Source organism: Sapajus apella, unplaced genomic scaffold, assembly GCF_009761245.1.
Source record: "Sapajus apella isolate SASKATOON/1434 unplaced genomic scaffold, GSC_monkey_1.0 scaffold179, whole genome shotgun sequence".
In the NCBI taxonomy this organism is placed as follows: domain Eukaryota; kingdom Metazoa; phylum Chordata; class Mammalia; order Primates; family Cebidae; genus Sapajus; species Sapajus apella.
In genome coordinates, this window is record NW_022437119.1 from 1,052,061 (window position 1) to 1,124,149 (window position 72,089).

The 72,089-nt window shown below is 39.5% G+C and overlaps 2 protein-coding genes across 2 annotated transcripts; one reads left to right on the forward strand and one right to left on the reverse strand.

The window, feature by feature from the left end:
• Positions 1-4,805: 4,805 nt before the first annotated feature.
• CUNHXorf66 (chromosome unknown CXorf66 homolog) lies at positions 4,806-14,704 on the reverse strand. The gene is made up of 3 exons (XM_032268334.1): positions 14,617-14,704; positions 6,974-7,127; positions 4,806-5,637 (listed from the first exon to the last, which is right to left on the reverse strand). Exons 1-3 carry the CDS (start codon positions 14,702-14,704, stop codon positions 4,806-4,808), a joined length of 1,074 nt encoding a protein of 357 aa, XP_032124225.1.
• A 45,880-nt stretch (positions 14,705-60,584) lies between these two features.
• On the forward strand, positions 60,585-61,340 carry LOC116543030. Its single transcript, XM_032268322.1, has 2 exons — positions 60,585-60,767; positions 60,931-61,340. Exons 1-2 carry the CDS (start codon positions 60,624-60,626, stop codon positions 61,240-61,242), a joined length of 456 nt encoding a protein of 151 aa, XP_032124213.1. The 5' UTR covers positions 60,585-60,623; the 3' UTR covers positions 61,243-61,340.
• The last annotated feature ends 10,749 nt before the right edge of the window (positions 61,341-72,089 follow it).

Consider the following 72,089-nt stretch of genomic DNA (forward strand, 5'->3'; position numbering starts at 1 on the left):
TGCAGTGGTGTGATCTCAACTCCCTGTAACTTCTGCCTCCTGGGTTCAAGAGATTCTCCTGCTTCAGCCTCTCAAGTAGCTGAGACTATAGGCATGCACCACCATGCCCAGCTAATTTTTGTATTAGTAGAGATGGGGTTTTGCCATGTTGGCTAGGCTGGTCTTGAACTCCTGACCTCTGGTGATCCACCCACCCCAGCCTCTCAAAGTGCTGGGATTACAGGTGTGAGCCACCACACATGGCCTTAACCCTTGTTTTCTAAGATCCCAGTGGCACAGGAATAATTGTAAGTTTTACCTGGGTTACAATAGAGCTGCTTGGCTGAATGTTGTTTCTTTTTTTCTGAGGCAGAGTCTCACTCTTGTAACCCAGGCTGGAGTGCAATGGCGCAGTCTCGGCTCACTGCAACTTCTGTCTCCCAGGTTCGAGAGATTCTCCTGCCTCAGCCTCCCAAGTAGCTGGGATTACAGGTGCCCACCACCTTGCTCAGCTAATTTTTGTATTTTTAGTAGGGACAGGTTTTTGCCATGTTGGCCAGGCTGGTCTTGAACTCCTGACCTCCGGTGATCCACCCACCTTGACCTCCCAAAGTGTTGGGATTACAGGTATGACCTGCTGCGCCCAGTCCTTTTTTCACTAATTCTATTTCCCTTCTTTGGCTGCTTCTAATTCTTAGGGATTGAACACAGCATGACAGGGACTGTAGAATTGTGGGAACTGACAAAGCTGAAGACTTTTAGTAAGTCCCTGCTTGACACCACTATAACCATCTCACATGTGGCGTATCACTTCATTGTGGCTGCGTAAAGATCTGTGATTCCTATTCCTAGCAGTATCCCACAGCTAGCTCACCCCCAGCCCTGGTAGAAAGTAGTCTTCTTGCTGAATGAACATTCTTTCGCCTCTTCAGAAGAACCTCTCTCCCCACGGGAGGGTGGAATTTAGGATCTCTAAGCATCCTTTTAACTCTATGCTTATATAATTTCATGTAAATAATATACAAGAGAAATGTTTAAAATTTGACCTTTCTATGCTTTTTAAAAAAGTAATGGATTTTTAGAAAGGGTTGTACTGAACAAAAGGAGCATAATATAATGTAATCCATTTCAGGCCCATAGCCAGGAGCAGGTTATAAGCTTAGTAAATGAGTGTAATAAAGGTAATTCAACAGAAAGGAGGCAGGACTGGTCTAAAAGGGAAGAGCCACACTTGAAATTAGCTTTACAGTGTCCTTTGGAGAAGGGAAAAGTAAGGAAGCAATGAATGGACTGAACATGTGACCCTGACTCTTACTGAATAGGGGAGACAAAATGGAGAGTGGGAGAGAAGGAAGTAAGGTACCATAAGAGATAAGATGATGCTGCAGAAAGGCCAAGAGGGAGAAATTTGTGACTCTTGTACTTAAATCAGGACATTTCTAAGAATAACTAAAGACTATAGAAGGAATAGGGCTTAATTATTTTAATTATTATCTTGGCCAAATTTTCACTGGTAAATCAATCATTCTTCCTTCCCTCCCTCCCTCTCTCCCTTTTTCCCTCCCTCCTTTCTCTCTCCCTCCGTCCCTCCTTCCTTCCTTCCCTCCCTCCTTCCTTCCTTTTTTGCTCAAATTCTTCTCTGACTTATGGTACATATATTTCTGTTACATATGCTATACTGGTCATATGTGTGAAACCTGCATTAATGCATTCAGAATTTTTCATATTGAGGCTGGGTGCAGTGGCTCACGCCTCTAATCCTAACACTTTGGGAGGCCAAGATGGGCAGATCACTTGAGGTCAGTAGTTGAAAACCAGCCTGGCCAACATGATGAAACCCTGTCTCTACTAAAAGTATAAAAATTAGCTGGGCATGGTGGTAGGTGCCTGTAATCCCAGCTACTTGAGAGGCTGAGGCAGGAGAATCTTTTGAACCCAGGAGGCAGAGGTTGCAGTGAGCTGAGATCATGCCACTGTGCTCTAGCCTGGGCAACAGAGCGAAACTCTGTCTAAAAAAAAAAAAAAAAAAGAAGTGAAATAGAGATTTTGCCCACAAAGATGGATTGGGTGATCTGTGAGTAATCAGCATCCTACTAGCTGGTTGTGAGAAGGCAGTACAACATAAAGAATGACTGAGCATAAGCCAGTCATAGATCCAAATCTCAGTTCAGCCAATTACTAGATGTAATCTTACTATATGTTGCAGAGCCTCAGTTTACTCGTATAATCTTTCCTATACTGGGGAACTGTTGAAGTTTAAATAAAAGATATGTAGTGTTAATACAACAGACGTGTATGTCTTCAAGGGAACCTGGAACCATTACTGACCTTTGGTCAACCCCTGGGAATGTGGCCCTCAGAATGTTCTCATGTGAATGGTTGGTAATTATGTTTTGTACACCTGGAGCAATGGACCTGGCCTCGTCAGCTTGTCAGGATTTTGCTTTGCATAAACATCAACCTATATGAAGTGCATTTGTATCATTTGTGATCCTGTGTTTCAGTTGCTTTGGCTGGTAATGTAGCATGATGTCGCTATGAGACTGACTCAATAAAAGCCTCAGACCAAGAGACTAACAGTTTTCCCTGGGCAGAGACATTCTGCACATGTCAATGCAGTTTGCTGCCAGAGAGAAAGCATATCCTATGTGGCCCCAGACGAGAAAGTACTCAAAAGCCTGTCCCTGACCTCTCTGGATTTCTCCTGATATATTTTTCCTCTTGCTTTTGGTCTGTGTAAGCTTGCTCTAATAAACCTTAGCCATGAGTATTGAGTTTTATGAGTTCTTGTGGTGAATCAGCAAACTTGAGAGTGAACTTAGGACCTGTGAAATATAAAAGGACTAGTACAGTGCCTGAAGAATAATACATATCCAATATATGCTTGCTACGAACATTTAAATTCTGCCTGCTGGATGTTATATGAGACAGACTATATACTCTACTAGAATATAGGCTGGGAATACAGGACTTTGCCTGATTTTCTCAACAATGCCCTTGGAAGAAGGCAAGGATAACATTTAATCAATGGGGAACTTAAAGGATATAACTCTAAGATTCTCCTCTGGCTTTCTATCACTTCCGGTTCAGAGTGGGGAGGTGCCATGTAGGACAAATATGTACAAATATGTAGACCACAAACTGAGACCTTTGAAAAATGCATGCCAGGGCAAACTCTTTTACCATTTTGATGAGTAATGAAACAATGAAAAGCCTTGTTGAGATTTAGAAGTTTAGAACTCTTGGACTAATGCCATGGTGCTCCAAGTGTGGGTGCCACAGGCTGGATCAGCACTTTAGATAATAGCCACCAGAGGCGATGGTGTTAAAAGTAGTTATCAGGAAGGCCAGATGTGGTGGTTCACGCTTATAATCCCAGCACTTTGGGAGGCTGAGGCGGGCGGATCACTTGAGGTCAGGAGTTCGAGGCCAGCCTGGGCAATGTGGTGAAACCTGGTCTCTACTAAAAATACAAAAATTAGCCGGGGGTGGGGGTGTATGCCTGTAGTCCCAGCTACTCAGGAGGCTGAGGCAGGAGAATCACTTGAACCTGGGAGGCAGAAGTTGCAGTGAGCCGAGATCGCACTACTGCACTCCAGCCTGGGGCACAGAGCGAGAAAAAAACCCAAAATACAGAAGTGGTTATCAGGAATTTTCCCAACTCAGCCAGAATCAAGTGCACAGAATGTTCTAGTCTGTCCAGGCTGCTGTAGTAAAATATCATCAACTGGGTGTCTTATAAACAACCAAAATTTATTGCTGGCAATTCTGGAGGCTAAGAAGTCTAGATCAAGACACCAGAATATTCAGTGAAGATTGGCTCTATGATGTGTAGATGGAGTCTTTTCACTGTGTCTTCACATGGTGGAAGGGGTGAACTCTTCAGCCCCTTATAAAGGATTAGTACCCCTATATGGGGCTGAAAGGTACTCTGCTCACATGACCTTATTACCTCCCCAAGCCTCCACCTCCTGATGCCATCACATAGGGGATTAGGTGTCAACACATCAATTTGGGGGAACACGAACATTTAGTCCATAGCACAGAACTACTTCCAACAGGCACTGGACACTACAGGAAAAGAGACAGTCTTCAACTGTGAGGACTGCACTTAAACATTAAAAGATAATTGGATTGGGACGTCAGTTGAGAGCTAATCCAAGGTAAGGAAGAGTCTAGGGTACCCATCTTGCAATTTCTTTTTCTTTTTTTTTTCTTTTTTTTTTTGAGTTGGAGCTTTGCTCTGTCACCCAGGCTGGAGGCCAGTGGCTCGATCTTGGTTCACTGCAACCTCCGCCTCCTGGGTTCAAGCGATTCTTTTGCAACCGCCTCCCTAGTACAGTAGCTGGGATTACAGACACCCGCCACCATGCCTGGCTAATTTTTGTATTTTTAGTAGAGACAAGGTTTCACCATGTTGGCAAGGCTCACTTCGAACTCCTGATCTCAGGTGATCTGCCTGCCTCCACCTCCCAAAGTGCTAGGATTACAGGTGTGAGCCACCGTACCCAGCCCCATCTTGCAATTTCTTTCTAGGTTTGTGTGAGTGTATGTTTATGGTTCTTATCCAAGTGACCAGGTCTAAGTAAGATACATCAAAAGATCCTTGTGCCCCTTAAAATGAAATAATAATTGCAATAGTAATTTATGTCATGCATTTTATTGATATTTTTTAAATAAATCACCTCCAAGATGGATAGGGCTGATTTTGATAGTGATTTTTCCCTCTATTGGTGTCTTAAGCAATGATGAGCATAAAATAATTGGTATAAGTTTCCTCTTTCACACTTGGATTTTATTTTTGTTGAGCTCCTAATCGTTGAGGGTCACTTGAAGTTGGCTTCATTGCTGTTGCACATAAGGGTTACCTCCCTATCGCTGTCATTCTCAGTGTAACATTTCATCTTATTCCTATCATTCGCGTGATCACAGTGTGCATTATTCCTGGAATCTAACTTACTAGAGGACCTGGAAAAGGACTTGACTTTACTTGAAACACAAGGGTTTTGAGTATTTTTCTTCTTTGCCTCAGTAATGTCATTGACCAAAGGCTTATAGGTTTTGGAAATAAGACGTCGTTCCTTGTGGGATTGACAAGTTTTGGCTAATTGAGGGTTGGATGATAAGACTGCCCCGCCTGGACTCACTGACCTTTTTGGATTAAAATGTTTGGGAGGCTTAGCCAATGGAGGCTTAGCCAATTTCTGTAAACTGAATGGCTCGGGTGATGAGATTTCATCTTGTGGATGGGATGAACAAAGTGGCTTGGATAGCAAAGGTTGCCTGACTGACTTATCTGAACTGGCTAGCTTACAGGCATAGGCTAGTTTACATAACTTTTCTAGACTACATGACCTATGTGACTTTTCCAAGTGAGATGACTTGCATAATTTTTTTGGGCATGATGACTTGGGTGACTTTTTTGGATATGATGGCCTAGTTAACTTTCGTGCACGGTTTTGTATGGATGGCTTTTGTAGGCTTGAGGGCCTGATTAATTTTTCTGCACTGGATGATGAATTTTCTGAACTTGAGTGCTCAGATATCTTGTCTATAGTGGATAGCAGAGATTGTTTTTCAGGATTTAATTGACTGGTTGTCTTGTCCTCACTGAATGATATTTTGCACGAGTTGGATGCCATACCTTTTTTCTTGCCCCTGAAAGCATAGAAAATTTGGAATATAATGATTTAAAACAAAAGAGACCTATTACTATTATCAGAGAACATACAGTACTGTCAGCTTAGACCTGTGATCGTTTTGGGGCTTTAGGATGAAGACTGAACACAGTAAGAATTGGAGTGTCGTAGCTGGGCGTGGTGTCTCACGCCTGTAATCCCAGCACTTTGGGAGGCCACGGAGGGCAGATCACTTGAGGCCAGCAGTTCGAGACCAGCCTGGCCAACATGGTGAAACACCGTCTCTACTAAAAATACAAAAGTTAGCCTGGCGTGGTCGCACGCACCTGTAATCCCCAGCTACCTGGGAGGCTGAGGCATAAGAATCACTTGAACCTGGGAGGCAGAGGTTGCAGTGAGCCGAGATCATGCCATTGCACTCCAGCCTAGGTGACAGAATGAGACTCTGTCTCAAAAACAAACAAAAAAACACATGCAAAAAACCAGAATTGGAGTGTAGTGAAAGCCACAACTAAGGTTATAAATACGAACTCTTGTTTAATGCTTTTTCTTAGGAGTATTTTACTATTTAACCACATTAGATAACCATATAGTCCGCATATAGAATGACACAAAGTTGTTTCAAATCTACTACAATAAGAGAGAAAGAAACACACAAACACACAGAGAGAGAAAGAGAGAGAATGAATCTCACTTATTTCAGAATTTATTTATAAAAAAGTCACAAATTGATAATGTATCACAAGATAAAAGCATCTGTAGAAAAAGTCATTGTTTTTATATCATATTTACAATATCAAGTTATCTGTGCATATTTAAATTCATAACATTCCTCTGAAACTAAAGGAGTACAATACTAGTACCACATTATAGTCACCAGTCTTTGGAATGGGATATTTTTAGGGAATTAGCATATAAAAGGCAGGCACTGAGATCATGAGAGTAACAACACTGAATAATTTTTGATGCATTAAATCTTAAAATGGTAGATTATCCAAAATGTTTTATTGTCTTTGAAAAACAGAGACCCAATTCCCTCTTTCTTTCTCTTCATTCTCCCACTCTTATTCAGCTATTCATGCCCTCTTTTCCTACACTGAATTTATAATGCAATTAATATCCTGGAGTTCAGCCGAACCCTGAACAAGAGACACTTTGGCTAAAGTTAATAATGTACTAGAGAATATTTAAGAGCTGATATGATTTAAGTGAAAATATTCACCTACAACATATTGGTAGCTCTTCACTAGTCTAAAATTAAGTAAACTGAGCAATAATGAAACCTCCACTATGTGTATACACACACACACACACACACACAGCTGGCACTCTTAATTTAAAGTAGTAAAACTTACATTTCTGCTTTGGCGGCATCATCGCTGATACAATTATAATGTAGAAAACAAAAACAGGTAAAGACGAAGAAGATGATGATAAAACCAACTAAAATGAGTAGATTTCGTCTAAGGTAGCCCAGTTTTGTCTGCATTGATTCAACGGGTTTAGCTTCTGCAAAGAGATTGTATAATCAGAGGTGTTAGGTAACCAAGTTTTTTTCCACGTTGATAGTGGTTTGATAGTGTAGATCAAAATAATATTTCTTCATCAATTATTTTTTAAACCTGATTAATTGTACCACTGTTATGTTTTTTCCTCATGGATCCAGCCAGTCCAGAAGCTAAATCTGGGAGGTATCACTGGCTAATCCATACCATTTCCTGGGTTATCCCTGAATCATGGCTTGGTTACCACATTACCCAGGTTTTTGAATCTGTGTGTTTATGTCTTGCATGTATAAGTGTATTTGAGCGTTAATATGTGTGTGAATGTGTGTGATTTGAAAGGGATGTGACAAAAACAAACCCTTGTTAAAAACTTACAATATGCTAGAGATCTGGCAAGGTGGTCAAAAATAGGAACAGCTCTGGTCCATAGCTCCCAGCGAGGCCAACGTAGAAGGCAGGTAATTTCTGCATTTCCAATTGGGGTACCCAGTTCATCTCATAGGGACTGGTTAGGCAGTGGATGCAGCCCACAGAGGGCCAGCAGAAGCAGGGTGGGGTGTCACCTCACCCAGGAAGTGCAAGGAGCTGGGGGCTTTCCTTCCCCAACCGAGGGAAGCCGTGAAGGACTGTGCTATCCAGCCCAGATACTATGCTTTTCCCATGATTTTTGCAATCCACAGACCAGGAGATTCCCTTGTGTGCCTATACTACCAGGGCCCTGGGTTTCAAGCACAAAACTGGGCAGCTGTTTGGACAGACACAGAACTAGCTGCAGGTTGGTCCCCCCACCCCCAGTGACACCTGGAAACCCAGTGAGACAGAACCGTTCACTCCCCTAGAAAGGGGGCTGAAGCCAGGGAGCCAAGTGGTCTCACTCAGTGGGTCGCACTCTCATGGAGCCCAGCAAGCTTAGATCTACTGGCTTGAAATTCTTGCTGCCAGCACAGCAGTCTGAAGTTGACCTGGGACAATCGAGCTTGGTGCAGTGAGGGATGTCTGCCACTACTGAGACTTGAGTAGGCAGTTTTCCCCTGACAGTGCTAAGGAGGCCAGGAAGTTCAGACTGGGCAGAACTCACCACAGTGCTGAAAAGTGTCTGTGGCCAGACTGTCTCTCTAGATTCCTCCTCCCTGGGCAGGGCATCTCTGAAAGAAAGGCATCAGCCCCAGTCATGGGCTTACAGATAAAACTCCCACCTCCCTGGGACAGAGCACCTGGGGGGAGTGGTGGCTTTGGGGGCAGCTTCAGCAGACTTAAACATCCTGCCTGCCAGCTCTGAAGAGAGCAGTGGATCCTGACAAGGAGGCTTCTCCTAGCACAGCACTGGAACTCTGCTAAGAGAGAGACTGACTGCCTCCTCAAATGGGTCCCTGACCCCCATGCTTCCTCACTGGGAGAAGCCTCCCAGCAAGGGTCAACAGACACATCATATAGGAGAGCTCTAGCTAGCATCAGACTGGCACCCCTCTGGGACAAAGCTTCCAGAAGAAGGAGCAGGCAGCAATCTTTGCTGTTCTGCAGCCTCCGCTGGTGATACCCAGGCAAATAGGGTTTGGAGTGGACCTCTAGCAAGCTGCAGCAGACCTGCAGAAGAGGGGCCTGACTGTTAGAAGAAAAACTAACAAACAGAAAGCAATAACATCAACATCAACAAAAGTACCCCCAGACAAAAACTCTATTCAAAGGTCATTAGCCTCACAGATCAAAGGTAGATAAATCCACAAAGATGAGGAAAACCCAGCACAAAAATGCTGAAAATTCCAAAACCCGAATGCCTCTTCTCCTCCAAATGATCTCCACTCTTCTCCAGCAAGGGCACAAAACTGGATGAGAATGAGCAATTGACAGAAGTAGTCTTCCGAAGGTGGGTAATAACAAACTCCTCTGAGCTAAAGGAGTATGTTCTAACCCAATGCAAAGAAGCTAAGAACCTTGATAAAATGTTACAGAAACTGCTAGCTAGAATAACCCATTTAGAGAAGAACACAAATGACCTGATGGAGCTGAAAAACACAGTACGAGAACTTCTTGACACACATACAAATATCAATAGCCAAATCAATCACACAGAAGAAAGGATATCAGAGATTGAAGATCAACTTACTGAAATAAGGTATGAAGACAGGATTAGAGAAAAAAGGAAAAGAAAAAATAAAACAAACAAAGCCTCCAGGAAATATGGGTCTATGTGGAAAGACCAAACCTACAATTGATTGGTGCACCTGAAAGTGACGAGAATGGAACCAAGTTGGAAAACACACCTCAGAATATTATCCAGAACTTCCCCAATCTAGCAAGACAGGCCAACTTTCAAATTCAGAAAATACTAAGAACACCACTAAGAGACTCCTGGAGAAGACCAACCCCAAGACACATAATCATCAGATTCTCTAAGGTTAAAACAAAGGAAAAAATGTTAAGTGCAGCCAGAGAGAAAGGTCAGGTTACCTACAAAGGGAAGCCCATCAGACTAACAGTGGATCTCTCTGCAGACACCCTACAAGCCAGAAGAGAGTGGGGGCCAATATTCAAACATTCTTACACAAAAGAATTTTAAACCCAGATTTTTATATCCAGCCAAACTAAGCTTCATAAATGAAGGAGAAATAAAATCCTTTCGAGATAAGCAAATGCTGAGGGATTTTGTGACCACCAGGCCTGCCTTACAAGAGCTCCTGAAGGAAGCACTAAATATGGAAAGGAAAAACTGGTATCAGCCACTGCAAAAACATACCAAATTATAAAGACCAATGACACTATAAAGCAACTACATCGGCCAGCTGCAGTGTCTCATGCCTATAATCCCAGCACTTTGGGAGGCTGAGGTGGGCGGATCACCTGAGATCAGGAGCTCTAGACCAAACTTACCAACATGGAGAAACCCCATTTCTACTAAAAATACAAAATTAGCTGGGCGTGGTGGTGCATGCCTGTAATTCCAGCTACTTGGGAGGCTGAGGCAGGAGAATCACTTGAACCCAGGAGGTGGATGTTGCATTGAGCTGAGATTGTGCCATTGCACTCCAGCCTGGGCAACAAGAACAAAACTCCATCTCAAAACAAAACAAAACAAACAAAAAGAAACTACATCAACCAATGTGCAAAATAACCAGCTAGCATCATGATGACAGGATCAAATTCACATATAACAATATTAGCCATAAATGTAAATGCACTAAATGCCCCAATCAAAAGACACAGACTGGGAGATTGGATAAAGAGTCAAGACCCATCAGTGTGCTATATTCAGGAGACCCATCTCACATGCAAAGACACACATAGGCTCAAAATAAAGGGATAGAAGAATATTTACCAAGTGAATGGAAAGCAAAAAAAAGTAGAGATTGCAATCCTAGTCTCTGATAAAATGAACTTTAAACTAACAAAGATTAAAAAAAAAAAAAGAAGGGGATTATGTAATGGGAAAGGGATCAATGCATCAAGAAGAGCTAACTATCCTAAATAGATATGCACCCAATACAGGAGCACCCAGATTCATAAAACAAGTTCTTAGAGAACTATGAAGAGACTTAGACTCCCACACAATAATAGTGGGAGACTTTAACAGCCCACTGTCAATGTTAGACAGATCAATGAGACAGAAAATTAACAAGGATATTCAGGACTTGAACTCAACCCTGGACCAAGTGGATCTAATAGACATCTACAGAACTCTCCACCCCAAATCAACAGAATATACATTCTTCTCAGCACCACATAGCACTTATTCTAAAATTGACCACATAATTGGAAGTACAACACTCCTCAGAGAATGCAAAAGAACGGAAATCATAACAAATAGCTTCTCAGACCACAGTGCAATCAAATTACAACTCCGTACTAAGAAACTCACTCAAAACAGCACAATTACATGGTAACTGAACAACCTGCTTCAGAATGACTACTGGGTAAATAATAAAATTAAGGGAGAAGAAAAAAGTTATTTGAAATCAATGAGATCAAAGAGGCAATGTACCAGAATCTCTGGGACACAGCTAATACAGTGTTAAGAGGGAAATTTATAGCACTAAAGTGCCCACATCAGAAAGCAGGAAAGATCTGAAGTTGACACCCTAAAAACACAATTAAAAGAACTAGAGAAGCAAGAGCAAATAGACTCAAAAACTAGAAGAAGACAAGAAATAACTAAGATCAGAGCAGAACTGAAGGAGCCAGAGACATGAAAAACCTTTCAAAAAATCAGTGAATCCAGGAGCTGGTTTTTTGAAAAGATTAACAAATAGATAGACCACTAGCCAGACTAATAAAGAAGAAAAGAGAGAAGAATCAAATAGACACAATAAAAAATGATAAAGGGGATATCACCACTGATCCCACAGAAATACAAACTACCACCAGAGAATACTATACACACCTTTATGCAAATAAACTAGAAAGTCTAGAAGAAATCTAGAAATTCCTGGACACTTACACCCTCCCAAGACTAAACCAGGAAAAATTCAAGTCCCTGAATAGACCAATAAAAAGTTCTGAAATTGAGGCAGTCATTAATAGCCTACCAACAAAAAAAAGCCCAGGACCAGAAAGATTCACTGTTGAATTCTATCAGAGGTACAAAGAGGAGCTGGTACCATTCCTTCTGAAACTATTCCAAACAACAGAAAAAGAGGGACTCCTCCCTAACTCATTTTATGAGGCCAGCATTATCCTGATACCAAAACCTGGCAGAGACACAACAAAAAAAGAAAATTTCAGGCCAATATCCCTGATGAACATCGACACAAAAATCCTCAATGAAATACTGGCAAACTGAATCCAGCAGCACATAAAAAGCTTATCCACCATGATCAGTCTGGGTTCATCCCTGGGATGGAAGGCTGGTTCAACATATGCAAATCAAGAAATGCAATCCATCACATAAACAGAACCAATGACAAAAATCACATGATTATCTCAATAGATGCAGAAAAGGTCATTGATAAAATTCAACATCCGTTCATTCTAAAAACTCTCAATAAACTCGGTGTTGATGGAGCATGTCTCAAAATAGCGAGAGGTATTTATGACAAACCCATAGCCAATATTGTACTGAATGGGCAAATGCTGGAAGCATTCCCTTTGAAAACTGACACAAGACAAGGACGCCCTCTCACCACTCCTATTCAACATAGTATTGGAAGTTCTGGCCAGGGCAATCAGGCAAGAGAAAGAAATAAAGCGTATTCAAATAGGAAGAGAGGAAGTCAAATTGTCTCCGTTTGCAGATGATATGATTGCATATTTGAAAATTCCATCGTCTCAGCCCAAAAACTGTTCAAGCTGATAGGAAACCAGCAAAGTCTCAGGATGCAACATCATGATGCAAAAATCACAAGTATTCCTAAACACCAATAGTAGACAAGCAGAGAGCCAAATCATGAGTGAACACCCATTCACAATTGCTACAAAAAGAATAAAATACCTAGGAATACAACTTACAAGGGATGTGAAGGAACTCTTCAAGGAGAACTACAAACCACTGCTCAAGGAACTAAGACAGGACACAAACAAATGGAAAAACATTCCATGCTCATGGATAGGAAGAATCAATATTGTGAAAGTGGCCATACTTCCCAAAGTAATTAATAGATTCAATGTTATTCCCATCAAGCTACCATTGATTTTTTCACAGAATTAGAAAAAACCACTTTAACTTTTCTTATGGAACCAAAAAAGAGCCTGTATAGCAAAGACAATCCTAAGCAAAAAGAACAAAGCTGGAGGCATCATGACATTTTACGTACTTCATGCTATATTACAAGGCTACAGTAACCAAAATAGCATGATACTGGTACCAAAACAGATGTATATAGACCAATGGAACAGAACAGAGGCCTCAGAAGTGATATTACACATCTACAACCATCTGATCTTCAACAAACCTGACAAAAATAAGCAATGGGGAAAAGATTCCCTATTTAATAAATGGTGCTGGGAAAACTGGCTAACCATATACAGAAGGCAGCAACTGGACCCCTTCCTTACACCTTACCCCAAAATTAACTCAAGATGAATTAAAGACTTAAATGTAAAATTCAAAACTATAAAAACCCTAGAAGAAAACTGAGGTAATACCATTCAGGACTTAGGCAAAGACTTCATGATTAAAACAACAAAAGCAATTGGAACAAAAGCCAAAATTGACAAATGGGATCTAATTAAGCCAAAGAGCTTCTGCACAGCAAAAGAAACTATCATCAGAGTGAACAGGCAATCTAAAGAATGGGAGAATTTTTTTTGCAATCTATCCATCTGACAAAGGTCTAATATCCAGAATCTACAAGGAACTTAAACAAATTTACAGGAAAAAAAACAAACAACCCCATCAAAAAATGGGTGAAGGATATGAACAGACAATTCTCAAAAGAAGACATTTATGTGACCAACAAACATGGAAAAAAACCCATCGTCACTGATCATTAAAGAAATGCAAATCAAAACCACAACAAGATATCATCTCACACCAGTTAGAATAGTGATCATTAAATAGTCTGGAAACAGCAGATGTTGGTGAGGATGCAGAGAAATAGGAACACTTTTACACTGTTGGTGGGAGTGTAAATTAGCTCAATCATTGTGGAAGACAGTGTGGTGATTTCTCAAGGATCTAGAATCAGAAATATCCTTTGACCCAGCAATCCCATTACTGGGTATATACCCAAAGGATTATATATCATTCTACTATAAAGACACATGCACATATATGTTTATTGCAGCACTATTTACAATAACAAAGACCTGGAACCAACCCAAATGCCCATCAATGATAGACTGAATAAAGAAAATGTTGCACATATACACCATGGAATACTATGCAGCCATAAAAAGGAATGAATCCATGTCCTTTACAGGGACATGGATGAAGCTGGAAGGCACCATTCTCAGCAAACTAACAGAGGAACAGAAAACCAAACGCTTCATGTTCTCACTGATAAATGGGAATTGAACAATGAGAACACATGGACACAGAGAGGGGAATATCACAAACTGGCGCCTGTGGGGGCATGAGGGCCAAGGGGAGGGAGAGCATTAAGACAAATACATAATGCATGTGAGGCTTAAAACCTAGATGATGGGTTGATGGGTACAGCAAACCACCATGGCACATGTATAACTATGTAGCAAACCTGCACGTTCTGCACATGTATCCCAGAACTTAAAGTAAACAATAACAACAACAACAACAACAAACTTACTATATGTTAAGTCCCTTGCTAGATTCCCTTATATAGTATTAGCTAGTTTGGTGGGGACGGGGAAGGGTGGTAAAGGGGGACCATAAGTCTGTCATCTTGGTGCTTATATTTTGTTTAAGTTTTTTACACAGAATTAAAAATATTAGCTGTTGTATTAGAAATTCTTAAAGACCTACTAATGGCAATACTGCTAAAAGTAACAGCAGATTTCTTAAATACAGCTAGCTTTTCTAATTAAATGCTTGAATATATACTTTTATAGATCATAATTTATAAGTTTTAAGGTTAGGCACATACCTGTAGTAGAAGATCCATTTGTTTGGTTTGTATTTATACAATTATATGTATAAAAGGACAAAAGTAGGACACAAATAAGAAGATTCATGTCCAGGACTTGGTTCAAATGAGTCTTGTACTAAGGTAACTACTGGTTTTATGTGGTTCAGAGTGTTCTAGGCATTTATGACATCATGACCATTATGTGTCATACTCTGACAACATAATCTCACCATGGTGAAGCATAAGCTTCTGCATACAAATTTTACCAAATGAATTTTTTTTTTTTGAGACGGAGTTTGGTTCAAGCGCAGTGCAGTGGGATCATCTTGGCTCACTGCGACTTCCACCTTCTGGGTTCAAGGTGTGGTGGCTCACAGGTGTAATCCCAGCACTTTGGGAGGCTGAGGCAGGCAGATCACTTGAGGTCAGGGGTTCTAGATTAGCCTGGCCAACGTGGTAAAACCCTGTTTCTATTTAAATGCAAAAATTAGCTGGTCATGGTGGTGGGCACTTGTAATCCCAGCTACTTGGGAGGCTGAAGCAGGAGAATTGCTTAAACTTGGGAGGCGGAGGTTGCAGTTAGGCAAGATTCCGCTCCTGCACTCCAGAAAAAAAATTCAAAACAAGAAAATTGAGGCATTATTAATTAGAGAAGGAAATATTTAGAGAGGTAAGGCAAAATGGGATAGATTTCCTGGGGAAGCAATACTGGGCTGAGTTCTGAACGATAAGTAGGAGTGAATTATGAGAAAAGGAAAGAAGAATTTTCCAAGTGGAGGAGGCATGTGTGCAAAGGCACTGTGATGGAAGGAAGTCTGGCAAGTTTGAGAAACCAAAAGAAGATAAGAGAGTTGAACAATAATGGGGAAGCACAGGAGAGTTTTGGTTTTTTTGTTTGTTAGTTTTTGAGTCAGGGTTTCATTCTGTTGTCCAGGCTGGAATGAAGTGACACCATCTTAGCTCACTACAACCTCCACCTTCCAGGTTCAAACGAGTCTCCTGCCTCAGCCTCCCTGAGTAGCTGGGACTACAGGCACGTGCCACCATGCCCAGCTAATTTTTGTATTTTTAGTAGAGATGGGGTTTCACCATGTTGGCCAGGATGGTCTCGATCTCTTGACCTTCTGTTATGCCCAACTTGGTCTCCCAAAGTGCTGGGATTACAGGCATGAGCCACCACCCCTGGCCGTTATTGTTTTTATTGTTGCCATGACTAGAGTAAATCCCAGTGAGATATTTGCCTCTGGCACAAAATTTAAGGGGTGTGTCAAAATTTAGCAATCAAAATAAACAAGATTTTAATGCAATATTTAAAAATAAAAATTAATGCCAAAAATCTATGACCAACAAAATATTGAACATTTAAATAATGACAGGATCTGACACTGCACTTGCAAAACCCTGTGTCCCACTCCCCTCACCCTAATCTCAGCTCTGCATCTTGAGCCTGCAGGGCCGTATTTATTCTTTTCCACTTTAAAAAGCAGAGGGGAAGAGTCTAAGGACTCAGCCAGGTGCTTGGCAGGGCTGTGTCCCCAAGACCCCTGGAAATCTCACTAGGTCATTTTCCTCAGATAGCTGCTCCTGAGCCCTTGTGTAATGATTCTTGGTGAAGAATGGCTGCTCCTGGTTTCTCTCTCCTTGGTTCTCCAGAGGTTAACCTGTACCACTTTTCTGATTTCTGCCATTGTATTTGATTGTCTTGCTCCCAACATCTGGCTGGCACATATCTATAGGAATCAGTAGTAGGAAAAGCTCCTAAGCTCTTCCCAGCACCCACATGGCAAGTTTGAACCCTTGCCCTCATCCAGATGAGAGGAAGGACTCTTTCTGGGGTTGCCACCTTGGGGATTTCTACTTCCCTCCTCTTGACTTCAATTGACAGGACAATTCCACCTTAGGCCTTCAACATTTTCCCCCCATTTGATTTTTTTAATTAAAAAAATAATATATGCACCTTATAAAAATTTCAAATCACACAGAGGTATTTCAGACTTCCTTTATCCCTTGAGGTCTTCTGACATTTTAAAATTGCTTTAAATATTCCTTACTCACAGCTTGCAATGATACCTGAATTCTTCATCTCTATTTTTAATTACATTTTAAAATTGCATTAGGAATATATTAATATTAACCCATTCTCATTATGAAAAATACAAAAGACAGACATATACAGAATAAAACATTATAGACTGTTTTCCTTCCCCACTTCACTCTACCCCATTCTGGAGACAATGACACAAAAATTTGATGTGCATCTCTCAGATCTCTTTCTACATATTTACATGCATATCTATGTACATGATGCACACACATACTACATAAAAATGGGATCATTCTGTAAGTATTCCTTTTCAGTGTTTAAAAAATATCACACAACGATTCATATGCTGATATTCATAGCAGTATTATTCACAATAGCCAAAAGGTGGAAACAACCTAAATGTCCATCAACAGATAAACGGATAAACAAAATATGGCATATGCATACAATGGAACATTAGTCTTAAAAAGGAAGGGAATTCCAATACATGATACAACATGAACGAACCCTGAAAACATTACGCTAAGAAATATGCCACATATTGTATGAGGTACTTAGAGTGGTCAAATTCATGGAGACAGAAAGTAGAGTGGTGGTTACCAGGGCCTGGGTTGAGTGGGGAAAAGGGAATTATTGTTTAATAGGGACAGAAGTACAGTTTGGGATGATGGAAAACTTCTGGATATAGTTGTGAGGATGCCTGTACAGCAACATGAATCTGCTTAATGCCACTGATGTGCATACTCAAAAAGGGTTAAAATGGTAAATTTTGTTATATTAATTTCTACAATAAAAAAACAAAAAACAATATATAACTAATGCTTAAATCATTTCCTTGTAAAAAAGAAAAAAAAGTCAGATGTAAACATTTATAAGGCAAAACATGACTGACACCCTTGACCACCTTCCATCCCATTCTTCTTTTCCGAGGTAATGACTGATATATGTTCCTTGAGTTCCTTTTCTTTGCATTTACATATATTACAGAGCATAGATCTGGAGCCAAAATGGGTTGAAATCCTCGCTCCACCATTTACTAGCTGACTGACCGACCCTTGGACAAGTTAACGTCTAAGTTCTGTATTTTAAGATCCACATCTGGAGGCCGGGTGCAGTGGTTCACACCTGTAATCCCAGCACTTTGGGAGGCCAAGGTGGATGGATCATTTGAGGTCAGGAGTTTGAGATCAGCCTGACCAACATGGTGAAACCTCACTTCTACTAAAAATACAAAAATTAGCCAGGTGTGGTGGTGGGCGCCTGTAGTCCCAGCTACTCGGCAGGCTGAGGCAGGAGAATCACTTGAACCCGGGAGGCAAAAGTTGCAGTGAGCTGAGATCATGCCACTACACTCCAGCCTGGGTGACAGCAAGACTCTGTCACAAAAAGAGAAAAAAATCTATGTCTGTAAGAAGATTCATAGATATTTCTTGGCTTCTGCTAGGTTTTGAGTTTTTTTGATCTTGCTCCTCTAGCTCTTTCAATTTTGATGCTAGGGTTTCAATTTTAGATCTCTCCTTGCTTCTCATGTGGGCACTTATTGCTATATATTTTCCTCTAGAGACTGATTTAAATGTGTCCCAGAGATTCTGGTATGTTGTGTCTTCGTTCTCGTTGGTTTCGAAGAACATCTTTATTTCTGCCTTCATTTCATTGTTTATCCAGTCAACATTCAAGAGCCAATTGTTCAGTTTCCATGAAGCTGTGCAGTTCTGAGTTAGTTTCTGCATTCTGAGTTCTAACTCGATTGCACTGTGGTCTAAGAGACTGTTTGTTATGATTTCCATTCTTTTGCATTTGCTGAGGAGTGATTTACTTCCAATTATGTGGTCAATTTTAGAGTAGGTGTGATGTGGTGCTGAGAAGAATGTATATTCTGTGGATTTGGGTTGGAGAGTTCTGAAATGTCTATTAGGTTTGCTTGGTCCAGGTCGTGAGTTCAGGTCCTGGATATCCTTGTTAATTTTCTGTCTGGTTGATCTGTCTAATATTGACAATGGGGTGTTAAAGTCTCCCACTATTATTGTGTGGGAGTCTAAGTCTCTTTGTAAGTCACTAAGAACTTGCCTTATGTATCTGGGTGCTCCTGTATTGGGTGCATATATATTTAGGATCGTTAGCTCTTCTTGTTGCATTGATCCTTTTACCATTATGTAATGATTCCTTTATTCAAAAAATCAATAATCCAGGAGCTGGTTCTTTGAAAAGATCAACAAAATAGACAGACCACTAGCCAGATTAATAAAAAAGAAAAGAGAGAATAACCAAATTGATGCAATAAAAAACAATAAAGGGGATATCACCACAGATTCCACAGAAATTCAAACCATCATCAGAGATTATTACAAACAACTCTATGCACATAAACTAGTAAACCTGGAAGAAATGGATAAATTCCTGGACACTTGCCTCCTCCCAAGCCTAAACCAGGAAGAAGTTGAAGCCCTGAATAGACCAATAACAAGGTCTGAAGTTGAGGCAGCTATTAAGAGCCTACCACCCAAAAAAAAACCCAGGTCCAGATGGGTTCACAGCCGAATTCTACCAGACATACAAAGAGGAGCTGGTACCATTCCTTCTGAAACTATTCCAAATAATCCAAAAAGAGGGAATCCTTCCCAAATCATTTTATGAGACAAACATCATCCTGATACCAAAACCCGACAGAGACTCAACAAGAAAAGAAAACTCCAGGCCAATATCCATAATGAACATAGATGCAAAAATCTTCAATAAAATACTGGCAAGCCAGTTGCAACAGCATTTCAAAAAGCTTATCCACCATGATCAAGTAGGCTTCATCCCAGGGATGCAAGGCTGGTTCAACATACACAAGTCTGTAAACGTAATTCACCACATAAACAGAACCAAAGACAAAAACCACATGATTATCTCAATTGATGCAGAGAAGGCCTTTGACAAAATTCAACAGCTCTTTATGCTAAAAACTCTCAATAAACTAGGTATTGACGGAACGTTTCTCAAAATAATAAAAGCTATTTACGACACACCAACAGCCAATATCATACTGAATGGGCAAAAACTGGAAGCATTCCCTTTGAAATCTGGCACTAAACAAGGATGCCCGCTCTCACCACTCCTATTCAATATAGTACTGGAAGTTCTAGCCAGAGCAACCAGGCAAGAAAAGGAAATAAAGGGTATTCAAATAGGAAAGGAGGAAGTCAAATTGTCTCTATTTGCAGACGACGTGATTGTATATCTAGAAGACCCCATCGTCTCAGCCCAAAATCTCCTGAAACTGATAAACAACTTGAACAAAGTCTCAGGATACAAAATCAATGTGCAAAAATCACAAGCATTCCTATACACCAATTACAGATCTAAAGAGAGCCAAATCAAGAACGAACTGCCATTCTCAATTGCTGCAAAGGGAATAAAATGCCTAGGAATACAACTAACAAGGAACGTAGAGGACCTCTTCAAGGAGAACTACAAACCACTGCTCAACGAAATAAGAGAGGACACAAACAGATGGAGAAACATTCCATGTTCATGGTTAGGAAGAATCAATATCGTGAAAATGGCCATATTGCCCAAAGTAATTTACAGATTCAATGCTATTCCCGTCAAGCTACCAATGACCTTCTTCACAGAACTGGAAAAAACCACCTTAAACTTCATATGGAACCAAAAGAAAGCCCGCATAGCCAAGTCAATTCTAAGCAAAAATAACAAAGCAGGAGGCATCACACTACCAGACTTCAAACTATACTACAAGGCTACAGTAATCAAAACAGCATGGTACTGGTACCAAAACAGAGATATAGACCAATGGAACAGAACAGAGGTCTCGGAGGCAACACAACATATCTACAACCATCCGATCTTTGACACACCTGAAAAAACAAGCAATGGGGAAAGGATTCCCTGTTTAATAAATGGTGTTGGGAAAACTGGCTAGCCATGTGCAGAAAGCAGAAACTGGACCCCTTCCTGACACCTTACACTAAAATTAACTCCAGATGGATTAAAGACTTAAACATAAGACCTAACACCGTAAAAACCCTAGAAGAAAATCTAGGCAAAACCATTCAGGACATAGGCATAGGCAAGGACTTCATGACCAAAACACCAAAAGCATTGGCAACAAAAGCCAAAATAGACAAATGGGACCTAATCAAACTCCACAGCTTCTGCACGGTGAAAGAAACTGTCATTAGAGTGAATCGGCAACAAACAGAATGGGAAAAAATTTTTGCAGTCTACCCGTCTGACGAAGGGCTGATATCCAGAATTTACAAAGAACTAAAACAGATCTACAAGAAAAAAACAAACAAGCCCATTCAAAAGTGGGCAAAGGATATGAACAGACACTTTACAAAAGAAGACATACATGAGGCCAACAAACCTATGAAAAAATGCTCATCATCACTGGTCATTAGAGAAACGCAAATCAAAACTACATTGAGATACCATCTCACACCAGTTAGAATGGCGATCATTAAAAAATCTGGAGACAACAGATGCTGGAGAGGATGTGGAGAAATAGGAACACTTTTACAGTGTTGGTGGGAGTGTAAATTAGTTCAACCATTGTGGAAGACAGTGTGGCGATTCCTTAAGGACCTAGAAATAGAAATTCCATTTGACCCAGCAATGCCATTACTGGGTATATATCCAAAGGATTATAAATCGTTCTACTATAAGGACACATGCACACGAGTGTTCATTGCAGCACTGTTTACAATAGCAAAGACTTGGAACCAACCCAAATGCCCATCGATGACAGACTGGACAGGGAAAATGTGGTACATATACACCATGGAATATTATGCAGACGTCAAAAATGATTAGTTTGTGTCCTTTGTAGGGACATGGATGAACCTGGAAACCATCATTCTCAGCAAACTGACACAAGAGCAGAAAATCAAAGACCGCATTTTCTCACTCATAGGCGGGTGTTGAACAATGAGAACACATGGACACAGTGAGGGGTGCACTACACACTGGGGTCTGTTGGGGGAAAATGGGGGAGGGACGGGAAGTGGGGAGGTGGGGAGAGACAGAATGGGGAGAAATGCCAGATATAGGTGAAGGGGAGGAAGGCAGAAAATCACACTGCCATGTGTGTACCTATGCAACAATCTTGCATGTTCTTCACATGTACCCCAAAACCTAAAATGCAATAAAAAAAAAAGATTAATAGAATCTTCTGTATGGATGGAACTGGAGGTCACTATGTTAGGTGAAATAAGCCAGGCACAGAAAGACATGCCTCATGTTCTCACTGATATGTGGAAGCTAAAAAGTTGATCTCTTGGAGGTAGAGAGTAGAATGATAGTTCCCGGAGGTTCGGAAGAATGTGCGTGTGTGGTGTTGAGGATAGGAGGATGATAAAGAGAGGTTGGTGGGCTGGGCACACTGGCACATACCTGTAACCTCTGCACTTTGGGAGGCCGAGGCGGGTGGATCACCTGAGGTCAGGAGTTTGAGACCAGCCTGGCCAACATGAAGAAACCCCGTCTCTACTAAAAATACAAAATTAGCTGGGCGTGGTGCTATCTGCCTGTAATCCCAGCTACTCGGGAGGCTGAGGCAGGGGAATCGCTTAAACCCGGGAGGTGGAGGTTGCAGTGAGCCAAGATTGCACCATTGCACTCCAGCTCCGGAAACTAAGCGATTCCCCCTTTCAAAAAAAAAAAAAAAAAAAAGAGAGGTTGGTTAATGGGTACAAACATATAATTAGGAAGAAGGAACAATACAAAGGTGACTATGGTTAACAATATATTGTATATTTCAAAACAGCTGGAAGAGAAGATTTGAAATGTTCCCAATAGAAATAAATTATGAATGTTTGAGGTGATGGATATCCTAAATACCCTGAATTGGTCATTACACATTGTATGCATGTGTCAGAATTGATCACAATTCTGACACAATTGATGTACAATTGATGTACAATTATGATGTATCTAAAAAGCTTAAGGGAAAAAATAATAGAAGCTTCTGAACAGGGATAAAATGAGGATTAAGTTAAAGAATGTGTGTATGACATTTAGCACAGTACCTAGTACATAATAAGTGGTCAAGAAATGTAATTATTGGATGTAGTACCCACTTTTAGAGAGTCAATAAAGTAGGTCAGCAGATAATACGTATCATGTTAGTATCAGGAATCAGGGACTGAAGGGAATTTGGGAATGGGGGCCACAAAGAGAGCAGAGAAGCCCCCAAATGGAAAGTGAGTGGTTGCCAATCAAATCTAGTGTTTAACTTTATGAAACAAAAAGTAGAAGAGATATAAGAATACATGGATAGAAGCACAGTTATACTACACAACTTTCAGCATAAGATAAATCAAGTGGACACAAAATTATGAAGGCGGTAGAATATATAAATAATATAATCAACAGAGTCGATTATATATACATATATATGGAACTTTACAGCCCTTCCTTTTCTTCTTCACAGACATAATGAATTGTTTCATCTTGTTGGGGCAGGAAATCTATTATTTTGGAAAACCATTTCTTTCCACCTCAACCAAATGGTCCTGATAAGGACCAAACAATTATAGTATCCCTCTCTCCTGGCCACAAGGGTGGTCATATGGCTCAGGCTAGACCAGTAATTGGTTCCCACCTCTGACTATAGTGATTGGTTTATAGTTGGGCATGTGACTCAGCACAAGCTAATCAGAAGTTTTCCCCAAGGATTTTTCAAACAATTTGGGCTAAGAAATTCCTTTACCACCAGCAGCAGTAAACCTGGAAAAGATGTCCGAAGGTGTCTGTGACACAGCCCCTGATGGCAGGATAAGCTAATTAGAAAGGATAAAAGTGGCTGGGTATGGTGGCTTAAGCCTGTAATCACACTTTGGGACTTTGGGAGGCTGAGGCAGGCTTGAGATCAGGAGTTTGAGACCAGCTTGGCCAACATGGTGAAACCCTGTCTCTATTAAAAATACAAAAATTAGCTGGGCATGGTAGCGCACGTCTGTAATCCCAGCTACTTGAGAGGCTGAGGCTGGAGAATTGCTTGATCCCAGGAAGCAGAGGTTGCAGTGATCCGAGATCATGCCACTACATCCCAGCCTGGGCCACAGAGTGAGACTCTGTCTTAAAATAAGCCAACAAGCAAAGAATAAAAGTGACGTAAAGAGAAACATAAAGATGAAAGATGGAGAGTCTTCCAAGGAGAGTTACAATTCCTGTTTTCCTACAGCCATCTGCATCGCTGCTCTTCTAGTGGTTTGATTATATGTATTAATATATTCCTTCTTTTCATTCACTGGTTGGAATTGGCTTTGTGTCATTTTCACCCACAAGGGCCCTAATGTATACACATTTGTGTGTGTATATATAAACAATAGGATAATAGCATGGAGGCTTCTGAGCCATTAATTCAGATTGATAGGTCAAAGCCAGGCCCAGCATACTTGTTCTCGGGACAGCAGCCCCCAGCCACATCTCTGTAGCACAGGGCATGCTGCTGAGGTAGAATGAGTCTGAGACCCATGTTCACTGGAATTTTAAATGTTTCCCTATCAGCAGTTACCAACACATCTCCTCTTTGCAGGCATGGACATTTCTGGTGAGAAGGCTGTTAACAATTTCCCCTCTTGTATCTCTGTGCATAGCCAATAAAACCTCCCTGCCAGTGCAAAGGCATGTGTATTCTTATCTGCACACGTTCACAACATGTGTACACATGTGTGCTCTCTAGAGTCTTCACACATGCACATCTATGCATGAGATCTCAGGTGAGAACATGTAGGAAGCATCTGTAGTACTAGAAATTATGTTTTGTTTATTTTAAAATCTCATATGCCTGTTAAGGTGCTCAAGTCATTACGGCATAAATAATGAGTAGCTGGTTTGATCTGAACTGTCATCCAGTCTCAGTTCATTCAGTGACTGACATTAATGAAATCATAATAAGTTGCTTTCTAGATGGTTTTAACCATCCTCTAAGGGAGATCTTGACATCTTAGTATCCATTTCACATTTCTTTGCCTATTCTGCCATCTTGTGGGCAAGGAACATAAACACCAAGGTACTAATGACCCAACGTTGCATTTGAAGAGGCTCTAATGATAGGGGATTTTTTTTTTTCCAGGGATAGAGGAAAAGTGGGAAGGACACGAAGAGGAAACATAAATCTCCTCACGCACCAACCCTCCCCCCCCCCCAAAAAAAAGAAAAGCTGCGCAAAAGAAAAGCTGACTACTTTCTACTTTTTTTTTTTCTTTCTTTCTTTCTTTTTTGCAACAGGGCCTTGCTCTGTCGCCCAAGCTGGAGTGCAGTGGCATGATCTCAGCTCACTGTAAACTTCAGCTCCTGGGTTCAAGTGATTCTCCTGCCTCAGTCTCCCAAGTAGCTGGGATTACAGGAGCACGCCATCACATCTGGCTAATTTTTGTATTTTTAGTAGAGACAGGATTTCACCATGTTGGCCAGACTGGTCTTGAACTCCTGACCTCAGGTGATCTACCCACCTTGGCCTTCCAAAGTTCTGGGATTATAGGTGTGAGCCACTGCACCAGGCCAAAAGCTGACGACTTTCACTAAATCTTTACAAGGAGTTTAGGCTGGAGGGTTTGCTCATCGGAATGCAGTGCCCCTCAGAGGAAACTAGCACATATTAGCACCACTGTGTGCCAGGCATGGAATTCTCCTAGCAATCCCTTGGGTGCTGGGTGGAAGCCAGCTGTGTAGACATTATCATTGCATTAGCATCTTCCTTTTACAGATGTACCTAGTGAGACCCAGAATGGCTAAGTAGCATGCCTAAATTCCCACAGGTAGTAAGTTGCAAAGCCAGGAGATTTTGAAAATAAACTGGGAATATAAACAGAAACTATAAAAAAAAGTTTCATGAGAAAACTATGTACAAAGAAATACAAATTACAGGAATACAATTGCACACAAAGGCAATGTGTGTGTATCTATGTATCTATCTATCTATATTTTATGAAGCTAAATAATAAAACCAATACTCATTAATTCACCAACTAAATTAAGAAAACAGTACTACCAATGCCACTGAATCTCCTTCTGTGCTCCTCTCTGACTCTATTCTCTTGTCTCCTTGCCCTGAGATAGCCACTATTTTTCTTTTTTTATTCCCTTGATTTTCATTATTATTATTTTTTGAGATGGAGTTTCACTCTGTCACCCAGGCTGGAGTGCAGTGGCGGGATGTCGGCTCACTACAACCTCCACCTCCTGGGTTCAAGTGATTCTTCTGCCTCAGCCTCCCGAGTAGCTGGGATTACAGGCACGCACCACCATGCCTGGCTAATTTTTGTATTTTTAGAAGAGACAGGATTTCACCATATTGGTCAGGCTGGTCTTGAACTCCTGACCTCATGATTTGCCCGTCATGGCTTCCCAAAGTGCTGAGATTGCAGACGTGAGCCACCATGCCTGGCCCATTAATGTTTTATTCCAAAAGTTTGTGTGTTTGGTTTTGCTTTGTTCTGAAATATATAAAAATGGAAAGACATTTTATGTTTCTCCTGTGACTTGCTTTATTCACTCAAAATTGCTCATGAGATTGATCCATGCTGCTTGCTGTACTTGCGGTTCTTTTTTCAACAATATATAGAATTCTATTCTATTCTATACATTGAATTATATTCTATTCCAATTTCACCAATGTATAGGATTTTGTGTAGATTTCTGGCACATGAATGTGGCAGACTATACTCATTCATTTTCCTGTTGATAGACACTTGTTTTTTTCCCAGGTTTTCACCATCACATGCAATACTGCTGTAAATGCTCATGCACATGACTTGTGGAACATGGTGTAGCAGTTTCTCTAGGGAAAAACAAATGGAAACAAATGGCTGCATTATAGTGAATACAAATGTTCAACTTTTACAAAACAATCGAATATCCTTTGCCAAAGTGGTTGTATTATATCAGTTTATGTTCCTACTGCAGTGTGTGAGAGTTTCCATTGGTTTACATCCTTTGCTATCACGTGAAGTTGCCAGAACTTTAAATTTTGGCCAAACTAATGAGGTTAAAATGGCATGTCATTGCACGTTTCTAGGAGTTTGTCAAATACGTAAAAGTTTTCAAATTTAGTGGCATTAAGTTGCATCACTTGATGGGGCAGAGAACATTCCAGGTTGGGGGAGCCACATGGGAAAGGGTTCTAAGTCAGGTCAGAGGTTGATGCATGTAAGGAACAGAAAAAATGCCAGCATAGTTGTTGCATAATGAGTTCTCTTCTGCCTTAGGTAGCTGACCTCTCAGTACCTCCCATTTTGCCTGACTTGACCTATGGCATCTGCCAGACCTTACCTGCTAGACCTGACCACTTCTGAACAGCTCTCAAGTATTACACCATATTATATGGTGAAATTGTGTTTTAATTTTAACCAATTGGATTCAAATTAGTTCTTATGCTTTTTATCTTTTATCAGATAGTTTTCACATTTGGATGAACTTCCAGAAGCTTATTTCAAAATATCTGTCTTATCATTGTATCACTGGTCCACTGCCAAATCCTCTTTGATCATCAAACAACTTTAAATTGCTTTTTGAAATGTATTTAGGCTCTCATATAGAGTTCTGAAAGACATGTGAGAATAAATTTTCAGGAATGTATTTTAGAGCACAAAATCAGCTTCCATTTCTTTGCCCGAGAATAAGGAGAGAACCTGTTAACTCGGCAACTGTGAATTATGATTATCTTTGTTCTTTGGGAGATTTAGCTGCTTGTCAAGTGAGTCTGATAGTCTAACTCAGGTTTTGCCCATTGGATTGTAACATACAGACAATAAAACAAAACCCAAGATAAGAATTAATAATTATCAAGTAAGTGGTTTGCCTTTGGCCCTCTGTTGTGGCTAGATTCTCATGATGGCCCCCAGTGAAACATACTACCTGGTATTTGCACCCTTGTGTAATCTCTGCCCACATTGAATATGGGCTGGCCTGTGACTGGTGTTACCCAGTAGAATGCTGTAGAAGGGACACTGTTTCAGTTCTAGATCTAGCCTTTAAGAGGACTAGCAGTTTCTGCTTCCTGTCTCTTGGAATACTCACTTTTGGGAACCCTGAGCCATTGTCTCAAATGTCTAGCCACTCTTCTGCAGAGACCACAGGGAGAGGTCATGTGGAGGGGAGAGGCCCTGAGACCATATGGAGAGACATAGCAGTCCAGCTGTCCCAGTGTCCCTGTCAAGCCTCCGGGTAACTCCAGCCTCAGCTATCATGTGACTGCAGTTGTAGGAGGGCTCCCAAGAGAGACCAGCAGAGCTTCACAGCTGAGCTCAATAAACCCACAGCCCCATGATAGAAAACACAGTGGTGATTATTTTAAGCCACTACGTTTTAGGGTGGCTTGTTATGTAATAATAGGTAACCAAAATAGACATTGGTATGTGAAAGTGGAGTGCTGACATAGCAAGAATCTAAAACATGTGGGAGTGGGCAAAAGCTGAAATGGCTTTGTAGGAACTGTTAGTGAAGGCTTGAAGGAAATATCTAATTTTTGGAGCTCTCAGTCACCATGTGAAAAGGCTAAACACCTTGCTGGAAAGGCCACCTGGAGTGGAGAGGTCTTGATACACAAGGAAAAAGAGAAAGGTTCAACCTTCCCAGCATTCCAGATGACCCTAGCCTGGTTGCCATCTTTTTACTATCTAATTGCAGCCACGTGAGATAATCCAAGTGAAACCAGCTAAGGAACTCCCCAGCTGAGACAAGTTCACTAACAGAACAATGTGAAATAATAAACTGGTTTCTGTTTTAAGCCATTAAGTTTTGGCAGTGGTCGTTATACACGCTAGATAACTGAGACACCTCTTATGGCCTCAGGTTTTCATTGTTCATTGACTCCCATGCACAAAATGACTTCATCCCGGACCCACAGTTATAAAGTTCCACCTAAATCTCCCTTCCTTTTGGAAGTGCTACAGATGGTCATTAAGGTCTTGGCTTTGCAGTTATGTGCCCCTCAGGTCAAATCCCTGCTCATTTGCTTATTTATTAACCGATTAAATTTTGGTAGGTCATTTAAACATTTGATTCTGCAATTCTTTTATCTGTCAAATGGAGAAAATGGTGCTTATCTCATCTAAGGCTTGCTATGAGGATAAAATAATCATAAACATCTCGATTACTTCAAAGCTATGGAAATAAGTGTGCTTTGTTATTATTACTTTTTCTTTTCTTTCTTTTTTTTTTTTTGAGATGGAGTTTCATTCTGTTGCCCAGGCTGGAGTGCAATGACATGATCTCGGCTCACTGCAACCTTTGCCTCCCAAGTTCAAGCCATTCTTCTGCCTCAGCCTCCCAATTAGCTGGAATTACGGGCACGTGCCACCATGCCCAGCTAATTTTTTGTATTTTTAGTAGAGACAGAGTTTCACCATGTTGGCCAGGCTGGTCTCAACCTCCTGACCTCAGGTGATCTCCCCACCTTGGCCTTCCAAAGTGCTGGGATTACAGGCATGAGCCACTGTGCTTGGCCCTCTATTTTTATTACATAATAAGAAATTAGCCACACTAGCCCCACAAAGACTGCAAGCTAGTCAAACTACCATCTTTTTGAATTCCGCTTTATATCTGCAAAATACTAGCTACCTACCTTCCACTCACAATATGCAGGTTATAGTCCGAGAGGTCACCATTAACTTGAGTTACTGATTTCAATCTGTCCTCCCCCAATCCTTGGCCTGCTTCTTTGCCAGTGTCCCTCAGACACTGCCTCTCATTTGGGAACTTGCTTCATTCTCAGCTCCAAGTCATTGCCCTGAAACTCTTTCATAGAACCCAGTCTCACTCATCCATCACTAGCTGAGACAATTGTTTTTTAGATATTTGTCAATCCTAAAGTACCTCCCAAATTGCAACCTTGTTCTGAGACAAAGTAGGCTCCCTAAGTGAACTAAAAAAGCCTCTTTTGGAGTTCAGCTTTCCTTTCCTTTTTTTTTTTTTTTTTAGAAAGAGTTTCGCTCTGTCACCCAGGCTGGAGTGCAATGGTGCAATCTCAACTCACTGCAATGTCCGCCTCCAGGGTTCAAGTGATTCTCCTGCCTAAGCCTCCCAAGTAGCTGAGATTACAGCTCCTACTACCATGCCCGGATAATTTTTTGTATTTTTTTTTTTTTTTTGCAGTAGAGACGGGGTTGGCCAGGCTGATCTTGAACTCCTGACCTCAGGTGATCCACCTTGGCCTCCCAAAGTGCTGGGATTACAGGTATAAGCCACTGCCCCCAGCTTTCAAGCAAGACGGGGTAATATGGGCTGCATTTATTCTCCCACATGAAACAACAACAACAACAAACAGATAAAATATATATGAAACAACAGTCTTAAGATGCAAAACATCAGGCAGGGACAGTGATCCTGGGAGATGGGACATAAGATGAATGCTACAGTGTCCCAGGTTATTACACTAAGAAAGTTTCCAGGCCACACTGCATGTAGGAGGAATCCAGGTGGAGAGAGTAGACTTTCTGAGGGTTTACAATACATGTAGAAGTGTGATACATGGCAGTGATAGCACAAAGGCCAGGAGGTAAGAAATGAAGGTATTCGATTGTATAGTTTTTATACTGTATGTGAAATGGATAACAATAGGAGATAGACACTGATAAGATGAAGATGTATCCATTACACCATAAAGCAATCACTAAAACAATAAAACAGATGTAGCTAATAAATTAACTGAGGAAATAAAATGAAATAATAAATAATCCCAAATAAGGCAGAAAGAGATGAGAAACTACTAATGAGATGATCACATTAAATGTATATGGTCAAAACACTTCAGTTAAAGGCAGAGATTGTCATATTGGATAAAAAAGCAACACTAAGCAAACTTCTGCCTATGAGAAAGCTACTTCGGATATAAAGACACAAATAGGTTAAAAATAAAAGGATGGCCAGATTGGTCAAAGGGTTCAAACTTGCAATTGTAACATGAATAAGTTCTGTAGACTTCATGTACAGTATGGTCACTGTGAGAGTTTTCCTAACAGAATGGAGTCAGGAGGCCATAATGGAGGGGCTTTAACACACACATTCCTGTGATAAAAAGTATTCCAAGTACTCTCCGAAAGCCATACTTTGCACAAGGACCACTGCAATCTTGCACAAAGAATACTTATGCAGGCTGGGTGCAGTGGCTCACACCTGTAATACCAGCCCTTTGGGAGGCCAATACAGGCAGACCGCTTGAGCCCAGGAGTTCAAGACCAGCCTGGGCAACATGAAGAAATCCCATCTCTATGAAAAATACAAAAATTAGCCAGGTGTAGTGGTGCACAACTGTAGTCCCAGATGCTCAGGAGGCTAAGGTGGGAGGATCAATTGAACCAGGGTGGTGGAGGCTGCACTGAGCCACCATTGCACCACTGCACTCCAGCTTGGGTGACAGAGTGAGACCCTGTCTCAAAAAAAAAAAAAAAATTACTTAGGCAAGATGTCTGCTCAGCAGCTGCCTATTCAGCCTTTGACTGACAACACCCTTGTTATTGATTCCTCAAGAATAATTGTTTCAAAATAATGTATGTAACAGTCTTCATTTTGCCTTTATATGTTTCCCTTTTTCTCAGCCTCCCTAGATATGCCTATGATCCATCATAGCACATGTCTTGGATTATAATCCTGCTTATTCCTGAATAAACCCATTATCTTTGCAGAATCTCTCTCCATTGTTATTTTATGTTGGCATGACAATAGCTGATAATAAGGTGTTCTATACTTGAGATTTACTAATAGAATAGATTTTAGGTATTTTCACCACACACAAGAAAAGGTAGCTATGTGAAATGATGGATATGTTAATTAGCTTGATTATAGTAATCATTTCACAATATATATCAAAACATCACATTGTACACTAAAAATATATAATTTTTTTGTCAATTATACCTCAATAGAGCTGGGAAAAAGTGAAAGGATGGAAAAGTATATACTGTGGTAACACTAGTCAAATGAAAGCTGGAGTGGTTACATAAATATCAAAGTAAATTCGAAAGCAAAGATTATTGACACAGATAAAGGAATTTGTTTCGTAATGATAAAAGGGTCAATTCATTGAGTGGAAATAATAATTCTAAGTGTTTATGCACCTAGAACAGAACTCCAAAATGTATGAGGCAAAACTGAAAGAGCAGCAAGGAGAAATAAGAATTATAGTCAGAAATCTCAATACTTCTTCCTCAATTATTGCTACAAGTAGGTAGAAAACTGCAAAAGATATAGAAAAGTTGAACATGTGGGCATAAAAAAGGAATGAGATTGTATCCTTTGCAGGGATATGGATGAAGTTGGAAGCCATCATCCTCGGCAAACTAACACAGGAACAGAAAACTAAATACTGCATGTTCTCACTCATCAGTTGGAGTTGAACGATGAGAACACATGGTCACAGGGCAGGGAACAATACACACCAGAGCCTGTTGCGGGGTGAGGGGCGAGGGGATGAAACTTAGAGGAGAGCTCAATAGGTGCAGCAAACCACCATGGCACGCGTATACCTATGTAACAAACCTACATGTTCTGCACATTTATCCTGGAACTTAAAGTAAAAAAAAAAAAAAAAAAAAAAGCCCAGCCAGTGGAAATGAAAAAAAAAAAGAAAAGTTGAAGAGTACTATCAAACAACTTGACATAATTGGCATTTACAGAAGACTCTACCCAACAACAGTGGAATAACATGATTTTTTTCAAATGTCCATGGAACATTTACCATAGTGCATTCACTGTGTCACAAAATAAGGATCAATAAATGTAAAAAGGATTTAAACCATACAGAGTAGGCTGTTTGACAACTAGGGAATTAAATTAGGAATCAATAACAAAAAGTTCTTTTGAAAATCCCCCACATATTAAAAACTAAGCAAAACATTCCTTAATAACATATGGGCCAAAAAGATATCAGAAGGGAAATTAGAAAGTATTTTAAAATGAATAAAAATGAAAATACAGTATAATAGAATTTGTACAGTGCTACTAAAGCAATGCTTGGGGAAAATTTATAGCACTAAATGCCCATGTTAGAAAAGGAGTCTGGGAGTGGTACCTCACGCCTGTAATCCCAGCACTTTGAGAGGCCAAAGTGGGCGGATCCTGAGGTCAGGAGTTCGACACCAGCCTGGCCAACATAGTGAAGCTCTGTCTCTACTAAAAATACAAAACTTAGCCAGGCATGATGGTGCGTGCCTGTAGTCTCAGGCTGAGGCAGGAGAAGTGCTTGAACCTGCGAGGCGGAGGTTGCAGTGAGCCTAGATCATGCCACTGCATTCCAGCTTGGGAGACAGAGTGAGACTTCATCGCAACAAAAAAAAAAAAAAAGAAAAAGGAGAGTAAATTAAACTCAACATATGCGGAGGAAACGAAATAATTAAGATCAGAGCAGAGATAAATGAAATGTGAGACAACAATACAAACCGAAACAACAGAGGAAAAGTCAATGAAATCAAATGCTGCTTCTTTGAGATCAATGAAGTCGAGAAATCTCCAGCCATATTTACCAGGAAAAAAAAAAGAAGAGAGACATGTGACCAATAACATGAATGAGAATGGTTATATCACTATAAATTCTACCGATATTAAAAGGATAACAAGAAAATATTATAAATAAATGTATGCTCATAAACATGACAACGTAGAAAGACACAAATTTCCAAAGTTCCACTAGTTATTAGATGTGAATCCTTTGACAAGTTATTTTAAGTGTCTAGACCTCAGTTTCTTTGTATTAAAATGGTAGTGTTTGTGAAGAGTAAATGTACCTGAAATTATTAGCAGTTATTATTATTACTATTGTTATTTTGGATTCAGACTTACAGAGCAAATGAGGATCTGGATGGGACTGAGGAAAAAAACATGTGATTCACAAATAGCTACTGTAGGAGCTAGTTGATTTGTTAACACGCTCTGGATTAGACTTCTGATCTTGTTCAATCTCATCACTTTTGTTTTAAATTTCCTGCTCACTAGAGAGTCCTTATTGGTGCCTTATGCATTGAAAACCTGACTGATCGCTATCATTAAATTGTGCTGATAAAAGGATTTCTTTTTTTAAATTTTAGAAATTCTCTTTCTTTTTAACCTCTCCTTCTGGAACAGAGCTACCCTATAGGCAGTATGCCCAGAGTAGCCTTTTTTATTTTTATTTTTTGAGACAGAGTCTTGCTCTGTCACCCAGGCAGTAGTTCAGTGGCATGATCACAGTTCACTGCAGCCTCGATCTCCTGGGCTTAACCAATCCTCCCACCTCAGCCTCCTGAGTAGCTGGGACTACAGACATGCACCATCACACCTGGCTAATTTTTAAAATTTTTGGTAGAGACAAGGTTTTCCTATATTCCCCAGGCTGGTTCTTCAACTCCTGACCTCAAGCAATCTTCCCACCTCAGCCTCCCAAAGTGCTAGGATTACAGGTATGAGTCAGTGTACCTGGCTAGATTTCTTAATTAAATAACTGGAAATTTCAATAATCTTTAGTACCTAGGGAAAAATAGTATTTAAAACATTTAGTTTTCATTCCTGGAGCCTACAGCAACAAATAAAGTTAATTCAAACAATTTCACTAACCTAGGGCTCCAAGTGAAATTTAAGGCATTACTCATCAAGTGATCTGGTACGTGAATTTTTTTGCGTGGTGTGTAGTCTTCTTCAACTAAAGTTCCACAGATGAACTGCTGAAAAAAAAGAGAAAATTATTTGAGTGACTGTTTCCTCAATTTCCTTCATTTCCCTAAGGAGAAATGATTGGTAGCACTCTAGATGCATAGGAGAGAAGTTAATTCATCACACAGGGTGGATACCTTGGGGCATCGGGGTTTGATTGCTTTGCAGAACCTCAGTTGAAAATGTTGATGTACAGAAACAAACACCATCCACCCATTTCACAGGGTTGCTCCAGGGATGATCAAGATCAAATCCTTGAAACTCTCATGTGCAGCAAACTTAATGCTGCACTCTAAGATAATGCAGAGTTACTGATTCATTATGATTAGGATGAAATTTTTTAAAAATGTTTATTTCTTAAAATAAAGAACTTATGCTACTATCTTAAAAACAGGAAATGCAAACAAAAAATATCTTTCAGAAACATCACCTAGAGAAAGTCAAATTAATATTGGAAGTTTATATCCATCCTGGTTTAGAAAAATGTATTTATAATTTTTAATACAAGTGACATAGAAGTTTGAAACCTAAAGAATAGCTTTTCCTTCAACCAGTCAGCACATAGACTTAAAAACTGATGTGTAATGATTGTATATATTCTGAAATACATGTGGTATTTTGATACAGGTGTATGATATATTATAAAATCAGGATAACTGGGGTATTCATCATTTCAAACATAATTTTTTTGTGTGCTAGGAATATTCCAAATCTAAGACTTTTGAAGTTGAGAACGATTTGGAAGAGAAAACTGAGGCCCAGAGATTGGAAATTATTTGATCAACATGGGGAGGAACTAGGGCTGGGGCTGCAGACTTCTGCTGTATACCCACAGATCTTTACTCTCTCTTCACTGTGTTGCCTGTCATGGAGATCAGTGATATTTTGGCTTTTATCAAGTATCTTTTCCTTTTTCTGGTAAGTATGCTTAAGAGGAATCTGCTAGAGAACAGAGGAAGAGGAAACTTTTAACACTTTTTTTTTTTTTCTAGGACAGAGCCTCACTCTATCACCCAGGCTGGAGTATAGTGGTGAGAACTGGCTCACTGTGACCTCTGTCTCCCAGGCTCAAGTGATTCTAATGACTCAGTCTCCCAAGTAGCTGGGACTACAGGTGTGCACCACCACTCCCGGCTAATTTTTGTATTATTTATTATTATTTTTTTTTTAGTAGAGAGAGGGTTTCACCATGTTGGCCAGGCTGGTCTCGAACTCCTGGCCTTAGGTGATCTGCCCACCTTGGTCTCCCAAAATGGTGGGATTACAGGCATGAGCCACTGCGCTTGGCAATAAACAGCTTTTGAGACTTGTTTAGTTTGATTTTTATCTGGCTCAACTTTTTCGTTGTTGTTCGAAAATTGGATTGGCAGGTCAGACACAGTGCTAGTGAGGAAGTAGACCTAATTACTTTATAACATGTTTTTAATTTAATGTTCAACCAAGGCCAGCTACTCTACACACAAATCAATAAACAAACAACCGAAGCTGATTGTTGGGCCACAGAAAAAAAAACACTGCAAGCTGACTGCTGGCTGCCTGGTTTCCTAAGCATGGCCTAATGCAATTTGAGATAACCTTGAAACTTTACACAAGCCTTACTGAAAGAGCTATTTTGAAATACTTAAGAGTGGCTTGTAAGCAATTTCAGGTAGCTTGTAGATTGTGTCAAGCATCTCAAAGCACTTTTCCAAATTCTGACCATGTTAAGCAGGAATTGAAGATGAGACTCAGAAATGGATGTGCGACAGCAAAGAAAGTGGGAAGGACTAGAATGGTGTGGTTTAAGGGGCACCTGGAAGGCTTCTTTTCCAAAAAGCTCTTTCCCATGAAATGTCAATTGCCTGAAATTTTTTCATTATAGACTGGAGCCAAATGACTAAACAACTGCCTTAGAGGGGATTAGTTTTGGGAGCCAAGGTGAGAGGACCGCAAGGGGAGCAATTACTATGAAGGGCAGGTGGCTTCACCAGGTGGTCTCTCCAGGTCCTTTCCAACTCTGTGGAAATGAAAGTGTGGAAGCTTTTGTTAAGACTTTATTTCTTTTCTTTTTCTTTTTCTTTCTTTCTTTCTTTCTTTTTTTTTTTTTCTTTTTTTTTTTTTGAGATGGAGTTTCACTCTGTTGCCCAGCCTGGAGTGCAGAGGCACCATCTCAGCTCACTGCAACATTCGCCTCCCAAGTTCAAGCAATTCTCCCACCTCAGCGTCCCGAATAGCTGAGATTACAGGTGTGCACCACCATGCCCATCTAATTTTTGCATTTTTAGTAGAAACGGGGTTTCACCATGTTGGCCAGGTTGGTCTTGAACTCCTGACCTCAGATGATCCACCCACCTTGGCCTCCCAAAGTGCTGGGATTACAGGTGTGAGCCACTGTGCCCGGCCCAACACCATTGCTCTTAAACCACATACCCCTTGCAGCATCTCCTAGATTCGTTTCTCCTCTTATTTGAGTACTTCTTTCTTTTTTGGCCAATAGAGTGTCACTTGGTTTAACATACAGTTCTCATGAACGATGTAAAACTGTTCTGCTTTGCAACTCAAATTATTCAAATGTACTGTTCTGCAAGTTCGGCTTTTGATTTGTTGTCTTAAAGTGAAAACTATCTTAATATTTCAAAACAAATACATTTAAGTAAAATAAGAAAATTTCATTCCTATCCTAATATATATCTCAAAAGCCCTAAATTACCCTCCTGAATCATTAAAATATCAGAATAAAATTTATCCTCATAGCAATGATAAGAGCTCTGTCCTGTGCCTCACCTAGGATAGGGAGAAAGGAGATCAACATCACTATCTAAACTGTTAGAATTTGACCAGTGTCCTTTATAATAGTGTTGAAAAAATACATGTCCTTTCTGTCAGTCTTCACCCAGCTTTAATGTTTTCTTAAAATGTGAAGGCATAGATTTTAAATGACTCATTAAAAATATAAATTATAGTCTGGGCATGGCAGCTCATGCTTATAATCCCAGTACTTTGGGAGGCTGAGGCAGGTGGATCACTTGAGGTCAGGAGTTCAAGACCAGCCTGGCCAACATGGTGAAGGCCATTCTTTACTAAAAATACAAACATTAGCCAGGTGTGGTGGTACGCACCTGTAGTCTCAGCTACTCGGGAGGCTGAGGCAGGAGAATCGTTTAAACCTGGGAGGTGGAGGTTGCAGGAAGCCGAGATCGCGCCACTGAACTCCAACCTGAGCGACAGAGAGAGACTCCACCTCAAAAAAAAAAAAAAATTATAGAGATGTTAAAAATGTGTGACAGTATGGATTTAAGCAGGAAATGAAGATATGCAGAACGAACCATTTTAAGAAAAGGAGAGAGTATAAAAATAGTGAATGTGCCCATGAGGTGGTTGCAGTAGCTAATATTATGCCACTGGTAAATCACTACCAAGATGCTGCATTTGGACAGTGGCATATGGTTTGTGCTTGCCTTCTACTTTCCAAACTTTCTATAATGCTGTTATAATGTTTTTTATCAGTAGCTATGTTTGTCTGTATATACTTATATTCTACTATGATTTACAAGAATACAACAATAATTTTTTTTTGCAAATTCCAATTTAAAAAGTTGTCAGCAGTGAAGCATTATGATGCAGTTGAATGAGCACTAGTTTGAGAAATCAGGAAACCTGGATTTTCATCCCAGCCCACCACCATGGTCAAGTGATGTTTCCACTCCGTGCCTTGGTTTTTCCATAGGTAAAATGAAGAGGGTGGACAAGATGGTCTCCAAATTCTCTGTAGCCCTTTGTCCTCTAACTCCTTTCTGTCAACATGTGTTTAATGATTACTCCATTCAAACTTGAAGTACTTAATATTTCACAAGGTGCATTTAAGTTTAAAGATAATATCTAATGTCCAGGTGCAGTGGCTCATGCCTGTAATCGCAGCACTTTGGGAGGCAGGGATGGGCAGATAACCTGAGGTCAGGAGTTCAAGCCCAGCCTGGCCAACATGGCAAAACCCCATCTCTACTAAAACTACAAAACTTATCTGGACATGATGGCACAGCCTGCAGTCCCAGCTACTCGGGAGGCTGAGGCAGGAGAATCTCCTGAGCCTGGGAGGTGGAGGTTGCAACGAGCTGAGATCCTGCCACTGCACTCCAGCCTGGGTGAAAGAGCAAGACTCCATTTCCAAAAAAGAAAACAAAAACATAATATCTACCAAATTTTGTTTGTTTGTTTGATTTGGAGATTGAAAAGAAACCCTATCTGCCTTATGGCCAAAGCAGCCGCCCTAGAGCTGGTCTGACAATAGATAAAAACTATAGAGGAAGGAAAGAATTGACAGGGCCTTCTGTTTATTCCAAATATCCATTGAAAACAGAGCCATAAAGAGCAAAAAGGAAACCTGTGTGTAAACATCAGCAGGATATTTGCCCAGGGACATAAGGAGAGAAACATGGGCCTGGGAACTGTGACTGGATAAATTCCATGTAAAAGCTCCCCTCTTTGACGGTGGTATGAAAGCAGGTGTGAGCTTTCAGACCCCGTGCTGACATTAATAACTGTGTTATCTAGATAGCAGTTAAGAAACTGCTATCTACTGCCTGGAGACAGTAGATAGAAACCTTTTCATCTGAGAGGAGTAACATTAAAGTTGGCACTCTAAAGTCAAACTCTAACATTTAGGTGAAGAAATGACAAAATGCGCTTCAGTGCTCTTAGTATTGTAGTCCTGTTTAAACTCTTCTCATCCATTTCAGCATCATATCAGCAAGAGAGACCAAGACTGAGCTCCCAGTATGGCACTGTTCCTTGAAGAGATGTACTGGCCACTTGGTGGCAAGTTGACTGCATTGGGCCCTTCCATCCTGGATGATCCTCACAGGGAGAGATACTTATCCAGACATGAGTTTGCCTTTCCTGCTTGTAGAACCTCAGCCAGCACCACTCTATGCAGGCTTATGGAATTCCTGATCCATAAATATATGGTATCCCATACAGCATAGCATCTGACTAAACTACCTCTGCACAGCAAAGGAGGTGCAGGAGTAGTTCAAATGCCATGGGGTCCACGGATCATCTCATGTACCACACCACCCAGTAGGTGGCCAGTAGGTTTCTTTAAAGAATACTGCTATACTGGAGGGCAACTCTTTTCTTTCCTTTCTTTCTTTCTTTCTTTTTTTTTTTTTTTTTGAGATGGAGTTTTGCTCTTGTTGCCCAGGATGTAGTGCAATGTCATGATATTGGTTCGCTGCAACCTCCACCTCCCAGGTTCAAGCGATTCTCCTGCCTCAGCCTCCCAAGTAACTGCGATTACAGGTGCATGCCACCATGCCTGGCTAATTTTGTATTTTTAGTAGAAACAGGGTTTCACCATGTTGGCCAGGCTGATCTCAAACTTCAGACCTCAGGTGATCCACCCACCTTGGCCTCCCAAAGTGCTGGGATTACAAGTATGAGCCACCGCTCTCGGCCTCTTATAGATCTATTAGTTCGTATTTTACTCTAAGGAAGAACTATTCCTTCTACTCCAATAATTAATGCAATAACTAATTAATATCATATGAATTTATGGATTATTATATTTAATGCATTATCATGCATTGCTATCATTTCAATGCACATATTGTTATTTATTTACTTATTTTTATTTTACTTTAAGTTCTGGGATATATGTGCTGAATGTGCAAGTTTTTTACATAGGTATACATGTGCCATGGTGGTTTGCTGCACCTATCAACCCGTCATCTAGGTTTTAAGCTCCGCATACATTAGGAATTTGTCCTAATGCTCTCCCTCTCCTTTCCTGCACCCCCCTCAACAGGCCCCAGTGTGTGATGTTCCCCTCCCTGTGTCCATGGGTTCTCATTGTTCAGCTCCCACTTATGAGTGAGAACATGCGGTGTCTGGTTTTCTGTTCCTGTGTTAGTTTGCTGAGGATGATGGTTTTCAGCTTCATCCATGTCCCTGCAAAGGACATGAACTCATTCTTTTTCATGGCTGCATAGTATTCCATGGTGCATATGTGCCACATTTTCTTTATCCAGTGTATTATTGATGGGCATTTGGATTGGTTCCAAGGCTATGCTATTGTAAATAGTGCTTCAATAAACATACGTGTGCATGTGTCTTTATAATAGAATGATTTATAATCCTTTGGGTATATACCCAGTAATGGGATTGTTGGGTCATATGGTATTTCTGGTTCTAGATCCTTGAGGAATCACCACACTGTCTTCCACAGTGGTTGAGCTAATTTACACTCCCACCAATAGTTTAAAAGTGTTCCTATTTCTCTGCATCCTCTCCAACATCTGTTGTTTCCTGACTTTTTAATGATCACTATTCTAATTGGCATGAGAAGGTATCTTGTGGTTTTGATTTGCATTTCTTTAATGACCAGTGATGATAAGCTTTTTTTCATATGTTTGTTGGCTACATAAATGTCTTCTTTTGAGAAGTGTCTGTTCATATCCTTTGTCCATTTTCGATGGTTTTTTTTTTTTTTTTCTTGTAAATTTAAGTTCCTTGTAGATTCTGGATATTAGACCTTTGTCAGATGGATAGATTGCAAAATATTTCTCCCATTCTGTAGGTTGTCTGTTCACTCTGATGATGCTTTCTTTTGCTGTGTAGAAGCTCTTTAGTTTAACTAGATCCCATTTGTCAATTTTGGCTTTTGTTGCAATTGCTTTTGGTGTTTTAGCTATGAGGTCTTTGCCCATGCCTATGTCCTGAATGGTATTACCACGGTTTTCTTCTAGTGTTTTTATGGTTTTAGTTTTATGTTTAAGACGTTAATCCATCTTGAATTAATTTTTGGATAAGGTGTAAAATAGGGGTCCAGTTTCTGTTTTCTGCATATGGCTAGCCAGTTTTCCCAGCACCATTTATTAAATAGGAAATCCTTTCCTCATTGCTTGTTTTTGTCAGGTTTGTTGAAGATCAGATGGTTGTAGATGTGTGGCATTATTTCTGAGGCCTCTGTTCTGTTTCTTTGGTCTATATATCTGTTTTGGTACAGTACCATGCTGTTTTGGTTGCTATAGCCTTGTAGTATAGTTTGAAGTAAGGTAGCGTGATGCCTCCAGCATTGTTCTTTTTGCTTAGGATTGTCTTGGCTATATGGGCTCTATTTTGGTTCCATAGGAAATTTAAAGTAGTTTTTTCTAGTTATTTGAAGAAAGTCAATGGTAGCTTGATGAGAATAGCATTGAATCTATCAATTACTTTGGGCTGTATGACCATTTTCACAATATTGATTCTTCCTATCCATGAGCATGGAATGTTTGTCCATTTGTTTGTTTCCTATCTTATTTCCTTGAGCAGTGGTTTGCAGTTCTCCTTGAAGACGTCCTTCACATCCGTTGTAAGTTGTATTCCTAGGCATTTTATTCTTTTTGTAGCAATTGCGAATGAGAGTTCACTCATGATTTGGCTCTCTGTTTGTCTATTATTGGTGTATAGGAATGCTTGTGATTTTTGCACATGGATTTTGTATCCTGAGATTTTACTGAAGTTGCTTATCAGCTTAAGGAGTTTTTGGGCTGAGACGATGGGGTTTTCTAAATATACAATCATGTCGTCTGCAAATAGAGACAATTTGGCTTCCTCTCTTCCTATTTGAATACTCGTTACTTCTCTTACCTGATTGCTCTGGTCAGAACTTCCAATACTATGTTGAATAGGAGTGGTGTGAGAAGGTATCTTTGTCTTGTACCAGTTTTCAAAGGGAATGCTTCCAGCTTTTGCCTACTTGGTATGATATTGGCTATGGATTTGTCATAAATATCTTTTATTATTTTGAGATATATTCCATCATCAATACCTAGTTTATTGAGAATTTTTCATATGAAGCAGTGTTGGATTTTATCAAAGGGCTTTTCTGCATCTATTGAGATAATCATGTGGTTTTTTTATTGGTTCTCTTTATGTGATTGATTACATTTATTGATTTGCGTATGTTGAACCAGCCTTGCATCCCAGGGATGAAGCCGAGTTGAATGTGGTAGATAAGCTTTTTGATATGCTGCTGGATTTAGTTTGCCAGAATTTTAGAGGATTTTTGCATCTATGTTAAAAATCTGACTGAGGGGCATAAGGCAGGAAAAGAGACCAAGGCAAGTTTTAGGGCAGGAGTGGAAGTCAAGAATTTATGTTGCTACAGACTTGTATGGATTTGCTGCTGAAATAAACAAGCAGAAGATGGCCAAATAGGAACAGCTCCAATCTGCAGCTCCCAGTGAGACCAATGCAGTAGGTGGGTGATTTCTGCATTTTCAAGTGAGGTACCCTGTTCATCTCATTGGGATTGGTTCGGCAATGAGTACAGCCCATAGAGGGCCAGCAGAAGTAGGGTGGGATGTCACCTGACCTGGAAAGTGCAAGAAGCAGGGGAACCTCCCTTTCCCAGCCAAGGAAAGCCATAAGGGACTTTGCTATCTTGCCCAGATACTACACTTTTCCCATGGCTTTTCCAATCCACAGACCAGGAGATTCCCTCATGTGCCTATACCACCAGGGCCCGGTTTCAACCACAAAAGTGGGTGGCTATTTGGGCAGACACTGAGCTAGCTGCAGGAGTTTTTCTTTTTTGTACCCCAGTGGCGCCTGGAACCCCAGAGAGACAGGACTATTTACACCCCTGGAAAGAGGGCTGAAGCCAGGGAGCAAAGTGGTCTTGCTCAGCGGGTCCCTCTCCCATAGGTCCCAGCAAGCTAAGAACCACTGTCTTGAAATTCTCACTGGCAGCACAGCAGTCTGAAGTAGACCTGGGATGATCCAGCTTGGTGAGCGGAGGGGTGTCTGCCATTACTGAGGCTTGAGTAGGCAATTTTCCCCTCATAGTGCTAAGGATTGGGCAGAACTCAATACAGAGCAGCAAAGCAGCTATGGCCAGACTGTCTCTCTAGATTCCTCTTCACTGGGCAGGGCATCTGTGAAAGAAAGGCAGGAGTCCCAGTCAGGGGGACTGGGATAAAACTCCCATCTTCCTGGGACAGAGCACCTAGGGGAAGGAGCAGCTGTGGGTGCAGCTTCAGTGGACTTAAATGTTCCTGCCCACCAGCTCTGAAGAGAGCAGCAGATCCTGACAAGGACGGTTTTACCAACACAGTGCTCGAGCTCTGCTAAGGGACAGACTACCTCCTCAAGTAGGTTCCTGACCCCTGTGCCTCTTGACTGGGAGAGACCTCCCAACAGGGGCTGACAAACACCTCATACAGAAGAGCTTCAGCTGGCATCAAGCTGGTGCCCCTCTGGGATGAAGCTTCCAGAGGAAGGAGCAGGCAGCAATCTTTGCTGTTCTGCAGCCTCCACTGGTGATACCCAGGAAAATAGGGTCTGGAGTGGCCCTCCAGCAAACTGCAGCATACCTGCAGAAGAGGGGCCTATTAGAAGAAAAACTAACAAAAAGAAAGCAATGACATCAACATCAACAAAAAGAATCCCCACACAGAAACCCCACCCAAAGATCATCCATCACAAAGATAAAAGGTAGATAAATCCATGAAGATGAGGAAAAACCAGCACAAAAGGGCTGAAAATGCCAAAAACCAGAACGACATTTCTTATTCAAAGGATCACAGCTCCTCTCCAGCAAGGGCACAAAACTGGACTGAGAATGAGTTTGATGAATTGACAGAAGTAGGCTTTAGAGGGTGGGTAATAACAAATTCCTCTGAGCTAAAGGAGCATGTTCTAACCCAATGCAAGGAAGCTAAGAACCTTGACAAAAGATTACAGGAAGTACTAACTAGAATAACCAGTTTAGAGAAAAACATAAATGACCTGATGCAGTTGAAAAGCACAGCATGAGAACTTTGTGAATCATACACAAGTATCAACAGCTGAATTGATCTAGTGGAAGAAAGCATATCAGAGATTGAAGTTCAATTTACTGAAATAAGGCATGAAAACAACATTAGAGAAAAAAATTGAAAAGGAATGAACAAAGCCTCCAAGAAATATGGAACTATGTGAAAAGATCAAACCTATAATTGATTGGTGTACATGAAGGTGACAGGGAGAATGGAACCAAGTTGGAAAACACATATCAGGATATTATCGAGGACAACTTCCCCAATCTAGCAAGACAGGCCAACATTCAAATTCAGGAAATACAGAAAACACCACTAAGATACTCCTGGAGAAGACCAACTCCAAGACACATAATCATCAGATTCTCTAAGGTTGAAACAAAGGAAAAAATGTTAAGCATAGCCAGAGAGAAAGGTCAGGTTACCTACAAAGGGAAGCCCATCAGACTAACAGCGGATCTCTCTGCAGAAATCCTACAAGCCAGAAGAGAGTGGGGGCCAATAGTGAACATTCTCAAAGAAAATAATTTTTAACTCAGAATTTTATATCCAGTCAAACTAAGCTTCGTAAATGAAGGAGAAATAAAATCTTTTCCAGACATGCAAATGCTGAGGGATTTTGTCACCACCAGGCTTGCCTTACAAGAGCTCCTGAAGGAAGCACTAAATATGGAAAGGAAAAACTGGTACCAGCCACTGCAAAAACACACCAAAATATAAAGACCAACAACACTATAAAGAAACTGCATTAACTAATGTGCAAAATAACCAGCTAGCATCATGACGACTGGATCAAAATCACATATAACAATATTAACCTTAAATATAAAGGAGCTAAATGCCCCGAGTTAAAAGACACAGACTGGCAAATTGGATAAAGAGTCAAGACTCATTCATTTGCTGTATTCAGGAGACCCATCTCAGGTGCAAAGACTCAAAGGGATGGAGGAATATTTACCAGAGGCTCAAAATAAAGGGATGGAGAAATATTTACCAAGCAAATAGAAAGCCAAAAAGCAAAACAAAACAAAAACAAAATCCCCTCAAAAAAACCAAATAAACAAACAAACAAAAAAAAAACCAAAAGCAGGTGTTGCAATCCTAGTCTCTGATAAAATGGGCTTTAAACTAACAGAGATAAAAATAGACAAAGAAGGGCATTACATAATGATAAAGGTATCAATGCAACAAGAAGAGCTAACCATCCTAAATAGATATGTACCCAATACAGGAGCACTCAGATTCACAAAACAAGTTCTTAAAGACCTACAAAGAGACTTAGACTCCCATACAATAATGTTGGGAGATTTTAACACCCCACTGTCAATATTAGACAGATCAACAAGATAGAAAATTAACAAGGTTATTAAGGACTTGTACTCAGCTCTGAACCAAGAAGGCCTAATAGATATCTACAGAACTTTCCACCCCAGATTAACAGAATATATACATTCTTCTCAGCACCAGATAGCACTAATACTAAAATTGACCACATAATTGGAAGTAAAACACTCCTCAGCAAATGTAAAAAGAACAGAAATAATAAGAAACAGTCTCTCAGACCACAGTGCAATCAAATTAGAACTCAGGATTAAGAAACTCTCTCAAAACCACACAACTACATGAAAACTGAACAACCTGTTCTCGAATGACTACTGGGTAAAAAATGAAATTAAGACAGAAATAATGAAGTTATTTGAAACCAATGAGATCAAAGAGACAATGTACCAGAATCTCTGAACACAGCTAAAGCAGTATTTAGAGGGAAATTTACAGCACTAAATGCCCACATGAGAAAGTGGGAAAGATCCAAAATCAACACCCTAACATCGCAATTAAAAGAACCAGAGAAACAAGAGCAAACAAATTCAAAAGCTAGCAGAAGACAAGAAATAACTAAGATCAGAGCAGAAATGAAGGCGATAGAGACACAAAAACCCTTCAGAAAATCAGTGAATCCAGGAGCTGATGTTTTGAAAAGATTGATAAAATTAGATAGACCACTAGCCAGACAAATAAAGAAAAGAGAGAAGAATCAAATAGACACAATAAAAAATGATAAAGGGGATGTTACCACTGATTTCACAGAAATACAAACTACCACCAGAGAATAAACACCTTTATGCAAATAAACTAGAAAGTCTAGAAGAAATGGATAAATTCCTGGACACATACATGCTCCCAAGACTAAACCAGAAAGAAGTCCAATCCCTGAATAAACCAATAACAAGTTCTGAAATTGAAGCAGTAATTAACAGCCTGCCAACCAAAAAAAGCTCAGGACCAGATGGATTCGCAGCCAAATTCTACCAGAGGTGGAAAGAGGAGCTGGTACCATTCCTTCTGAAACTACCTGAAACAAAAGAAAAAGAAGGAGTCCTCCCTAACTCATTTTATGAGCCCAGCATTATCCTGATTCCAAAACCTGTCAGAGACACAAGAAAAAAAGAAAATTTCAGACCAAGCTCACTGATGAACATCGATGTGAAAATCCTCAATAAAATACTGGAAACTTCTTTAAAAGACCTACTTATTCAGACTGTCAGGGATGGTGCTAAGGAATATATATTTTCATAGCCTCATCAGGTGATTCTTGTGCACATTCAAGTTTGAACTGGAGGTATAAGGACTCTAACTCTGGCAACTGACAGGTTTGAAATCTGGCTCTGAAAATTTCTAGCTAACTATGGGTCAGTCGTTTAATTCCTCTGAGCTTTAGTTCCCTCATCTGTAAAATGTGAATATAATAATAATGCCTACCTCACAGAGTGGTTTTGATGATTAAATGAGCTATTATATGTAAAGCCCTTATCACCATGCCTAGCACTCAATAAATGGTAACTATTATTTATGAAGAACAAGCCCAGATTTTCTATTGTTTAGGTCTTATAGTTCCCAATAAACGTTGGCTATTATTATTACAGGTTAACAGGAGACCACGGAGAGGCAGTGTGGTATAGTAAAATGAGCACAGGATATCGAGTCAGATCTAGATTCAAATCTGAGCTCTGCCCTTATAGGCTATGATCATAAACAAATCACAATATATGTGAGCCTCAGTTTCCTCTTCCATAAGATGGTGATACTCACAGTATCATCATCCTGGGGCTGTAATAATTAAATGAGATAATCTACTTAAAGAACTTGGCATTCAGTAAGCACTTATTACATAATGCCAAAATTTGTCTCTCCACCCATCCCTCCTGAACCCTCACTGTAGTAATCAAAATGATTGATTGCCTAAGGATAATAAAGGAACAGCCTATGGAAAAATTCTCATAGAAGTCTAGTTTACTGATTTTTACCTAGTTTAAACCATTGCCATTGACAGTTTTCTGAACTTGGATCATTTTACTATATGATCCCTTCTAACTATGACTTCTGCATTTGCAAACCTCACCATGATCCTGCTTATTAAAATAGATGCATTTGTGGTTAATGATTATCATTGCATCTATTTGCCTGGTTAAAAGCTAAACACGTTCCTAGTCCAGAACTTCAGAATGATCCAAGGGTTCCACAAAGCCGTATGGCAGGGAGGTACAAATCATTAGTAAATCTTAAGATCTAAGTAAATCACAACAGTATTTAAATAGCCACCCTTCTATCTTCTGATTTGCATATTTAGTAAGCAGTAAAACACACTTTGTAAATCTCTGATGTTCCAGAAGTTGCTAGTTGCTGAAGAAAATAGTCTCACCTGATTAGACAGACTCAGGCATAGTTACCAGTTGGCCAGTTCCTGTCAGTATGGGCAAGAGAACAACAATATAATGGAAACCAGGAAGCCTGCAAGGCTTAAACCTGTACTTTCGTCTAGATTGTCAAGGTCTTGACCATGTCAGCAGAAGGGCAATTGACACTAGTCATTTACCTTGTCAAGACTAGGGTCCAAATAGAAAATTTCAGTTAGGAAGAGTAAGTTCAATAGATCTATTGTACAACATGGCAACTATAGTTAATAACAATGTATTATGTTCTTAAAAATTGCTAGGAGAGTAGATTTTAGGTGTTCTCACCACAAAATAAGAAGTGAGGTAATGCATATATTAATTAGCTCAATTTAGCCACATTCCCCAATTCGTACATATTTCGAAACATGTTATATATGACAAATACATATAATTGTGATATTTCAACTTAAAATCAATCAATGTTAAACAAAACTCCATTAATGAATACTTCAGAGAATGACACTGGTCAGTAAGCATCGATCCTCCTACGGGAGTAGAGGTGTGTATATGAGTGTATGGTAGACACACCTGGTAGTGAAATTAAACTTAAGCATACCCTGAGAATTAACCTGTATGGCAGATGGACCCGAGTGTGTATTCTGAGCTAAGGAATCCAGAAATGGCAAACCAGGAGACACATTCCTTGTCTATACATCCAGGAGGAACATCTGAACCCCTGGCCATCCAGTGGAATGTAGAAGGGAGTAACGCCCTTTGTTTTGGGTTAAATGAAATTTGCCAGATGGAGGTTGTTGCGAATATGTTATATAAACTGATTGCTTTTTACAAGCTCTTGTGGTGGTCCGACCACCACTGGACTGTCCCTGTATGCAAGGTGGTTCTTCTGTCCATCCCAGCACTACTGGACCATCCCTGTATGTAAGTTTCCTGCTATTGAAACCCTATGTCTCATTGCTGGCTCTGGGTCTCTTCTTTAGTGTCTTGAACCTGGTGCCATCCCTGTTGAAGTTAATAGGGGTCTGGTATGGCAGCAAGTATTTGCAATGCAAGCAATAGCTTATTAAGTGTCATGTGGATGGCACAGACCCTACATCTTATGTGGGCTATGAGGAAGGGGAAGCATATCAGACTCTCCAAGTGCAGGTGCACTTTGGAAAAACATTTACGATACCTACAGATTTTGTAATACAAATTTAAAGCAGATAAAGATCTATAACATTAACATATTAATGGCTGGGACCAATATGCAAATAACATACTAAGAAAGCATGGTTAGGGCCATGAGTTGAAACAGGTTAAGAATTTGACAGCCATTCTACCCGGTCAACAGATTTTTGTTGAGCATGTATCATATGCCAAACACTGTTCTTGGCACTAGGGAGACAGCAGTGAACAAGGTAGATGACACCTACATTGGGCAAGAGAGTTAACCTCTCTACATCTCAGTGCCATCCTTAAAATGGGAAGAACATTGAACCCCTCATGGGGTTGCTGTGAGGATTAAAGGAGGGCAAAGAGTATCACATGTTTTGCATTATGTGCTGCGGAATAGATACATCATAAATGAAATAATTAGCCTGCTGTGGGGGATAAGTGGTTCATCAGCTAGGCTGTGAAAATGTATATGGTTTTGATAGGCACAGACAGAAGGAAGATGTTTAAGTAGAGAGAACAGTGTTAATTAATTAAGTCACTCACGCAAAGAAACTTTCTGAGTGTCTATGACATTGGCATTCGTAGACGTATTTCATTTACATGAATTTAGCTGTACACACTAGGAAAAAAATTGTTGAAATAGTACAGGCTAATTATCCCACCATTATATTCAGTTAATATATACCCTGGATTGAGTGTGAGAGGAAAGGCATGAATTTGTTTCTTTGTCTCATAGGGTGAACACCTCACTTTGCTGAATGTCATTCTTTTGTTTAGATACATATTTTTCATGTAATGTGGTCAATCACAAGTGCAAGCCAATTACTTAATCTGAGGATCAAACAAAAGGAAAAACCCAGTCATCTGCTCCTACACTGGAGGAAAAGCTGGCAGTGCTGAACTTTCTGAGAAAAGAATGTCATTCTTCAATGTCTCACCTTCCTGAGACATTATGAAAAGTAATTTTGACCAGATGATTTTCATTTTACCTGCTGATTTTAGGACCTATCTTGTGTGTAAGGAATGACTTCACTATGTGTTCTAGGAATTGTGCTCGATGCTGGTGATACAGAGATTTCAAAAAACCTGTCAATGTACAAATCTACGTCCAGTAAAAAATCTTGTAAACATAAAGACAAAATGTGTTGCCAGCATATCTAATCTATGAAGATGCTAAGGAAAATCTATGAAAATGATAAAACAAGATGGAAATTCAGACATAAGATAATACACAAAGATCACTGGAAATGCTAAATAGATGGTAAAATATAAAACATTATTTTTCTTTAAAATTGTAAAGGGCAATTGAATGTTGAAAGCATGCAATAACAAGAACATATTTGAGGTGTTATACGAAAAAGTAAATCATAAGATAGAACTAAGGAAAGGAAGGGTGTAAACATCATGATATAATTTTAATATTATTATATATAAATGGTATATTAGTTTTTTATCATTTCATCTTTTATTTTACATTCAGTTGGAACATGTGCAGGTTTATTACATGGCTATATCACATGATGCTCAGATTTAGGGTATGATTGATCCCATCACCCAGTTAGTGGGCATAGTACCCAGTAGTTAGTTTTCAACAATTGCCCCTCTCCCTCTCTTCTAGTAGTCCTTAGTGTCTATCCTTGCCATTTTTATGTTCATGAGTAACCAATGTTTAGCTCTCACTTATAAGTGAGCACATTCAGTATTTGGTTTTCTGTTCCTGCATTAATTCACTTAGGATAATGGCCTCCAGCTGCCCCCATGTTGCTGCAAAGGACATGATTTCATTCTTTTTTATGGTTATATAGTATTCCATGGCATATGTGTACCACATTGTCTTTATCCAATCCAGGGTTGATGAGCACCTAGGTTGATTCCATCTTTTTGCTGTTGTGAATAGTGCTGTGATAAACATTTGAGTGCATATGCTTTTTGGTAGTATGGTTGATTTTCTTTTAGATATATGCCCAGCAATAAGATTGCTGGGTTGAATGGTAGTTCTGTTTTAAGTTCTCTGAGAAATCTCCAAGCTGCATTATATAGTAGTTAAACTATTTCCACTCCCACCAACAGTGTATACGCATTTCCTTTTCTCCACAGCTTACCAGCATCTGTTGTTCTTTGACTTTTTAATAACAGCCATTCTGGCTGGTATGAGATGATATCTCACTGCAGTTTTGATTTGTATCTCTCTGATGATAAGTGATGATGAACATTTTATCATGTTTTTTGGCCACTTGTATATCTTATTTTGAGAAGTGTCTGTTCATGTCTTTTACCCACTTTTTAATGGGGTTATTTGCTTTTTTCATGTTAAGTTCCTTATAGACTTTGGTTATTAAATGTTTGTCAGATGCATAGTATGTGAATATTTATTCCCATTCTACAGGTTGTCTGTTTACTCTATTGATAGTTTATTTTCCTGTGAAGCTCTTTGGTTTAATTAAGTCCCACTTGTCAATTAAAAAAAAAACTTTTATATTAGGTTCAAGGGTTTATGTGTAGGTTTGTTATATAGGTAAATTCGTATCACAGGGGTTTGGTGTACAGTACCTGTATTTTGTTATCCAGGTACTATGCCTAGTATCCAATAGTTGTTCTTTCTGATACTCTCCCCCTTCCTATCCTCCACCCTCAAGTAGGTCCCAGTGCCTGTTGTTCCCTTCTTTGTGTCCATATGTTCTCATCATTTAGCACCCACATATAAGTAAGAACATGTGGTGTTTGGTTTTCTGTTTCTGCATGAGTTTACTAAAGATAATGGCCTCTAGCTCCAACCATGTTCCTGCAAAGGACATGGTCTCATTCTTGTTTATGACTGTATACTATTCCATGAAGTATATGTACCACATTTTGATTATCCAGTATACCATTGATGGTCATTTAGATTGATTCCATGTCTTTGCTATTTTGAATAGTGTTGCAAAGAACAAACACGTGGATATGTTTTTCTGATGAATAATTTATATTCCTTTGTATATATACCCAGTAATTGGATTGCTGGATCAAATGGCAGTTCTATTTTAGCTCTTTGAGGGATCTCCATATTGCTTTCCACAGTGGTTGAACTAAATTACACTACCACTAACAGTGTATAAGTGTTCCTTTTTTCCTCCATATCCTCGTCAGCACCTGTTATTTTTTGACTTTTTAGTAATAGCCATTCTGACTGGTGTGAGATGGTATCTCATTTTGGTTTTGATTTGCATTTCTCTAATAATCAGTGATATTAAGCTTTTTTTTCAAATACTTGTTGACTGCATGTATATCTTACTTTGAAAGATGTTCATTCATGTCCTTTGCCCACCACTTTTCATGGGGTTGTTTTTTTTCTTGTAAATTTGTTTAACTCCTTATAGATGCTACATATTAGACTTATATCATATACTTAGTTTGCAAATATTTCCTCCCATTCTGTAGGTTGTCTGTTTACTCTGTAGATAGTTTCTTTTGCTGTGCAGAAGCTCTTTAGTTTAATTACATCCCGTTTGTCAATTTTTGTTTTTCTTGCAGTTGCTTTTTGTGTCATTGTCATGAAATCTTTGCCAGTTCCTATAACTAGAATGTTATTGCCTAGCTTGTTTTCCAGGGTTTTTATAGCTTTGAGTTTCACATTTAAGCATTTAATCCATCCTTAGTTGATTTTTGTATATGCTATAAAAAAGGGGTCTAGTTTCAATCTTCTGCAAATGGCTAGTCAGTTATCCCAGAACAATTTATTGAATAGGGAGTCCTTTCTTCATTGCTTGTTTTGGTCAGCTTTATTGAAGATTAAATGGCTGTAGGTGTGCAGCCTTATTTCTGAGATCTCATTTCTGTTCCATTACTCTATGTGCCTGTTTTTGTACCAGTACCATGCTGTCTTGGTTACCATAGATCTGTCATGTAGTTCAGTCAGGTAGCATGATGCCTTTAGCTTTTTTCTTTTTCCTTAGGGTAGCCTTAGCTAATAGTTCTCTTTTTTGATTCCATAGGAATTTTAAAATATATTTTTTTAGGCAGGAGATGGTGGATAGGAGACAAGCCTACCATGTAGCTCTCACTTGGACTGACAGAATAGCATGTGGAGACTCACACTGTAAACTTTTGCTCCAAGAACCACTGCAGGAATGTACAAGGAAAACTGAATGAATTCACAGATCATTTGAAAGAAGTATGTAGTAAGCCACTGCAGATTCTGCAGGACAGGTGAAAGAACTGAGTTCCCAAAGTGTGAGAAGGGGAAAACCTGCCTCTGAACACACATTCCCACTGAGGAATCTGAAAATTCAAATCACAGAAGGAGTTAACCTTACTCAGAGCCAAAACTGATTTAGGGAGTTGCACGAAATATAAAAGTAAAAGCAACAGTAAGAAGAGCCTTGTAGGTACTCTTAGTCTCCAACTTGAGCCCAGGGAAGCCATCCCTGACTATATCTTAACAGGGACCCTCAGGGAAGGCAGACAGTATAATTACGGAGGGGTCTCAGTGTGGAATAAGCTTCCAATTAAAATTTGTAATAATTTCAACTGGGCACAAATTTTCTTTAGCAGAATCTAGGGGGACAAATGGTAACTGCTGCAGATACGAGCACAGGAGCTGCTGCCAACAGTGTGGGTAGATTGGGAGGGATGAGGCCTGAAAGCCATGCTTGCATTATTAGCAGGCAAGCCTATAAACTGGAACAAAATCTGAGCAGGGACATTGTGGGAGTGAGCTCATGAACTGCATGGGAGCTGAGTGAGGCCTTTCACTACCACATATCCCCCACTTTCCTGGAGAGCTATATGACACAGCCTAGACAGCCATAAGTCCCTTTGGAACATAACTCTGTAGGTGTGAGAACCATTCCCCAAACCCCCATAGCAGCTGCAGAAAGCCCCACAAAAATAGAGTCTGAGCCCAGACCCACCTAACCCTGCCCCACTTGATGATATTTCCCTACTTGCCCTGAGAGCCAAAAACAAAAGACATGAGCTCTTAGGAGCTTTATGACCCTGCCCATTGTGTAAGGAACCAGAATACTTAGCCTGGTCAACTTAGGGCAAACTTATATTCCCCTTCTACTACTACAGCTGATGCTCTCTTGAAAGCACAACCTCCTGGCTAGAGGCCAACCAACAAATGCCATTATAGCAACTCATGACAGAATAACCCTGCTCCCAGGAAGGAGAAAACAACAGATAGTTCCACCACGTGCAACATCCTGGCTAAATGGAGGTCCTGAGTCTGCCCATGTGACAATTTCACTGCTAGCATAACCAGCATTCAAGAAAACCAGCACACTAAACATATCTGCAACCAAGGACTCTCACATAGTCTACCTCACTACCCTGCCTTCTCTACCAAAGCAGGTGGTCATATCCATGGCTGGAAGACCTAAATACAGATCATGTCACAGGACTTTTTGCAGACGTTCTCCAGCACCAGCCTGCAGCCTAGTAGCCCTGCTGGGTGACTAGACCCAGAAGAGCAGTAAGAATCCCTGTTGTCCAGTTCTTAGAAAGCCCCATCCTAAAAAAAAGGTGGGGGAGGGGAGAGCACCATGTCAAGTGATCAACCTGTGGGACAAAAGAATCTGAACAGGAGGCCTTGAGTTCCAGACCTTTCCATTGAAATAGTATACCCAAACAAGAAGGAACCAAAAGGATAATTTTGGTAATATAACAAAACAGGGTTCTATATCACCCCCAAAAGATCACACTACCTCCCCAGCAATGGACCCAAACCAAGGAGAAATCTCTGAATTGCCAGATAACAAATTCAGAAGATTGATTATTAAGTTACTCAAGGAGACACCAGAGAAAGGTGAAAACCAAATAAAAGAAATTTAAAAAACAATACAGAATATAGATAAAATACTTTTCCACAGAAATAAATATCATAAAGAACACCACAATTACAACTTCTAGAAATGAGAGGCAGACAGAGAAATACAAAATGTACTGGAAAACTTCAACAATAAACTAGAATAAGCAGAAGGAACTTTGGTGCGCAAAGACTAGGCTTTCAAATTAACCCTATCAGACAAAGTGAAAGAAAAAAAGAATTTAAAAAAATGGAGAAAGCTTCCAAGAGATTTAGGATTACGTTAAATGTCCAAACCTAAGAATAATTGTTCCTGAAGAAGAAAAAAAATCTAAACATTTAGAAAATATATTCGAGGGAATAATTGAAGAAAATGTCCCTGGCCTTTCTAGAGATCTAGACATTCAAATACAACAAGCTCAAAGAATACCTGAGAAGTCCATCATAAAAAGATCATCACCTAGGTACATATTCATCAGGTTATCTAAAATTAAGACAAAGGAAAGGCCGGGCACGGTGGCTCAAGCCTGTAATCCCAGCACTTTGGGAGGCCGAGGTGGGTGGATCACGAGGTCAAGAGATCGAGACCATCCTGGTCAACATGGTGAAACCCCGTCTCTACCAAAAATACAAAAAATTAGCTGGGCATGGTGGTGCGTGCCTGTAATCCCAGCTACTCAGGAGGCTGAGGCAGGAGAATTGCCTGAACCCAGGAGGTGGAGGTTGCAGTGAGCTGAGATCGCGCCATTGCACTCCAGCCTGGGTAACATGAGTGAAACTCCGTCTCAGAAAAAAAAAAAAAAAAAGACAAAGGAAAGAATCACAAGAGCTGTGAGACAGAAGCGTCAGGTAACCCATAAAGGGAAACATATCAATTTAACAGCAGACTTCTCAGCAGAAATCTTATAAGCCAGAAGGAATTGAGTTTCCATCTTTAGTGTCCTGAAACTAAATAACTATCAGCCAAAAATTTTGTATCAAGTAAAAGAAAGCTTCATAAATGAAGGAGAGGTAAGATCTTTTTCAGACAAACAAATGTCAAGAGAATTCACCACTACCAAGCCACCACTACAAGAAATGATAAAGGGAGTTCTAAGTCTTGAAAAAAACCTGAAAATACACCAAAACAGAACCTCCTTAAAGCATAAAACTCACAGGGCCTACAAAACAATAACAGAATAAAAAAAGGTGTTTAGGCAACAACTAGCATGATAAATAAAACAGAACTTCACATCTCAATAGTAATGTTGAATGTAAATGGTCAAAATGCTGCACTTAAAAGATACAGAATGGCAAAATGGATAAAAATCCACCAACCAAGTATCTGCTGTCTTCAAGAGACTCACCTAACACATAAGGACTCACATAAACTTAAGGTAAAGGAGTGGAGAAAGATATTCCATGCAAATGGAAACCAAAAGTGAGCAGCAGTTGCTATTCTTGTATCAGACAAAATAGACTTTAAAGCAACAATAGTTTAAAAAAGACAAAGAGGGACATTATGTGATAAAACGATTTGTCAAAAAGGAAAATATCAAAATTCTAAATATATATGGACCTAATAATCGAGATCCCAAATTTATAAAACAATTACTACTAGATCTAAAAAATGAGATACATGGCAACACAATAATAATGGGTGACGTCAATACTCCACTGACAGTACTAGACATGTCATTAAAACAGAAAATCAACAAAGACACACGGACTTAATGCCCTAGAAAAAGCGGACTTAACAGATAATTAGAGAACATTCTACCCAACAACTGTAGAATATATATTCTTTCCATCAGCATAAAAAGCATTCTCCAAGACAGGCAATACAGTAGGTCACAAAACAAGTCTCAATAAATTTAGGACAATTTAATTATATTAAATATCCTCTCAGACCACAGTGGAATACAACTGAAAATTAACTCAAAAAGGAATCCTCAAAACCATACAAATACATGGAAATTAAATAATCTACTCTTGAACAATCTTTGGGTTAACAATAAAATCAAGATAGAAATTTAAAAATTCATTAAACTGAATGATAATAGTGACACAATTTATCAAAACTTCTGAGATACAGCAAAAGCAGTGCTAAGAGGAAAATTCACAGCATTAAATGCGTACATCAAAAATTCTGAAAGAGCACAAATAGACAATCTAAGGTCATACCTCAAGGAACTAGAGAAACAAGAACAAGCCAAATCCAAACCCAGCAGAATAAAAGAAATAACAAAGATTAGAGCAGAACTAAATGAAATTTAAACAACAACAACAAAAAATAAAAGATAAATAAAACAAAAAATTGATTTGAAAAGATAAACAAAATTAATAGATCATTACTGAGATTAACCTAGAAGAGAAGAGAGAAAAATCCCAATAAGCTCAGTTAGAAATGAAACACTTTGGGAGTGCTAGGATTACAGGCGTGAGCCACTGTGTAAGTTTGAAGTCTTACATTTGAATCTTTAATCTACCTTAAGTTACTTTTTGTATATGGTGAAAGGTAGGGGTCCAGTTTTATCCTTCTGCATATGTCTAGCCAGCTATCCCAGCACCATTTATTGAAGACTGCCCTTTCTCCACAGCTTACTTGGTTGACTTTGTCAAAGATCAGATGGCTGTTAGTGTGTGGCTTTATTTCTCAGCACTCTATTCTGTTCCATTGGTTTATGTGTGTTTTTGTACCAATATCATGCTGTTTTGGTCACTGTAGCTTTGTAGTATAGTTTGAAGTCAGGTAGTGTGATGCCTCCAGCTTTGTTCTTTTTGCTTAGAAGTCCTTTGGCTATTCTGGCTCTTTTTTGGCTCCATATGAATTTTTGAAAAGTTTATTTCATTCTTTCCAATTCTGTGAAAAATGATGTTGGTAGTTTCATAGGAATAACACTAAATCTGTAGATTGCTTTGGGGCGTATGTCCATTTGAATGATATTGATTCTTCCAATTCATGAGCAAGGAATATTTTTCCATTTGTTTGTGTCACCTATGACTTCTTTCAGTAGTGTTTTGTAGTTCTTGTAGAGATTGTTCATATCCTTGGTTAGATGTATTCCTAAGTAATTTTTCTGTGGCTAGTATAAATGGGATTACTTCTTGATTTGGCTGTCAGCTTAACCATTATTTGTGTCTAGAAATGGTACTGATTTGTTTTACAATGATTTTTGTATCTTGGAATTTTACTGAAGTCATTTATCAGTTCCAGGAGCATTTTGGTGGACTCTTCAATGTTTCCTAGGTATAGAATCATATTGTCTGTACAGAGAGATAGCTTGACTTCTCTTCCTATTTGGATGCCTTTTATTTCTTTCTCTTGCCTGATTAATCTGGCTAGAACTTCCATTAATTCTGTGTTGAATGTAACAAGATAAGGATGCATATTGCAATCCCCACAACAAGTAGGAAAAATATATAAAAAGCTATTATTAAAAAGTCAATAGGTAAAACAATAAAATACAAAAAAAAAAACCCTCAACCCAAAAGAAGACATGAAAGGATATATATAACAAATAATAGAACATATAGAAAACAAAACGAAAGTGAGTAAACTTAAACATAGCCATGTCAATAAGTCCATTAAATATAAATACATTAAATGCTCCAACAAAAGACAGAGGTTGATGAACTTCATTTAAAAACCAATATCCAATTATATGCTCTTAACAAATAATGCACTTAAAATATAAAAACACAGCTAGGTTGAAAGTACTAGGATGGAGGAGATATACAATGCAAACAATAAGTGAGTATACAAGAAATAACAGAGCTTCAAAGTACATAAAGCAAAATTTTACAAAATTAAAAATGAGAAATAGATAAATCCATAATCACAGCTATACATTTAAACTCTCTCCTAGTAACAATTGATAAATGAAGTAGACAAATAAATTAGCAAGGATGTATACTATTTGAAAACTCCTATCAACCAAGTTTGACCTACACTAAGATAAACCAAATTCTGGACTATAAAATGAGTTTGTATATATTTAAAAATATTTAAATAATGAACTATGTTGTCTAACCACAGATAAATTAAATTAGAAATCAATAGCTAAAACATGTCTAGAAGATACCCAATCCTTGGAAATTAGGGATATTCTTCTAAATTACTCATGGTTTAAAAATAAATTACAAGTGAAATTAAAGATATATCAAACTGCATAAGAAAAGACAATATATCAAATATTGTGAGATGCAGCTAAAGTAGTCCTAAGAGGAAAATTTATAGCTTTATGTTTATATTAGTAAAGAATAATGTTTTAAAGTAAATAATACAATATTTTACTTTAAGAGTCTATAAATTAAATTTGAATTAAATAGAAAAAATAAAATAGTAAAGACAAGGAACAGAAATCATTAAAATACGAAAAGCCAAAGTGATAGACAGAAATCAAGAAAGTTAAACAGTTTTTTTTTTAAAGAATAATAAAATTCATAAAAGGTTAGCTAAAGGTAATCAAGAGAAAAACCATAAAACATAAGTTACCAATTTCAGAAATTATAGAGGTTGCATCACTATACATGCTATAGGCATTTTAAAAATATGAAGGGCATATTATGCACAACTTTATGCCAACAAATTTGACCATTTAGATGAAATGGAAAAAGTATTTGAAAAACAATTTACCAAACTAACATTAGACTGAACTTTTTGAATAGTGTAAATACCAAAGTTAATTCAAATAATAAAATCTTCTCTAAAGGAAAGTTTCAGGAATGGATGCCTTCATGGGTGACTACTACCAAACACTTAAGGAGGAAACAATACCAATTTTAAACAAATTGAAAGTTACAAAACATTCCAGAGATAAATGAAAGACCTAAGTAAATGAAGAGATATATGTTCACAAATTGAAGGTCTCAAAATTGTTAAGATTTCAATTCTCCCTATATTGATTTAAAAATTCAACACCATCACAATGAAATCAGAACAGGCTTTAACATTAATAGAAAAGCTGATTCTAAAAATTTTAAGAATGTATGAAGGACCTAGAATAGCTGAAATGATTTTGTAAAAGAAGAGGAAAGTTGGATGAGCTGTGCTACCTAATTTAATGTCTTAGCGTACAATTACGACATGACATGAAATTAATCATGACAATGTGGTTTGGGCATAAGGATAGGCAAATAGATCAGTGGAACAGAATAGATCAGGAGTTGGCAATATTTTTTTCTAAAAGGACACATAGCAAATACTTTATTTGTTGCAGGCTATACAATCTCCATCACAACTTCTCTGTTGTAGTGTGAAAGCAGCCATAGACGACAGTTAAATTAGTGTGTCTGTGTTCTAATAAAGTTTTGTGAACACTTAAATTTCAATTTCACATAATTTTTACATCGTAAAATATTCTTTTGATTTTTTCAACCATTTAGAAATGTAAATCAAAAATAAAAACAGCAACACAAAAACATTTTTCCTAGATTACAAGCCACACCAAAACAGGTACAAAATGGAAATTTGTTTGAGGGAAGCGGAATGATTTGTATTTTGACTGAGAATTAAATAAGGCCATTTTACCTTGAAGGGCTTTTAGATAAGACATCCAAAATAGTAGGTCATGGTAAAGGGTGTGAGAGAACAGAATGAACCACTGAATGGGGGTGGCCATAGGGAATGTTTTTAAGGAAACACCTCCCTGCTATGTGACTCATCAGAATTGAACATGGGGAAATTATGGTGGTAGCAGGTCATTTCAAAATGGACCTTCATGTATTATTTCGGGTGGGAAAATACCCTTTCTTCAACCACATCTTGGCCACCCCAACAACACCACCCCCACAGAGGTGGCAGCGCTTTGTGATGTCCAAGCCACCCCAGGACTACCATTGGATAGCGGTACTCCTTTCTGACCAAACAAAGCTGAAGGGCGGGGCTCCTCATTACCCAGGGGTGGGTATATATAAGGAGGTCAGCAGCGTGGGGTAGACCATCGGGAGGCTTAAATATGGCTAAGGAGACCTACACACCAGTGAAGCCTAAAAAAAAAATGAAACAACCAATTACTAGCACGAAAAAGCCAACCCTAAGAACCAAAGAGAAGAAGGAAAAGAAGAACTCTTGTCAGCAAAAGACCAATGAAAATGGCAAGGTCAGATGACCCTATCCTTGTTCCTTCTCTTCTTCTCCCATATTGTCTTAAGACTCCTAGCATATCCTTGCCTCATACAACCCTATTTATAAAGCTCCCTTTCTATACAACCTCTTTCTCTTCCCCTAAACCAATGTCCTGGTTCACTATGTTGCCCTTCCAGGTGGAGAAGAAAATCACAAAGGTGAAAAAACCCCTTCAAAGAAATTCAGGAAAAAAACCTCGATCACCTCCTTCCTGCTCAAAAAAGCCTAGGAAGACAATGAGACCAGCAGCATTTGTGTGTCACCACAAGCAGAATAAGACACAAAATGAAAATCAGAAGAGCAAGCCCAAAAAACCCCAGGAAGTAGAAATCAGAAAAGCAAGCATAGAAGAAACTGGCAATGTCAAACCATCCCAAGTAACCATCTCTGCTGCCAGTAAATGCAGAGCCTGGATCAGAAATGTAGAATTAGCAACAGCATCTCCATAGGCAGCTCTGGGGAATCACCAATCACATAAAGGCCAAATCTGAGAGCAACGGTGTTCACCCATGTTGAATGCAATAAAATAAGCACAATGCAAAAAGATGATGTGAATGTTTGCCTGTAGCAGGGAGGGGGTTAAGGAAGAAAAAACGTGAGATGGGAGGGAGGCGGAGTCCTCCAGGGTTGGGCCCCAGACCAACAGGCATACAGTTAGCCACTGGGAGATAAGGAGCAGGTGAGGACTAAGAAGAAAATGAAGATAAGTCAACACTTTGTCCCACAGACAGGAAGAAAAAGGGCTTCGGTATTTCTACATGTATTTAGGGTAGGTGTGGGTAGCAACATCAAGGTCTAAATTCCCAGAACCCAGGTAAAGACAAAGAACAGCTGAAGTTGCCTCAGCTCTGTGGTTCTGTGTAATCACTTGCTTTGACTGATGTCTAAATCAGTGAAATAAAGTGTCAAATTTAAGGAGTAAAATGTGGGGGGACAAAGACAGTTTTACCACATTTGAAAATAAAATATTTTACTGGATTTGAACAATATATTCAAGCGTGAAATGTACTTTTTATTGCTCATTATTTTAATACATAAAAATCAAAATGCTAAAATTTTATATCAGTTACATAATTTAGTAGTTGCTTACATTTTGTTTTAATTTTCTTAAAGTTGTCTTATGATTTTTACTATGATAACTATATGCAAAATAATTTATAGAGAAAATTTACACTGCATTTTCTTTCTGGTTATAGTTATTTGTTTAATTCATGTGTATTACTAAAAGTATATTCCATTGAGGAATCCATCAGGTGTGGTGACATGCGCCTGTAATCCCAGCTGCTTAGGAGGCTGAGGCAGAAGTATTGCTTGAGCCCAAGAGGTGGAGGTTTCTGTAAGCCGAGATCTTGCCACTGCACTCCAGCATGGGCGACAGAGTGAGATGCTGTCTCAAAAAGCAAAACAAAAGAAAACTCTCTAGGATGATGGTAAAAAGACATCTCTGGATCACAGCTGTTCAGCAGACCTAGAGCAATGAGTTGAGATTGCAGCAGTCCTGAAAGTTCTGGGAGAGATTTCTTCAAGAAGATGAAATTGCCAGGAGGAGAGTTTGGGGTTGAGTTGGTGGCAAGTACATAGAAAATCAAGTAAGTTTTTAAAATGCTAGGAAAAAATGTGAAGGAGATGGAAAATAATTATAATGTACTTCATGACTAAGTTGACTTTTGTATTTATATAATCATAATAGTGTAAACATTGCATATTGATCTAAACGTATAACTATATTGAGAGTGTATGGATGGGTCACGGGATGTGTGTGTGAGAGAGAAGGAGAGAGAGAGAGAGAGAGAGACAGGTGCAGAGGCTAAATCCTATCTTCAATAGTGTAAGGTCAATCTAAAAAATGTTTCAAGCTGTAAACCCTAGTCATATTCATACAAGCGTGGCATTTGGAGATGTAGATGTAAATAGAAATATAATTGTCTCAAAGAGCTAACTGAAAGTGGATGCATCTGGGGAGCAGAATACAAGAAAGGACTGTTGCTTTGCTTTGCTTTCTCTCTCTTCCTTTCTTTTCTTTCTTTCTCTTTCCTTCCTTCCTTCCTTCCTCTCTCTCTCTCTTTCTTTCTTTCTTTCTTTCTTTCTTTCTTTCTTTCTTTCTTTCTTTCTTTCTTTCTTCCTTTCTTTCCTTTCTTTCTTCTCTTTTTTTCCTTTCTCTCTCTCTCTTTCTTTCTTTGCCATCATGGGGCCAGAATTTCACTTGTTTAAAAAAAATTTTGTTTTACTTTAAGTTCTGGGATACATGTGCAGAACAAACTGTTGCTTTTCTTAAGAAGTCTAATAGATCTAGTTGTCTCTTTAAACAAAATGTGTGTCTATTTATTTAATAAAAAATAAAACTAATTTAAAAAGATATTCCTCCTCCAAATCAGTCCATTAATTCAGTAGTACTCCTTTTTTTTTTTTGAGTCAGGGTCTCACTCCCATTGCCCAGGCTGAAGTGCAGTGGTGCAATCACAGCTCACTGCAGCCTCAAATTCCCAGTCTCAGGGGATGCTCCCACCTCAGCCTCCTGACTACCTGGAACTACAGGCACACACCACCATGTCTGGCTAAATTTTTTGTATATTTTTAGTAGAGACAGCATTTCACCATGTTGGCCAGGCTGATCTTGAATGCCTGGGCTCAAGTGATCCGACTGCCTTGGCCTCCCAAAGTGCTGGGATTAGAGGCGTGAGCCACTGCGCCTGGCCTGATTGCAGTAGTCTTCTAAACTTTCTGCTGAGGCTATGAGCCAAGCCTGGCTTTTGTAAAAAATCATTTCCCTTGAGGATAAGGCTGTGGCTTTTTTTTTTCCTTCAGTACTCGCTGCTTCCACAGTGCTTAGCGTTCCTGCCAGTAAAAGAAGGTGGGGGGTAAGAAGAGATGTTCAACTTCATTAGTAATGCAAAAAATAAATGCAAATGAAAACAACAATAGATTGGATTAGGAGACAGAACACTATAGTGGTTAAAAGCATGGGAATTGGAACTAGACTGCCTCTATTCAAATGCAAGCTCTGTCGCTTGATTCTGTGTGACCTTGGGCATGTCACTTTACTTCTCTTAGCTTCAGTTTTCATATCTGTAAAAAGGAGTTTATACAGTATTTTCTTCTTATGGTTGTTGTGAGGATACAACATATTAATAGGTACAAAGTGCTCAGAACAGAGAAAGTACTTTGCAGAGTAATTTGGCAAGTCTAGTAAATTTGAAAATGCTTATACTTTGTGGCCCAGCAAATCAATTCCTAAGTGTCTCTCTGAGCAAAACGCTCAGAAGCGGGCACAAAGGAACATTCCACAAGAGCATTTTCTCCAGTACTCTTTGTAATAGCAAAATATGGCTGGGTGCGGTGGCTCACACCTGTAATCCCAGCACTTTGGGAGGCCGAGGCAGGCGGATAACTTGAGGCCAAGAGATCATCCTGGCCAATGTGGTGAAACCCTGTCTCTACTAGCTAGGCACAGTGGTGTGCGCCTGTGGTCCCAGCTACTCAGGAGGCTGAGGCAGGAGGATGGCTTGAACCAGTTGCAGTGAGCCAAGATCGTACCACTGCACTCAGGCCTGGAAACAAAGCAAGGCTTTGTGTCTCTCCCCCCAAAAAATAAATAAATAAAAAGCAAAATATAAAAAAGTGGAAACAACCTAATTATCTCTCAGTAGATGAATGGGTAATCAAGCTGTGATTTACTTATACAGTGGAATGCTACAGAGCTGTGAAAATGAATGAACTAGAGTGAATACTACAGCAACATTAATCAGCATGAGTAAGTTTTTAAAAACATTATTGCATAGAAAAAACGAAGGGCAGACATACACTATTCAATTTTCAAACTTGTAAGAATACTTGAATTTTTTTTTTTTGAGATGGAGTCTCACTCTGTCACCCAGACTGGAGTGTAATGGTGCAGTCTTCGCTCCCTGCAAACTCCGCCTCCCAGGTTCAAGGGATTCTCCTGCCTTAGCCTTCTGAGTAGCTGTGATTACAGGTGCCTGCCACCACGCCCAGGTAATTTTTTGTATTTTTAATAGAGATGAGGTTTTGTCATGTTGGCCAGGCTGATCTTGAACTCCTGACCTCTAGTGATCTGCCCACCTTGGCCTCCCAAAGAGCTGGGATTACAGGCATGAGCCTCCAGGCCCAGCCAAAATAATTGTTTATATTCATACATTAAGTACAAATATATGCACAAAAGTGGTACATGACAACTGCAGGACAGTGGTTACCCAAGGAGAGATATGGATGAAGCAGTCATGGGTTGTAGAGTTTTGCTATATTTGTAATACAGTATTTCTTCCAGCTGAAGCAAATGAGGCAAAACAGTAGCGTCCAGTTAATTGTGTGGTGTGATTATAGGTGGCTATTTTATCATTTTATCAAATTCAATTTACAATTAATTTGTAGATTTAACTTCTATAAAATATGGTTAATAAACTGAAAAAATTATATAAATGTTAGACCATTATGATTATTCAAATGTCATTATTCAGGCAATATACAGACATGCAGGGCAAAGATAATGCTTAAGTTGGGGAACAGCCAAGGTGTAATGCTGGTACACTGTCCTAGCATTCTAAATTTCAATGAGTTTATTCTTTTTTTTGAGACAGAGTCTCACTCTGTTCCCCAAGCTGGAGTGCAGTGGCACAATCTTGGCTCACTGCAACCTTCACCTCCCAGGTTCAAGCGATTTTCCTGCCTCATCCTCCCCAGTAGCTGGGATTACAGGTACCTGCCACCATGCCCAGCTAATTTTTGTATTTTTATTAGAGATGGGGTTTCACCATGTTGGCCAGGCTGGTTTCAAACTCCTGACCTCAGGTGATCCTCCCGCCTTGGCCTCCCAAAGTGTTGGAATTACAGGTGTGAGCCATCACGCCTGGCCTGACTTATTCTTTAGGTCACTTTATGGATAATGAAGACTGATTAACAAAAAATAAAATGATTCCCACTTAATGCTGGAAGTAGCAATGGAGAAAACTTGAAGAAGGCCAGACAAACACTGATACAATTTCCCATCCTTAAAGTCTGGCTCAGCTCAATTCTCCTCTGTGAACCCTTCATTGACCACCCTCCCCCCCAGTCAGAATCCACCTTCCTAGGCTCCTGCAGCATTTCATCACAAGGAATGTTCTCATTAGCTTTCCATGAATTTGTCTTCCCCAATGAGTTGTAAGACTGAGAACAGAGATGGTCTCTATTTCACCTCTTATATTCCCTACTGGGAATATCCTTTCTTACACACTTGTCATTTGGGTTATATGAAATACAGTAGCTTGTTTTTTTTTTTTTGTTGTTGTTGTTGTTTGACACTGAGTCTCACTCTGTCATCCAGGCTGGAGTGCAGGGGCACAATCTCGGTTTACTGCAACGTCTGCCTCCCAGGTTCAAGCAATTTCTCGTGCCTCAGCCTCCTGAGTAGATGGGATTACAGGCACACCCCACCAGGCCTGGCTAATTTTTGTATTGTTACTAGAGGTGGGGTTTTGCCATGTTAGCCAAGCTGGTCTTGAACTCCTGACCTTAGGTGATCCATCCGCCTCAGCCTTCCAAACTGCTGGGATTACAGGTGTGAGCCACCGTGCCCGGCCTATAGTAGCTAGTTAAACTAAATACCATTCTGTTAGCTTTTATTTGTTTATTTTTGAGACAGGGTGTCACTTTGTCATATAGGTTGGAGTGCAGTGGCATGATCACAACTCACTGTAGCCTTGACCTCCCAGGCTCACGTGATCCTCCTACACCAGCCTCCCGAGTATCTGGGAATACAGGCACATGCCACCACACCCAATTAGTTTTTGTATTTTTTCTTTTTTTTTTGGAGATGAGGTTTTGCCATTTTTCCCAGGCTGGTCTCAAAGTCCTAAGCTCAAGTGATTTGCCTGCCTGAGCCTCCCAAAGTGCTGGGATTGTAGGTGTGAGCCACCATGACTGGCCCCCATTTTGTTAGCTTCGTAATAACATTAACTAACACTTATTAAGCACTCACTAAGTTTAAACCAAGATAGATGAACAGATATTCACATATAATACTTCCCAAAGTATCTTCCCAGTACTATTATTACTCTATGCTATAGGTGAAGAAACTGAGGCTCAGAAAGATTAGGTAACCTGCCCAAAATCACTCAGCACTTAAACTTAGGTAAGTTGACTATGAAATCAATCTTCTTAAATATCTGTAGATTTCCTTTTTAAGACATCTTGATGGCCATTTAAGATGGCCTCCTCGGAGGTTGCGGTGAGCCGAAATCCCGCCATTGCACTCCAGCCTGGGTAACAAGAGCGAAACTCCTTCTCAAAAAAAAAAAAGAAAAGAAAAGAAAGATGGCCTCCTGTGATTCCTACATCCAGGTAGTCATTCCCCTTGAATGTGGGCTGGTTTGTGACTTATTTCTAACTAAGAGTATATGGTGCTGGCCGGGAGTGATGGCTCATGCCTGTAATCCCAGTACTCTGGGAGGCCAAGGCAGGTGGAACAACAGGATAAAGAGGAGCAACATTAATTTAAGGAGGTAAGGAGTTCGAGACCAGCCTGACCAACATGGTGAAACCGCATCTCTACTAAAAATACAAAAATGAGCCAGGTGTGGTGGCATGTGCCTGTAATCCCAGCTACTTGGGAGGCTGAGGCAGGAGAATCGCTTGAACCCAGGAGGCCAAGGTTGCAGTGAGCTGAGATCACATCACTGCAGTCTGTGCAACAGCGAGACCCCATCTCAAAACAAAACAAAACAAAACAAAAAAAGACGAGTATATGGTGCAGGTGATGGGTTATCACTTCTGTGATTAAGTTACAAGAGATGGTAATCTCTGTTTTTCCAGCAGACTTGTTATCTTATTGGCTTTGAAGAAGCAAGTTGTCTTGTTGAGAAGGATGCTGTGGCAAGAATTTTAGGGCAGCCCCCGGCCCATAGCCAGATAGAAACTAAGGCCTTTGGTTTTACAAACCACAAGGAACTTAATTTCCCCAGCAACTACATGAGCCTGGAAGCAAATCCTTCCCCAGCCAACCTTCAGAAGAGAATCAAGGTCTAGTTAACACATTGATTGCAGCCTCAGCAGAGACCCTGAAGCAGAGGATCTGGTTAAGCAGTGGCCAGGTTCCTGACCTACAAAAACAGTCAGATAATAAATGGGGGTTATTTTAGGTTGTGAAATTGTGGCAATTTATTGTGCATTAATAGATTACTGACAACCATTGATGATATTGCTAAAACTAAGTTATAAAAATTATGTATATTAATATACAAATATTGCAAACACATATGAGTTTACTGCATGTCATGCACTATTCTAAGTACATTACATGTATTTACTCACAACTATCATATGAGGTAGGTACCATTATTGCCTCCATTTTCTAGATGAGAAAATAGAGGTATAGAAGTTGTCAGTAGCTCAGTCACACACCTAGACAATGGTAGCACTTAGATTTTTATACAGGCATTCTGGCATTGGGGATCTCACTCCTTAACCACTCTTATGTTCAATCCAATATTGTAATTTCTGAAAAAAGATGCATGAAAGAATGTGGCCATTAAACCTTAATTTATTCACATTTATTTATTTATTTTAATTTGTGTAAATATATAGGATACATAAATTTTGTTACATGTATATAATGCATAGTGGTCAAGTCATGGTATTCAAGGTGTCCATCACCCGACTACAGTAAGTTTTTGTTAAGTATAGTCATCCTACATTATTAGTAAACATTGAAGTTATTCCTTCTATCTTACTGTATGTTTGTATCCTTTAACCCACTCCCCTTTATCCTTCCCCTCCCCCAACACATCCTTCCCAGTCTCTGTTACCTAACTTTTTACTCTCTACCTCCATGAGTTCCAATCTTGTAGTGAGAGCATTAACATTTATTTTGAAAGCATTCAAGCTTAAAACAGCCACACCTAAAAGCAGATGTCATAAGGAAAATGCTTTCCTCTATCATGACTCTATCAAGTAAGGTCTTTCCAAAGGTAACTATGGAGGTTGAGGGGTTGGAATCTAAATAGATGAAAATTGAAACTAACTCTTGAATACTTTGTCTTTTCTAATCTAGCCAAATGCTCTCAATTAAAATAAGTTACACTGCAATTTATTCTCAAAATGTTTTAATTAACTCAGAACACAGAGACCTCGATATTTACATGATTTCATTTTATTCTGGAGGTAAAAACTAAAATAATTTACATATTAGATTCTTGACATTTCATTTTTAGTGGTACTTGTTGAGAAAAGAGGAAGGATTTGTCTTCCAAACCAAACACTGAGGTCGAAAACAGGATAAAGAAGAGCAACATTAATTTAGAACTAGGAACATTATTTCCAACACCGTTTTTAGCGCACTACCAATTTTTACCAGAAGTTAATACATATTTATGTCAATAAACACTTAGTCACCAGAAATAGCATCTGCCTATCTTTAGAATTCTGTATAATGGTGAGCTTCTTGGTAGCTAACAATGATGGCAGCCACAAAGGTGGCAATCTCCCAATATCCCTCCAAAATCAATACAGAACAAGAGAAAAACAAAACTATGCACAACCATACTCTGACAATAACGTGAAGAGAAAGAACACCCCAAATTCAAAATAACTGTAAGTCAAAGGAGAAATAACACCAAATCATAGTGTGTTTCTTCTCATGCTTTTCATTCTTCCTATTCTCCCTGCCATGAGGTATTGTCGCCAGCAAGGCTGACTGAATAAATCTGAGGGAAAAACAGAAGAGGGAAGATAGCCTAAGGGCCAAAAGATAGATAAAACCACCACCAGAAAGAGTACATTTACTCTAAATTTTTTTAAAAAGTGTTGTATATCAGAGTATATGGACCGCAGGGAAACGATCTAAAAGTATATGTGATTTGAAGGGGCAGTCTTTGAAACAGCCTCTGGGTGAAGAAAAAGATAAAAACGTAATGAAGAACTCTTTGGCAATTGAGTGGTGATGGGGAAAAAAGCAAAAGGTCAAAATTTGTCTTCAACAAGATGAGAAAGAACCAGAAAATCTGAGAACAGAAAACCCCCCTTCCTTATTACCAAAACAAAAGCACAAATTTACTAAATATCTGGACTTTGTTATGCTGACAGAAGAGGGCGCTATTAAAGTAGGAATTTCATAAAATGCCGCAGTATCACAAAATGAAAACCAAAAAGATCTATACAGAGTTGTTGAGAAAGAAATTTATGGCACTAAATACAACAGAAAGGAGGAAGGACTTCAAATCAATAATCTAAGTGACTACCTCAAAAAAAAAACTAAAGAAAGAAAAGCAAAATAAGCCCCAGGCAAGCAAAGAAAAGAAATAAAAAGAGCAGAAATAAATGCAGTTGAAAATAGGAAAACAGGCTAGGCACAGTGGCTCACACCTGTAATCCCAGCACTTTGGGAGGCTGAGGCAGGTGGATCACTTGAGGTCAGGAGTTTGAGACCAGCCTGGCCAACATGGGAAACCCCGTTTCTACTAAAAATACAAAAATTAGCCAGGCGTGGTGGTGTATGCCTATAGTCCCAGCTACTTGGGAGGCTGAGGCAGGGGAATCGCTTGAACCTGAGAGGCGGAGGTTGCAGTGAGCTGACATCCCACCACTGAACTCCAGACTGGGTGACAGAGCAAGACCCTGTGAGACTCAGTCTCAAAAGAAATGGAAAACGATAGAGAAAATGAAGGGCTAAAAAATATTCCATAGTGTTCCATGTTGTTTATCCATTCATCAGTTGGTGGACATTTGGGTTGTTTTCACTTTTGGCTATTATGGATTATGCTCTTATGAGTATTTGTGTACAAGTTTTTGTGTTGACATAGGTTTTGATTTATCTTGGGTGTATATCTAACAGTAGAATTGCTGGGTCATACAGTACCTCTGTATTTAACTTTTGCAGAACTGCCAAACTGTTTCACAAAGTAGGTGCATCATTTTACATTCTCACCAGCAGTGCGTGTTTGAATTTCTCTACATCCTCACCAACACTTGTCATTATCTTTTTGATTCTAGGAATACTAGTGGGTATGAAATGTTATCTCATTGGGAGTTTGATTTCCATTTTCCTAGTGACAAATGATGGTGAGCATCTTTTCATGTGTCTATTGGTCATTTGCATGTCTTTTTTTGAAGCAATGTCCTGAAATTCTTTGTTCATTTTTCAATTGGGTTATTTGTCTTTTTATTATTGAATTATAAGTACTCTATATATTCAGGATACAAACCCCTTGCCAAATATATGATTTTCATTTTTTTTCTTCCAGTCTGTAAACTATCTTTTCACTTTTTCAATGGTGCCTTTTGTTACAGGAAAGGGGTCCTGATCCAGACCCCATGAGAGGGTTCTTGGGTCTCATGCAGGAAAGAATTCAGGGTGAGTCCTTAGGGTAATGTGAAAGCCAGTTTATTAGGAAAGTAAAGGAATTAAGATGGTTGTTCTATCTGTAGAGTGCCTGAGGGATGCTCATTGCTCATTTTTATGGTTATTTCTTGATTACATGCTAAACAAGGGGTGGATTATTCATGCATCTCCTTTTTAGACCATATCGGGTAACTTCCTGGCATTGCCATGGGCATTTGAAAACTGTCATGGCGCTAGTGGGAGTGTAGCAGTGAGGATGACGACCAGAGGTCACTCTCGTGGCCATCTTGGTTTTTAGTGGGTTTTAGCCAACTTCATTACTGCAACCTGTTCTATCAGCAAAGTCTTTATGACCTGTATTTTGTGCTGATCTCCTATCTCATCCTGTGACTTAAAATACCTTAACTGTCTGGGAATGCAGCCCAGTAGGTCTCAGCTTCATTTTACCCAGCTCCTGTTCAAGATGGAGTTGCTCTAGCTCATGTGCCTCTTTTCTGAAGCACAAAAGTTTTAAATTTTGATCAAGTATAATTATTCCATTGATATTGTTTTTGCTTTCTTTTTTCGTGCCATATCTAAGAAATAATTGCTCAGTTCCATTGATTTTTGACAAAGAATCAAAAGCAATTCAATGAAGGAAAGATGGATTTTGCAACCAATGTTGCTGGCACAATTGGTTAACTATAGGGGAAAAAAAACCAACCCCCCCCAAATCTCACATCATATGCAAGAATTAACATAAAATAGATCATGGATATAAATGTAAACATAAAACTCTAAAACTTTACAGAAAACATACGAGAATATATTTGGGAAGTAGGGCTAGATGAAGAGTCCTAGACAAAACACCAAAGAACAATCTACAGCTAGTGCTTGACTTACAACCATGATTGGTTCCGACAGACCGGTCATAACATGATTTGGTTGTAAGTTGAGTGGGCTATATGCACGCGGAGATGGTAGTGC

Coding starts and splice junctions, on each gene's coding strand:
- CUNHXorf66 (XM_032268334.1), bottom strand. CDS start 14,704: ATGAATCTTCTTATTTGTGTCCTACTTTTGTCCTTTTATACATATAAT. Junction 7,128..14,616: donor AAATGGATCTTCTACTACAG/GTATGTGCCTAA, acceptor ATCTCTTTGCAG/AAGCTAAACCCGTTGAATCA. Junction 5,638..6,973: donor GATGCCGCCAAAGCAGAAAT/GTAAGTTTTACT, acceptor CTATGCTTTCAG/GGGCAAGAAAAAAGGTATGG.
- LOC116543030 (XM_032268322.1), top strand. CDS start 60,624: ATGGCTAAGGAGACCTACACACCAGTGAAGCCTAAAAAAAAAATGAAA. Junction 60,768..60,930: donor AGACCAATGAAAATGGCAAG/GTCAGATGACCC, acceptor TTGCCCTTCCAG/GTGGAGAAGAAAATCACAAA.